Genomic DNA, 72,089 nt, shown 5'->3' on the forward strand with positions numbered 1-72,089 from the left:
TCTGGCAAAGGTGACGATCTTTATCACTTAAGTGATTAAGCATAAAAAAACGAAGAAACGATTTGATTTAGGGAACTTGGTAGCATGACAAAATATGATTGGGATATAAAAGAATGATCTGAAATCACTATGAAAGAGATTAATTGAAAATAAAAACGTGATGAATAGATTGTGATTTGATAATTAAACCACTAAGATATGGGACGAGCAAGAAAGAAAATAACCTTGTGGCCTGTAACCAAGATAAAATCAGTTGATTAAAGAAGCAAAACACAATTTTTGCTAAAATGATAAATTTTCGTAAACCAATGATTCATGATATGAGTCAACTATTGACAGAAAATAACTAGCTACTATTGAAGATTAGCATGAACAAAATTGCTGAAAATGATAAGAAAAAAAGAAGAAAAAAAAGAAAAGAAAGAAAATTGAAGCAATTTGAACGGATCTCCCTACTCTGATACCATGTTAGAGTTTGATATGTAGATCAAAACTAACATGGATATCATTGATTCAACAAACAATAGAATTAATTCAATGATAAAATAACAAAATAAATAAATCTACATACCAATATGGAATACGAGACAAACGATATTATATAGTTCGGTCATCTTGCCCTACGTCCACTGAGAAACCCATAAAGGTGAATTAGATTGATCATCAGAACTTTTTAAGATGACTTTACATTTATATTCATACTCTTGTTTATTTTCATACTCTTAGAGCTAGCACTATGGTGCCCTCTGAAAAAGCGGGGGTCTAACAATACCACCCAATATTTCGCTTAGCAATCTGTATGAAAAAAATCCAATATACTTTTTATGAGAATCAACTAGACAGTTAGACTCAATCAATAAAAAGATATATCAAAGAGTTTATATCTCAATCTCTCGATTTGATCTTTACTCAAGCAAATGGAAATCTGCGAGTCTTTATCAAAGACAAATAACTTGGACGGTACCAAAGACCAATGTCCAAGGATCAATCAATATCAATAAACAACCAAAGGTCGGATTTCCAATTGATGATCTTTAACGCACAACCTGTATTATTTCAATTATATAAAAATATAATGCGGGAAAGAAATAACACAGACACCAGAATTTTTGTTAACGAGGAAACCGCAAATGCAGAAAAACCCCGGGACCTAATCCAGATTAAATACACACTGTATTAAGCCGCTACAGACATTAGCCTAACTTCGGACTGGACTATAGTTGAACCCCAATCAGTCTCCCACTAATTCAAGGTACAATTGTACTCCCTACGCCTCTGATCCCGGAAGGATACTGCGCACTTGATTCCCTTAGTTGATCTCACCCACAACTAAAGATACAAGATAACCCCTATAAAATTCCACAGCCGCACACCCCGCAAGATATTACCATTAAGCACAAGTTCAAAAGAACTCTCCCCCATTTGATGTCATTCCCGAAAGAACAACAAGAGCGACCTTAATTTCGAAAGAAAAGAAGGATTTTTAACTGGACACCAAAAACCATAAGAATGATTTTCTATATCCAAAACTCAATCAAATTAATCACAAGTAAACCCATGATTAATTAAATTGGAATACGCAACTAAATCAAACCACAAAAGTGATCAATTTAATTGATTGTGCTCAACATAAGTAAACTTACGGAGCTACGACTAAGGTAATCATATGGAGATGACTAACTTAATCGTTCACATACTCAACATAAGGAAAACCTTACGGAATATACGACTACATTAACCAATAGAACATGATTAGTATAGCCGTTCATATGCTCAACACAAGGACTTGTGGAATATATGAATACTCAACTAGACTAATTAAAAGAGAACCTATAATTAATCTAATTGGAAAACACAACCAAACTAATCACAGAAGTAATCAATTTAATTGTCAATTGTTTTGCTCGACAAAAGAAGACTTTCAGAGCAAATAACCAAATAACCAACCAAGATGATTAATTTAGTTCAAAGATGCTCGACATAAAGTACCTTACGGAACAACCAACAAAGCTAATCACAAAGTAATCAACTTAGTTGTATCGTGCTCGACATAAGACACATTATGGAGCCTCACAGTAATACATAAGATATGGATCAGTGATGATCATCACTGTGGAATACATACAAGGATCTATTCTATTTTTCCACCACTATTTGCATAACGACATAATAGACTTTATCCTTGTCACACAAAAGATTTTACCCTATTTTCCATTAAATAAATGACTGCATAGGTATAAATTTTGTATTTGTAAAAAGTCCATTCGTCCTTTCATCAATACGAATACAAATTTATGAACGACTTTACTTTTGACAACATATGGGACCTTCAAGTTCACATATCCCATAAAAATATTGCAATACTTCAAAATCAAACAGATTAATACTGCAATAACATCATCCTCCAAATATTTTTAGAATTTAAAACCAATAAACCTAAAAAATAACACAAGAAGATGAAAAAAAATAGCTATGTGTAGTCACAATCTTTTCTATTCAAAACACTAGTTATTCTTCCAACTAATCCAAAAAGAAGAGATACTAGGTATTAATGAACTCAGTTTTCCTTGATTACTTCATACCTCTGAAATGGTCCATCGAAGTAGGAGTCATTGATATCCTTGATCCTGTTGACAGTAGATACACCATGTTCATAAGTTAGAACGTCAGTTTTTCGATCAACAATGCGAGCATAATGACGAGCCTTTGCGCAGTCAAGGATAACTTTCTTCTGATTCCTGATTAAGATATTCTGAGTACCAAGGATTTTTGTCTGTCCATCAATAAGCTGGTTTATCTGCAAAGGTTAGCAAGTTCGTACTTGACTTCATTTTGAACACGAATCAGATCCTTGACAGATTCTCCAATCCAAGAGTTATACTCTTTTATTTCAACCATCTTCTTCAGAATAAAATCTTGACCAGAATCACATCCTTTGAGATCATCCTCAACCATAGGGTTAACTTATTCTTTGGGAACAAGTTCCATAGAGTTCCTTTATGAAGAATAAAGAAACATGTATAAGACTTATAAATGTTCGTGAGTACCCTAGATGGAAACCCTAAAGTTCATTGAGGAGATACGGACGTTCGTGGGCCAGCCAAAGTACAAATGACCCAAATTAGGAAAACTGCATACCATGTTGCTTTCAAAGATTCTATCCCCAAAGGATCACAATGACAAAAGAAAGAAGTACTAAAAGCATTACATCATAAGATATACAAACTGGAGAAAAACATCACAGTACTTGAGCATCTCACAAATCCTCATTCTTGTATCTCTCAAGTTAGACACAAGAATAGATTTTCTGCTACTAGGTAGCAGAGGGAGACATAGTCTCACCATAGGTTCTGAGAGAATAACAATTATTTCCTCCAGGATATCTGAACTTAGCATTTCTTGTCCTTCCTTGGAAGTTTCCAGATATGGGAGAACGTCTCACAGTCCTTCTGGGAATCACAAGCGAGGAATTTTTCTGATAACAAAGTCTAGGACCTCTAGAAATAGGTTCTAGGGGATTTTCCGAAATTGGTCTCCATACACTAGACTTAAATTTACCAACATGACATGCTTTCATAGGTAGTATGATTTATACCACTAGAATTTACCAATGTCCTGTAATGATTTCTAGGAGAGAGATCACTTTTATAAGATGCCTGGTTCCGTTTGAAAGCGAGGTTCACTGCAGCAGTCGTATGACTATTTACTCCATTGATAGTAGAAAGAAGCAATTTGTGAAGTTAGAGACTTGTTTCTTTATGGAAAAACAATGGATAACATAGTGATTTCCTTTTCCACAGAAGGTACAGTTTCGTGGAGGAGAAGCAACATTATACACCTGTTTAGACTTCATAGCAGTCAGAGAAGATTGTAAGTTACTAAAACCTTTTTTGACACAATCTTCATCTGGAGAAGATTTCATTATGTACGGTAACTCGTGAGAATTAGTTTGTGCAGAAGAATTTCTTCTTAAGGCAGAGTTTTCTTTTTCCAAGGATTTACACCGTCCATGGGCTAGAGCAAGTGATGCTTCAAGTTTCTCTTTCTCAACACGAAGTCTGTTAAGATCAGATGAATGCGTCTTGATCAAACATTTTTCTCTAATTGAGCCTTCTTTAATCAGCTTTTCCAGATTACCAATCTTTTCACGCTGTAGATTGTTTTCTTGAAGAAGTTTCTCAATTTCATTAGAGAATGACCCTATAATGTTATAGAGTGCTTGTTCACGATCAATAGACTTTTCAAATTCATCAATGAGCTTATCATGATCCTGTAGATCAACAAACTCAGTAGAATTTTTTACAATTCTGGTGAGCTCCATTTCAGCCTTTTCCGTTATGTCCAACGTCTCATTGGATGAAGAGTGATCGACACAAGATGGGACAGTCTTCCTACCTCGGGATTCGGAAGAATCAGCTAAGGAGTGATCTTTTGAGGTATTTCCGAGACACTTGACAAAATTGACAGCTTTAGGAGGCATTTTGGTATGCGTATGAGATTTCGTCCACAGTCTCAGATTGCCAGAAACACAGACTTATAAGGTCTTTAACGTGTTTGTCTACTCTGATACCAATTGAAAAAGCGTGGGTCTAAAAACACCACCCAATATTTCGCTTAGCAATCTGTATGGACAAACTCCAATATACTTTTTATGAGAATCAACTAGACAGTTAGACTCAATCAATAAAAAGATATATCAAAGAGTTTATATCTCAATCTCTCGATTTGATCTTTACTCAAGAAAATGGAAATCTGCGAGTCTTTATCAAAGAGAGATAACTTGGACGGTACCAAAGACCAATGTCCAAGGATCAATCAACAACCAAAGGTCGGATTTCCAATTGATGATCTTTAATGCACAACCTGTATTATTTCAATTATATAGAAATATAATGCGGAAAAGAAATAACAAAGACAACATAAATTTTGTTAACGAGGAAACCGCAAATGCAGAAAAACCCCGGGACCTAGTCCAGATTGAATACACACTGTATTAATCCGCTACAGACACTAGCCTATTCCAAGCTAACTTCGGACTATAGTTGAACCCCAATCAGACTCCCACTAATTCAAGTTACAATTGTAATCCCTACGCCTCTGATCCCAACAGGACACTGCGCACTTGATTCCCTTAGCTGATCTCACCCACAACTAAGAGTTGCTGCAACCCAAAATCGCAGACTTGATAATAAACAAATCTGTCTCACACATAAAAGTATATCAAAGGATGAATCTGTCTCCCACAGAAGAACCCTAGGTTTTTGTTCCGTCTTATGATATGAAATCAAGGTGAACAAGAACCAATTGATAATCCGGTCTTATATTCCCGAAGAACAGCCTAGATTAATCAATCACCTCTCAACAATCTTACTTGTATAAACAAGAGGACGTCGAGGAATCACAAACAGTGAGACGAAGATGTTTGTTACTTATTTATCTTGCCTATCGGAGAACTCTCACGATCTCAATCCAATCAATAAGATTGTACTCGTACGATAGAAGATGCAAGATCAGATCGTACAACTGCGATAAAAGTAGTATCGGTATGGCTTCACAATCCCAATGAAGTCTTTAAGTCGTTAACCTGCTTTTAGAGAAGAAAACCAAAGGTTAGAGGAGAATCGACTCTAGCGAGCGCACTAGTATCACACATACGTGTGGGGATTAGTTTTTCCCAATGCTAGATGTCTCCTTTATATAGTCTTCAAATCAGGGTTTTGCCTTAGGTACAAAGCAATCAATATTCACCGTTAGATGAAAACCTGATTTAGATTCAAGTTAATATTTCTCAACCGTTAGATCGAAAACTTAGCTTGTCACATACACTTGAGATATACGTTTACTGGGTTTGTGAAAACCGTGCCCAAACGTGTACGTGTATGTTGGTTCAACATAGTAACCCAAAAGGTTAACCATATGAGCATTTCATATTAACCTTGTTCTTCTTCACCATAACTAGTTCAATTGACTCAAATGAACTAGTTAGAGAGTTGTTCAATTGCTATGAGATCTTATGTAACTACACAAGACACAATTGAAACAAAGATGATTCGATTCGATTGAACCGGCTCATGAACTTTATAGCCACAGTTTGCATACTGCATTCCTTAGTAATTTAAGTTTCATGTTCAGAGCACATCTTTAGATCATAACCCACCCAAGTTCGCAAACAAGTTCGCGGACTTAAGGCAACCGACAGAGTTTTCCAAACTCAGCAGAAAATCTCGGCAATGAGACTTCCGCCAGTTCACGGACTAGGTTCGCGGACTAAATAGGCAAACGAGTTTTTGGGAATCCCAGCAGAAATTCTCGGTAAGAGAACTTCCGTCAGTTCACGAACTGAGTTCGCAAACTGAGTTCACGGACTGAGTTCACAAACTGAGTTCGCGGACTTGGCAAAGCCAATTCCCCTGGTTTCTCTCAATCAACAAAGTTCGCAAACTTCGGATTAAGGAATAAGACTTATGCACATATGTGTTACCACACAATGCTTATATCCATCATTGGTTATATTGACCTAAACTCTCATTCCAACCATTGAAACATTCTTAGAGGACGTTATATAGTTGTTACACTATTTCTCGTCAACGCGATTTTCAAAGTGATTGAAACATTATAACTTTCGTCACTAGGTGAAGATAAACCCGATCAAAGCGAAACGCTTTACCAATACATGATTTCGAGATATAGATAGGCGAGATATACTCGGCTCGAAATATCAAATGTGTATGATCCAGTCTATATAGCCTACGAATTTTGTCTCATAAGAAGTAGGAGATAGAATATATAGACTTTTGAGTGATATATAAGTTCAAGTCTCCACATACCTTTTTGTTGATGAAGTTCCACGGTTCCTTGAGTAGATCTTCGTCGTTGTATGATGAATTTCCATGAAGTCCTTGAGATCAACTACACTTTTCTATCCTAGTCCGAGACTTAGCTATGTAGACTAGAAATCAAGACTCGTAGTTTTGATCACTAACATTGACAAACATGCTTGATATAGCAATGCATGCGAAGTGGACCTAGCTATGATCTAACACCCTCCATCCCTTCCCTATTCCTCAATATCCCTCAAAAACTCAAAAAACCAAGTACTATGGTCTCCCATATCCCTACATGTGTAGGGATATCCCACTAGGAGCAACACATCTGATCCCTCTTGTAGGGAAAGGAAATCACATGGCTACTCAGTAGCCGTATGAAATTACGCTTTACGGATACTGAGTAGCTGTATTACCGTTGATACGACTACTGAATAGCCGTTTGGAAAAAATATTTGTTTGACCTTTTTTCGTTTACACCTCTCTCACACCCGATCCTAACCATCCATCATTAATAACGGCTCTATCTTCTCCACCGTTGGATCCCAACGGTCTTTTTGTCAAAATCCTCTATAAATACCACTCTAATTCTCTACTCAAATCACACCAAATAAATTTTTTCTTCTTACATCAATTGATTTCTTCACGAAAATGTCTCCACTTTATTTCTTGTTTAAGTAAGAGTTTTAAATTTTGTTTTGCTCATCAATGTCGGAGACTCAAAAGCCAAAAAGGAAACATAGAGAGAGATTTAGCACTTTGGAAGATTTTCACATTGTTACTCAGTACTCTGGTCTTGATTATAACAGTTAAGAAGATAAGGAAGAGTTTTGGGAAATCCTTTTTCAAAAATTTGTGGAAGCTTGTGGTGGAAATAAACACTAGCGTACTACAAAAAGCGTTCGTAATCGGTTTAGTATAATCAAGAATGAAGTGGATAACTTTTCCGTTTGTGTTGCAAGAGCCGTTGCAACTAATCCGGGCTTGGACTCTATTAACTGGGTATGTTATCTAAATATGTTCATTATAGTTGTTGTATATGTTGTTTGTAAATAGTTTAATTTATGCGTATCTTATTTATGGTTTGTTTTACATTGATGTAGGTGTTAATTGCGAGAAGCATTCATGTTGAAATACACAAAAAACACTTTACTCGAGATGCTGAGTATGAACTGCTTAAAGATGTTCCAAATGTACCAAATGTACATGTAGTTTTAGCAAAAGATATGGACCAAGATTCTAATCCTACGTCATCCCAAATTCATGGAAATTTCTCTAATATGTTTAGTACTCGAACCCCATCTTCTCAAAATCCACCTACAAGCCAATTCGTCGAGACTCCATTTGAAAATCAAATTCCAAACGCTTATAATGTCCCTAGCGGTTTCCCTTTACGTTAGGATATACCCCTAGTACGAACCCAAGTACAATACCTGGAACGTCGCCAGGTGGATTTACAGAAGATAAACGCAAGTCCAGAGCAGCGAAAAAAGCCCAAATTAATAAAAAGGTCGCTAGGAAAAGCATACTCACCACACCATCCTCGCAAGATTCCCAGATGAGCCACGCGGGCAGTAAACTTGTTGCTTATCTAAAGGAATCCCGAACGACAGTCGCACCTCGTCAGCAACAAAAAAACCAAATTATGGAAAAGTTGCTAGAGACAACACAACAACAAATTGAAGCTGCTCGAGAGAGAGAAGAAAGGGAAATAATGCAAATCGATCTCGAAAAGCTGGCTCCAAATTCAAAAAAGTACTTTGAATTAAAACAAAATGCCATATTGGCTAGGAAGTTGGAGAGGCAACAACAAAATCAGTTCTATTTTTAATAGCTTAGTTTAAGTGTTTATTTTTTTAAGTAAAGCCGTGTTTCAGATCCGGTAATGTAGTTTCCTTTTTCTCAGTAACATTAATTTATATATTTCTAATTACCATAATTTGAATTATGATTTCATATACCAACGGATCTTTAGTAACGGCTAACTTCCAATGGCTAGTTTCCAACGACCACTTTCAATGCCTATTATAAATTGTCAAAAAGTTCCTCAACACAAACAAGCCAAAATAGTTGGCATTAATATCCTTTGTGTCTCACATTTTTTTGGTTTCAATATATAACATGGTAATGGTTGGGTATACCGTGGAAGAAGATGCTGCACTCACCACAACGTTTGTAAATGCTGCTACTCTGCCTATTAAAGATGTTCAAGAACTCCTCGCCTATGAAAAATGGATGCTGGTGTTTGACGCCTTTGTACAAGCGTTTGGAAATGTTAATAACTGAACCAGACGACAACTTCAACAACAGATTTGTCAAATTCAAATAGAAGTTCGCAAGTATGTTAGAATACAAAGAAATATTCATGGTTACACCCCACAACACATGACAACTGCGATTACCGTAGGTGATAATAAATAGTTCTGATATTTCGAGTGTTGTTTCCACATAGACACTAACCTATTGCTTTATGCTTGTTTTACGTATGAGGAAATGGAAAAATTTGTGTACCGACTAGATCATCATACAGAATTCACATGTTATGAGTGCTACTTAATCTTTAAGGATAACATGCCTAACTTGGAATACTATAATCCAGAAATGATTGTCGGCGGTCCTCCAGAAGACGGATCTGACGAATAGTATATGTGGTTGTTGTTTAAGATTTTGTGGGTAAATCTCTGTGTAAACCCTCACGAGACTATAAATCGTCCACTAGGGTCACCTAAGGGTTTAAAGGCTTGTCGCACGTGGTAAGTGAAATCGGAGTTACTAGGACAAATAAATTAGGTTTTTATTCAATAATTGTAACGTACTATTGTAGTGTACTTCTATAACGGCTAATTTCAAACGACTATATCCCAACAACTACTTTATAATGACTTTTTTTGACGGACATTACAAATTGTGTTATCTATATCCAAACAACAAACACCTATTTTCATACACTTTGCAAAACTTCTCACATATTTCGATACCTCTCATAACTCTTAATAAGAACACAACCATGGGATCATTTGATTCAATTGAAGATTTGGCAATCATCAAAGCATGGTACACAGAAACTCAAGTAGTAGATCACTCCCCTATAGTGATAGATCACGAAACCTTTTGGGAGAAGATATATAACCAATATAGACAAGATTATGGGAATCCAAAGAGAGAAAGTCTTCAACAAATTCATGATAGGTACCAGATTATCCAAAAATCCGTTTGCGATTTATAGCTATTCAACAACGGATCTTCAATGCCAGCCATATTAGCCTGTCCCCTGGACAATTTGTAAGTATTTTAGAATCGCTTTCGTACAAAACTAAATTGATTGATTTTAAATTACAACTGTAATGACCCGTCCCTCCACCGATACTGTCACTTAGCCACCGCGGTCATCCGGCAGTGCGGGGTTTTCAACGGGCATCGCTGCGGTAATCCAACAATGACTTCCCGAGAGGTCACCCATCCCAGGATTGCTCCCGCCCGAGCACGCTTAACTGAAGAGTTTTCTGCCAACTCTTAAGCCAATTGTGCTGGAAAGGCCTCGGTGATAGGAAAGGACAAACCATTACTTATATTCCATTCGGCCAACCAGTGCCGAATATCGGGGTATTACAATACTACCACCTTAAATTGGGGCCGTCCTCGGCTCCGGAATATGTATACAAGCCCAGATCTCCGACGTTCCCTGCCCCTCATGAGAAGCACCTGGACCAACCCCGTCCAGCGTACCTTCCCATCCTCGGCAGGTGAACCGTCGTCGACTCTGATACCATTTTGTAATAACCCGTCCCACGGACATCGCTGCGGTCATCCAGCAGCAACTTCCCGGGAGGTCACCCATCCCAGGATGGCTCCCGCCCGAGCACGCTTAACTGAAGAGTTTTCTGCCAACTCTTAAGCCAATTGTGATGAAAAGGCCTGGGTGATAGGAAAGGAAAAACCATTACTTATATTCCATTCGGCCAACCAGTGCCGAATATTGGGGTATTACAACAACAATAAGTATATTGCGTTGTGTTATTGTAGCACGAAGTCGTTAAAGCGCGTTATTTTGAGGAAAAGGGTGAAGCACCACATTTGATGAACGCTGTAATTTCATGGTATCCAAAATCCCAGAGTATCAATCGCCGGACAATTCATCTGTTTCATCCAGTGAAGATTGAAAGTACAAAAAATGTTTGAGTAGATTTTATGGGGTTATCTCTGTGTAAACCCTCACGAGACTATTACTCGTCCAATAGGGTCACCTAGGGGTTTAAAGGCTTGTTGCACGTGCTAAGTGAAATCGTGATTACTACGACAAGTGATTTGTTTTTTTATTCAATAGTTCTGAACTTGTTGTCTATTTTGTGGAATTTAAGTTTTATTTATGTTAAACTTTAATTAAATAAAAGATAGAACATCAGATCATATATAGATTGCAAGAAGACTTAAAGATAAAAGATTACATTAATTTAAGATAAAACATTCAAATATAATCATTCTTCAGGATAGTTTTTCCGAAGACTTGATTAACATCTGATGCAAAAAACACAAAGACGGAAAATTACATAAATATAAGATTGAACAAATCATTCTTCAGGATTGTAATTCCGAAGACTTGATCAACATATGATGCAGGAACATCTCGGCGATAAAGCTACATTTCGTCGGGATTGTAGGTATCATAACTTGCTTTCAATAGGTGATAACATTCATCATGCGGAAAATTTTCGTCTGTCTGGTTAAGATAGTCTAAATGAGCAGCACTTTTCTGAAATTTTTAAAAATAAACTTAGCTTAAAATAGTTATAATTTTAAGAAATAAAAGAAATTTGTTAGTTTCTTACCCTTTGTTCATATGACATTCCAGGATTACGTATGTTAACTTTAGGCTGAATTGTGACAAAAGTGATGATGTCCTTGTTCATCTTGCTCCACCTTGCTCTAAGACCTCCTTGGACTCTCGCATTTGGATTTCCGGATATGTTATCAAAATATTCAAATACAGTCTTCCAGAATTGTTTGCTAGTGTTATGAACTACGTTCAGAATATTGTTTTTTGCTTCAATCCATGCTTTCTAAGAGCAACATCTTATTCTTTGCTGAATCGCATTGTTATAAAACAGAAATATGATAGAATGTTTGGATGGATTCACTTTGGAAAGTGATTTGCCATATATAGAGATATGATGAGAGGATAGAATTCAAAAAATTAGAAATGTCGTTATACAGTAAATATTACCTGTACAAATAAAACCAAAAAAGTAGTTGTTATACAGTGAAAATGAGCAGTACATCGAGATATAAAGATATTCGTTAAAATTTTAAAAAACTAGTCGTTTACATATCAAACCATGGATTATTTTCAGGACCCTGATGTTGGTAGGTGGTTATACTTTGCTTGAGTGGTTCAGACAAATTATAAGGATGTTAAAATTCTTCTTGACTGTTTGGAACAAAAGAACCCGTCGATGGTCCCGAATCACGAGACTGGCCCGGTATAGAAGACTCACATGTATATAGTGGTATATACGCTCTCACAAATCTCTGATTGAAGTCTGAACCGTATTTTATTTTGTATTGCACTTCCTTTGTGTGCTCGAAATAGAGTTGTTGTTGAGGCATGAGTTGTTGTTGCAAATCCTGATATTCCTGAAACCACATCTCTTGTATACAGTAAACACCGACATGAGTTAATATTTTTTTCACAAGTAAAATATATAAGAAATAATGGACATATGATACTCACAGGTGTACCCAGATTGACATTATAATTGGGTTGAGGATACTGTCCCAAATACTCCATTCCAATAGGCATATCAATTGCTTTAAATTCAGGGCCGCATATTCGAGCTGTCAGATTTTTTGGTGGATATAGGAAGAGATGACGATTGACGGGCACCAACTCTTCTGTGTATGTGCTTTTTCGTGGCGGTGCTGGTTGGCGTACATAAGCATCGTTATCTTGCGTACCATACAAATCCCTGTTTCCTTCATGTACAATTACACCTGAGTACTTCCCAACTGACCTCTCCTTCCACCACAGCTTATACTCATGATTGGGTACTTCAACATAATACAAGGGATTAAGATGCTGGTCGGCATACAAATAGGCAGTGTTGATGTCTACTGTTGAATCAGGATGATTGCACGGTATTATTGTCATTCCAAGAACTTGTTTGAGACACCGTTCTCCCAGGTACAAGGCGTTGTGACTAAATGGATCGTAAAAGACCCCCCGTGTTACAGAGATTTGTTTTGCATCTACCACCTCGGGGTTAGTTTTCTATTCACTTTCCTCCCATGGAGACCATACTTCGAATGAGAAGTTATCAATCTGGTAACACACAAGAGTCACTGAAGTCTGTGCGCTTCTTTTCAAGTCTCTTTGGTCTCCATCATATAACCTACCCGCTGGACACAGATCCATATTTTCAATTCTCTGCCTTTGTATAGGGAAATAAACATCGAAAATATGCCCAAAACCAAGGCTGCAACATTATTAATCATTATTAACAACTAATTGCATTATACAGTCACAAAAAAAAACAAGTAAGGAAAGTATTACAAGAGGATATGAAATTTTACCATCAATGGATACGAAAAGAACTGCAAGTCATCTTGTTGGACGTTACTCCAGTATTCAAGCCCCATAACATACTACCGTACAACGCCGAACCCCAATCATAATACCTCAACACATTTAAATCCCTTACTATACTAAGCCATTTGATCTCAACAACATTGTTCTTGTTTGGGAAAAGGATATTCCCAAAACACCAAATCAAAAACCATCTTGCAATTTGCTCCTGAAATACAACATCGTTTTCTAGGCCGAGTCTATGGTCAAGAAACAATTTTATCAAACTCTTCTTTATCCCCTTGCATCTATCCACAATTTGAACTCTCAAGTCGACTAAGTTTTCTTGTCTAACTTCTTATATTCCCAATATTTCCATAGTTTCTCCTCCTTTCCTTGTTCTTGCTGTAGCGTGCACGTTAATATATGAGAGCAAACAATCTACGATTTCGGGAGCAATCAGATGCAGTTGGTCCATACTAATTTCTTCCAATGATATGCGATTACCTCGTCCAAAAGGAATTCCGGCAATTTGAGTGAAGTCTAATGGGGTAAACCCAATTTCAAAACCAGGGAAGTGACATGTATTGGTGGTATGCCACCACCTTTCAAATATACTAGTAGTTAGGCAGTTGTCTTGTAGTTTCAGATATTTTATTTTGAAAACTGAACCAAACCCACAGTTGTCTACAAGTTGTTTAGCATGTGGAAATTTACTAACTGCGATGTACATTTCATGTAGTTGGCTTACACTACTTCGATGTTTTAGAGATTTCTGCCTCTCATCTGTCGAGATTGGGATTTTCAGTTTATGATCACTACGTTCTTTTGAAGAAACCGGAATTCTATCATTCATAATTCGTTGAAAATCATCAGAGTACATCTACAACACACATGTACACAAAATCATCACAAAAAAATCCATTTTACGCAAAAATTATACAATGCATATATATTGTACAAAATAATCTATCAAACTACAACAAAATAATCAATCAATCCTAAATTATCCATCGAATATACAATCTCTCTGCCAACAATCTGCCCTACACATAATACATATTCATTGAATCATCCATCAATCCACAATTATCAATAACAATACCATATCTAAATCAATAATCATTCATAAACAAAAACCTCTTTGATTCAATCAACAAAATATCATAAATTCAATCAACAATGTCTCAAACTATCAAACAACATACAAGGACACATTATAATCAACCTAACATCTCCAATTTAATCATAATCAAACTCAAATTAAATTTAAACCCTAAAATTTGAAACACTCACCTTGGACGATTTTGTTGATGAAACACGAAATTGAACAAGGAAAATGCTTCACCGGATACTAAGGAACAAACCCATTGAATTTTAGCTCCTGAATCGCACCAGAGGTCTTCAAATCGAAAGGGGTTGCGGAGAGGAGAAAAATAGATAAGAAGAAGTAAGAAGAAGAAATGGGGGAGACCGAGCTCGCTTCTGAGGACTTAAACCTATAAAACGACTACTCAGTAACCGTATTGGTCAAGTCAACCAATTGACTGATACGGCTACTGAGTAGCCGTTTGGTACTATTCATACGGCTACTGAGTAGCCGTTTCATGTAGGGAAGGGATAAGAGGGCAACATAGTGAGGTTGCCTTTCTTGTGTTATCCCTTCCATACATTTGAAGGATAGGGAAGGGATTCCCCCTCTCATAGTTCTAACTCTTATTTATAGAGTGACATAACTAAAACCTAGGAAGATAACACCAAAACTTAAATATGTTGACTAAGTAAATATGTAGGGAAATATAAAGATTACATTGCCTATTCTGATCTTGTAATTATCTGATAATATCTTCTCTTCATGTACATTGCACGAACACCTCGATAATCTTCTGTCACTTGGACTTCATATATACGTGTAATGTTCTAATAATTACTGGACAAATGGAGTGAGTTTAGGGAAAATATGTTTTTGTTGGACCAAAATAGTCAAATTATTGTTGTAGTCAAGTTTTTACCATTTTTTTTCCCGTTGTAGACAGGCAAGTATGATGAATCCTGTGTTTGAGAACATGCTTTCACATTTGCAGAAGTTTAATGTCTTCATAAAATCCCTCCATTTGAATCGTTTTACTTCTGTGTTGTAGGTGTAAATAATCCACATATCCAGGTGGAGCAACCCTAGGCAATTTTGTACCAATAATAGAGAATGTGCGAGGCACCGAATCATCCTTTCCAAGACCAGCGCGAGGAAAGAGACACCAGAAGAACCCGTGAAGCTAGTACGTGTAAAGGTAAAGCTCGGATGTGATGGAAGAGACGCATGTCAAGTACTAGGGTAATAAATGCTCTGACAAGGACGTTGAGAAGATAAGAAGAAGCTGGTCAAAGTAATACTCGGGACTAATAGCATCGGGTTAGATGAAAGACGATATCGGCCACATCTCACTAAACAACCAACATCGGATAAAAGAATGTCGGGAGAAGATTTCACTAAGCTCGGTTCAACATCTCGGGAGGAACGTTGCTCATTGCACGAGAAGAGCATCAAGGAAGATATACCAAGACTCACACTGTAACTTGGATGTATCATGACGTATGACTATAAATAGAGAGCTTTGTAAAGAGTTAAGGGGAAAGTAATCCAGTGAGAGAGGAGAGAACACTAAGGGATTTGTAGAGTGAATAAATAGCTTGGTAGTGAGATACACCATCTATAACCTTGAGTCAAGTAATAAGATCATCCCTTTACCCCCGCGGACGTAGGTAATCATACCGAACCACGTATATCTTGTGTTTATGTATATCTCTTTCTTGTTTACTTCAATACGTATGTTTGTGATTCTTTGGATGTAGAGGTAGGGTTTTCTACATCTACATTCTGGCGCCGACTAAGGGGACCATGTAACATTTTCGGATACCTTGAAAACCAGTCACTAAAAGAGAGTAATCCAAGCTTCTAAGTCACCTTGTGTGTTAGTTGAAGCTAAGGAACAAACTCTTTTGGTTATACACGCTAGTAGGAAAAGCTTACAACTTGTTTTTTTTGTTTGAAAAACCGATCTTCTTCACCTTTGGAACTTCCTGATTTAGGCTTAGTAGAACCTTGCTCTGCTTTGGTGTTGAGCTATCCTTAATAGCATCGTTCTTTTTATCTTTCCGTCAAATCGAGTCGATAAGGTTAAGTTATTAAACTTGGCGGTTAAGTTGAGTTGTTAAAGAGAGTTGTTAGAAAGGTTCACAAGCTCCCAAAATAACATCTTTGATGTTGGGTAGTAGCTGAAGTGAAACTTCTTTTCGCTGATCACCTTTTTCGTCTTAAAAGTATAAAGTTTGTTAGATTGTCAAAAATAGAGACAATACCGATGAATCGGCTCAAAATAATTGAGTTAGGGTTACCAAAACTATGACTAGAACGAGTCAAATGAGCACCTCGGTGATAATCTCGTTTTGATCCAATATCAAGAGCCTTACAACGTAGTTAAAACAGAAGGTCTGAAAGAATCCTAAAACGATCCTTACGGAGTTCCAAGGCAGAGAACGCAAAAGAATAGGGAAGACCTCCCTCTGGAAACTCGAATCAGTGGTACATTGAAAGAGCGGAAAAGGGGGATACCATTGCTTCGAAAATTGGCTAGAAAGAAGCTTTCCGGTCAGTTGTACGGGCAGTTAATGATTTCTAGTACAAGGAATGTTAGGACAAATAGTGATTAATGCGTGGCAAGAGTACTGAAAGCGATGTGTCAAGCACTTTTACAAAAAACTCTACTACTAGTCAAAACCACTTAGTTTGCTGAGTTCAGCAGAGAAAAGTAGGAGAAATCGTACTTGGTTGGACTCTTTTTGTTCGTCAGACTTTGTCCTTTTGTACTTCGTTTGAAAACCTTTTCGAAAACAATTCAAAGTCAGGTGTTCCATGTTTTGCTGACCTAGGTAGGGACGAATCTCGGAGAAAAAGTGCACTCGAGCCGATGGCTAGCACTTCAGGGACAGGCAGGATTCTGAGGAATCAGACGGTAGCAGGGACAAGCGTGCAGGAAGGATTGTAGGATTCACGGTATCACAACAACCGACAACAACAACCGGAAGAGTCCCGAGTACCAGGTGGAGGAATGACAACTGTTGACGAGGAAGTTGATCTGGGCAGAGACGATGATATCCCCCCGAGAAGATTTCGCATCAACCCGAGTCAAATGAGACCCGAGAATATGAGGGATGAAATGACAATGTCCGACACAGAAGATGACGAAGAAGCACTAATGATGCGAGAGGCCCCTAGACGGGCCCAACAACGTGCAGAATACCAATATGCTTTGGACCAAGAAGAGTAGAGACTCAGGTGAGACAACATGACCCGAGACATTCCCCCTGTGGCACCCCCAACCTTTCACCCAACAACACCCCCAATCGCGCCTCCGACAACACCACCAGCTGCACCACCAACGACGGCAGGGAACCATGTGAACGGTCACTCCAGCCACGAGAGCACCGATTCGACATTGATGGCAATCCTTGCGAACCAAAGAAGGCAAGAAGAACTTATGAGAGAATTACAAAGGAGAAATATAGCTCTAGAGCACGAGAATTACCAACTCCGAAATCAGAGATCTAGATCGCGAGGATCCTCGAGTCATGGAGCCTCGAGCAATCATACCCGATCAGGGTATACCCGAACTCCACCACCCGGCCGAGAGCATGAACCTGACCCCAGCCGCACGAGAGGTGGATATGGTCCCCCCGAGAATTCTTCGACTGATGAAGAGGTGAACAATGGGAGATCCAACACCTCGACTAGAGCTATGCTCGAACAACTCAGACAAATGGTTAAGAAGCTGGCTGGAGATGGAGAAGACGACAAGTTAGCAGAGGTGATTAGTGAAGCAAAGAAGACCCCTTTTACACAAGAGCTAGAACAAACCCCCTTCCCCCCGAAATGTACGCTCCCCACATTCCCTTCCATATTCGACGACACTGGTGACGCAGGAGAGCACATTAAAATGTATGGCATGTCTCTGCTACAATGGAGGAACACGGAGGTGGTCATGTGTAAGTTTTTTCCAGCTAGCTTAGAAGGAGAGGCGAGGAACTGGTTCTATACCCTACCCGACGAGTCTATAGGAAGTTATGAAGTCTTGGTGGAGACATTCCTGGAAACCTATATGCACAGCAGCATTGCTAGGCCAAGGATAAATAAACTATTTACCTTGGCTCGGAGGTTCAGAGAGCCTTTAAGATCGTTGACGGACAGGTGGAGAAAGCTATGCACCGATATCGGGAAGGTGCCTTTCGACCAACAGATCTTTGGGTTCAAATATTCTTTAGGAAAGTCCGACCCTATTTGGATAGCCATGTATACCTAAAAGCCGCAAACGCTGAAGGAAATGAGAAAGATGCAAGAGCACTTTATTTCACTAGAAGAAATGAAAGAAGGGGCGCAGGTCCAAGAAGCCAGCGCAACCGCAGAAATGACCCCACAGGAGATCTTCAGGCGACCCGAAAAGAGGCCCGTACCACCATAACAAGACACAGGCAAGAAGGAGTGGGTCGAGAAAGGAAAGAGACCACGCCACGAGCCGAAAACATACACACCTCTGAACGCACCATTGTAAGAAATCTTTAAGGAGGTCGAAAAGAGAAATGATATCCGATACCCAAAGACTAGGGGGATACAATTTGACGAGACAAGAAACCATCCCGAGTTCTGTCATTACCATCAGTACCGAGGTCACTCGAGCAACAATTATCGGGAAATAAAAGATATAGTTCAACATCTGATCTGAGATGGATACCTGAGGCACTTTATAAATAAACAGCGCCCGCCGTATTCCACCCGAAGTCCCCGTGCATCAAGTAAGAATTGACCGGGGAACCCAGTTCGTATGTAATACTATTTTACATTCAGCAACTCAGGGATTCGGTTTGGGAATGGGCATCACATCAAGAATTCACAAAAGGGATCAGACAGGAAAGGAGATCTTCAGTGTGGCCAAAACTTTTCCCATAGAGGTCTGGATGATGCAGCCGATCACCTTCTTGGAAAAAGATGTCCCGATGGATGGCCAAGCACATGGGGATACTCTATTCATTACCTTACTCATCGAAGAATGAGGAGTTAAAAGGATACTAGTAGACAGTAGAGTTCTGTCGAGGTCCTCTTTTACGACACATTCAAAAGAATGGAGTTGTCCGACGACATCTTAATTCCGTCAACTTATCGAATCTACGACTTCAATGGGATGGTGACCATACCAAATGGGGAAGTCACACTTAGAATCTCGGACGGGGAAGGATATCTCGACACCCTCACCACATTCTGTGTTGTGGACGTTGTGTCACCATACGAGGAGATTGTTGGGAGACCTTGAATCGCAAGCATCAAAGGGGTAGCTTCTGCCTACCACCAAAGGTTAAGGTTTCCCACTTACAGAGGAGTCGTCGAAGTGATAGGCGATCCTCAAGCCGCGAGACAATGCATGCAACTGGATATTCAACAAAACGAGGATAGGTGAGCTAGGCAACGTCGAGAAAACAACAAAGCTAAGGAAGTTAAGGTCGGGGAAGAACTGGAAAAGGCGATTTCACAAGCAGTCATGACCTATGAAGCCAGTGAGAAGGAGACCTTATATCAATCAAAGGAGGCGACACCGATCAAGGTTCCAAAACCAAACTTCTCGGCCTTAAAATCTACTCGGGAGATCAATCTAGAGTCCGCGGAAGAGCCAAAAATTGTCAAAATTGGATCGTTGCTGTCGGACGAACAGACATGCCAACTGATAGCCCTATTACGAGAACACATGGATGTGTTCGCTTGGAAAATGCATGATATGGAGGGAATCGACCCAGAAGTATGTTCCCACTGCCTCAGGATACACCCTAAATTCAAGCCAATCCGATAAAAGATGCGCAGAATTGCTCCCGAGATGCAGGCGGCGGTAGAGGTTGAATTAAAAAAGCTTCAAGTAGCGGGAATTATTCGGAAAGCCCAATATCCACAATGGATATCAAACATGGTAATCGTACCTAAGAAAAATGGAGGGGTAAGAATCTGCATCGACTTCAGTGATTTGAATAAAGCATGTCCCATAGACAACTTTCTTCTCCCCAACATCGATCAACTGGTAGAATCCATAGTGGGGTACAAGGCGATAACATTGATAGATGGTTACTCGGGGTACAATCAAATCCCTTTAGCCCCGGAGGATCAAGAGCATACGTCTTTGTTTACAACTAGGGGGCTATATTATTACACAAAAATGCCGTTTGGACTGAGAAACGTGGGGGCCACCTATCAAAGGTTGGTGGAGGACATGTTTGAAGACAAGATACACAACACTATCGAAGTTTATGTGGAAGACATGCTAGTAAAGAGCAGATGGCATCCAGCCACATTGATGATCTTCGGGAGATCTTTCAAACTATGAGAAAATATAAGATGAGAGTGAATCCGGCCAAGTGCACCTTTTTGGTAACTTCGAGTAAATTCCTGGGATACATAATCACTGACAAAGGGATAGAAGCCGACCCAGACAAGATTAGATCAGTCTTGGAAATTCCATCCCCGGTGACAGTAAAAGACGTGCAACGGTTAAATGGAAACTTGGCGGCGCTAAGACGATTCATTTCACGATCATCGGATAAATGTAAATACTTCTTCGGGACGCTAAGGAAAGGGGAGAAATTCAAATGGAGTGAGGAATGCGAGGAGGCATTCCAAAAGATCAAAAAACATCTCGCGAGCCTACCTGTGTTGCGAAGACCCGATCCCGATGAAGTGCTTACCCTATATCTCGGGGCGACTAGTTATGCCATAAGCGCGGTCCTAGTTAAAAATGTTGGGGTCGACGAAAAACCCGTGTACTTCATAAGCAAGACCATGAACCCAGCATAGAGGAATTACACCAGAATTGAGCAACTGATACTCGCTTTGGTGTTTGCAACGCAGAAATTGCGGATGTATTTCCAAACTCACAAGATCCGAGTACTTACAGAATCTTCTATAGAATCAGTGCTCGACAGTACGGCAAGATCGGGACGGATTTTTAAATGGAGTGCTCAAATTAAGCAATTCGATATCTTCTACGAAATGAGGACAACAGTAAAAGCGTAGGCAGTGGCCAACTTCCTGGCATATTTTCCCCTAGACGACGAAGAAGAAATTGAAGATATCCCGGGCATCTGATCTCCTTGAAACATGTAACCCGACACGATGGGAAGTGTTCGTAAACGGGTCGTCCAATAAATACGGATCAGGATTAGGGTTAGTCTTCACTACACCAAAAGGGAAAAAGATGGTTCATTCGTTTAGGTTGGAGTTCAAGGCAACAAACAATGTCACTAAGTACGAGGCCGTAATACATTCCTTACGGTTGATCGTAGAAATGGGGATTCATGATGTGAGATTAACTAGTGACTCTCAGTTAGTGATTCATCAGATTAGTGGACAATACGCTATTCACGATCCAGTATTGCAGAAATATTTGGAGCTCTCCCAATTTTACATCAATCAGATTCCCAACATTAAGTTCCGTCACATATGTAGGAAATATAACCGGCACTCAGACGCATTGGCCTACATCGCCTCAATGTTAACAGACCCGACTATTGAAGGCGTCCGAGTCATGAGGATCCTGATGCCATCCATACCTGAAACAGTAGACACTAAAGCTTACGTAGCTGTAACCACAACCGATAAGTATGAAGCTGGCGATTGGCGCAAACCCATACATCAATATTTGGATACGGGAGAACTACCAAAAGGACGACCCGAGATCAACAAAATCAAAAGCAAAGCAGCACCATACGAATTACGAGACAGTGTCTTATATAGAAAATCCTACCTAGGACCGCTCCTGAGGTGTTTAAGCAAAGAGGAAGGGCACTCAATCTTGAATGAGCTACCTTATGGCGCCGCGGGCAATCATAGATCGGGCCGGAGTATAGCAACCCGAGCCAAGACCATGGGATACTTCTGGCCATACATGAACGAGGATGCGAAACATATGGCGTTAATTTGCGAAGAGTGGAAAAAGTTTGGCAAGAAGATACACGCACCTGCAGTGACCCTAAACTCAGTGATTAGCCCTTGGCCCTTCGCCAAGTGGGGGATCGATATCGTGGGACCACTGCATGTCGGGTCGGGACAAAGAAAGTATTTGATCGTGGCTACTGATTATTTCACCCAATGGGTGGAAGCCGCACCACTGAGGCACATTCGGGACAAGGACATATTTCGTTTCATTTGGGAACACATCATCTATCATTTTTGCGTACCAGCAGCAATCGTCTCGGATAACGGAAAATAGCTACAAGGCAAGAATATCGACATGCTATTTAACACCTACAGTATTCGAAAGAGTAAGGCGATGCCCCTTTATACACAAAGTAATAGGCAGGCCGAGATCACGAAAAAAACAATAACAGACAATCTGAAAAAGAAGTTGGATGGGGAATACATCGAATGGTGTGAGGAGCTCTATAATGTTCTATGGGCTTACAGAACTACCCGAAGGGACGCGACCGGCTTGTCACCCTTTATGTTAACATACGGAACTGAGGCCATCCTTCCAACTGAGGCAGTGATACCCACCACGAGGACTGAGGCATGGAGGCAGAACATCTCAGCAGATCTAATTCTGGCCAAGCTCGATGACTTGGAAGAAACTAGAGAAATGGCTCTACAAAAAATGGAAAACTACCAAAGGCGACTACAACGTGAATACAACAAACAAGCCCGACCAAGGGAGTTCCAACCAGGACAGTTGGTATTGAAGGAACTACCTAGTTATGAACGTGACAAGAAACGCGGAAAATTGGCGGCAAGATGGGGCGGACCATACACTATTGTGGAAAAAGTGGGAGAAGGAGCATATAAGATATTGAAATCGGATGGAACACCAGAACCGCGGACGTGGAATGCTCGACGCCTGAAGATATATCACCCATGAGAGGTGTATGAGCAGGTATGATATCCTGTCATTTATTTCCTTAAAAATCCACGTGGAGTAGGGGATGTGACAATTGCGTCTAATGGTCATTCGTACTCGGGGCGACGGAAGTGTGCAAGTGCCGAGGTGACTTACACTCGAATGGAAATTCGTACTCGGGGTGATGGCAGTGTGCAAGTGCCTAGGTTCTTACACTCGAATGGACATTCGTACTCGGGGCGATGGCAGTGTGCAAGTGCCGAGGTGTCTTACACTCGATGAGATATTCGAACTCGGGGCAGTGGCAGTGTGCAAGTGCCGAGGTAGCTTAAGGGTCCCGGACTCCAGTGACCGATTGTCAAGGCATGAGTACTTGAAAATCGAGCATACTACATTGCTCCCATCGCAAGTGGCCGAAATCACTTGCGCAGTCTAATTAATCGATAACTACCCTGGGATGTCGAGACATAGAATCTAGGAATGACTAAATACCTTACTACTAGATCAAAAAGACAGTGATGAGATACCTCAATCGGGACATGACATTGGGCCCGATGACCCTCCCTGTTGAGTGTGTTCGATAGAAATGGAATTTATGCTAACTAATTAAACATTTTAATGCAGGGAATAAGTCTACCATAAACAAACAACGAAGCGTAATCCAAATAACACAACCAAGAATGTCAAGAAACAATGAAACAACCGACTGGCGACACATCACCCCATGAAAGAAATATGTTCGAAAAAATGAAGGTGTTCAAGCGGATTACAACCTAGTGCAAGGGGCAAACTAGTGAAGTAGCACTACGAAAAGTCTAATTATTCGCTCGGCGGAATTGATCACGAGCCAGCCTTCTTAGCAGCAGCATCGGCTCGCTTCTTCTCGACGTACACCTTCACGCCCTCCTTGACCTTCGTAACAAGCTCGGTCTTGAACTTCTCTTTCTCAGCAGCAAGTTGAAGAGTCAATTGAGCCGACGCAGCTTCAGCAGTGGCAACCTTCCTGAGCAATTCAGCCTCATTCACCTTTAGTCGAGCAGCTTCCTTCTCAAGGGACTCCACCTTTCCTTGCTCAACTGCAAATACAAAGAAGTGGTCAGTAACAGAACAAAAATATCATAACATTAGAAGAGGCATATGAGCAATATAACACATGGGGAAACACCTTCAAGCAAGGGTAAAACTACTTTAACAGTTTCCTCGGATTTAAGCAAGCTACACTCAAGAGCAGAAATCTTCGAAGTTAACTCGTTATAACGTTGCTCGTTGAATTCATTGGTGGGGCAATATTTCTTATGATCACTCCAACTAGCCTTCTGTCTATCATGGGATATTTGAAGACCCGACAACTGAACTCGGGTCCACTCCAACTCTTGGGATACCTGATCGAATCGTCGAAGCCTCTCTCTTAACTCTTGGTTAGACCCCTCAGCGGTATCTTTTTCCTTCAAGATCCGCTTGCGATCAACGTGTAGATCTCTAATCTGAAGTCTCAACCTGTCACACTGACTCTCTAAGTTATCGACTAGTAATGTTTTATCGGCGGCAATTCCCTGAACCCGAGAGAGGCTCTCCCGAAGATTGTCTATCTCCTCGTGCGCATACTCAAATCTCTGATAACGAAGTAGCCTGGCTCGAAGATGCTCGATTTTGGCATCCTGACGATCTATCTTATCATCCTTATTGGCAATTATTTGGCGGAGATTATCAACATGATCTAGTTCAATGTCTAACTTTCTCTTTATCAGGCGATACTCCGAAGCAGCGTCTGCATCTATACTAGACATCTCGGCTAGGAAGACAATACTAAACTCAGGATATTGGAACTACATGATCAATCATAGGAATTAAAGTTTTGAACAAGTACCTTGGGCTTCGGCCAGCTGCTTCTCCAATCCTCGGGCTCGTTCTTGCTCCTGCTGCAATTGGGCGCGAAGATCCTCCACTTCCGCTAACTCCATATGCCGCCTAGAAGACGCCAACAACTTTCTATTGGTAGCCTGAGGACATGACCTTTCACAACATCAACAACCAATCTCCATCAAAATCTACAATTTAAGAAAGACAATCACCATAAGGTTGAGAGTATCCTTTAAACCGGCCTCATAAACGGGCCCATCTTTGATTATCTCCTCGGCGGTTAAGGTGCTAAAATCGGGAGAAGTAAGAGCCCCCAATGAATTACATACTGGGCCCGAGAAGGTGAAGAAGGTAGTCCCACCCGAACTCGGCGTATGGTAAACATGGGGAAGATTCTCCAATAGTTCATTTCCGGGAACATCATTCTTTCCACCAGACGATTCGTCCACATGTTTCGGCTCCTCTCCCCCGCCCGAGATCTCAACTTCATCCTCCGTGCCAAAAATTTCCTCATCATCGTCATCATCGGACATGACAAAAACAACGTCATCAGATACTGCAACACCTTTACCAGCGGAGGATCCAGTAGATTGCCGGGGCATGTTCTTCCTTGGGGAAGACTCGTTACCCCTTGAATCTTTACCCTTCCCATCAGTCTTACCACCTACAATGATAGACGAAATAGCATAAGGTTTCTGAGGCGACTTCATCAGGAAATGGGATAAGGGTAGCCGATCATCGGGATCCTCACCATCTTTCGCCGAAGCACCTCCAACCTCTCCTTTATCAGCTTTCGACTTCTGCACATTAGTCATCGTCAGAACCATTGAAGGCAACAAATAGGGGCAAGTTCATGTACTGTGGATAAAACAGTATATTTGACACCTTCCCCGTCTCCTCCTCAACTGCTGTGCTAGGACCTCTATCACTTTTCCGAAGGTTTGGAACCTTTGGATGGTTACCCTGGGACTTCGGCTGAAAAATATGAACAGATCAAGATATTACCCTACTGGTTACTCGGGTCGACCGGAAAAGCAAATAAAACAACTTACCCGATCAACATTAACTACCCAGAATGGATAAGGCTCGACCGGAGGTGGAAACTTGCCACTTAAAAGAGGACTATGAATAGCGAGAGGGACCCGATCCCAGGCGACATCGCTAGTATGACGGGCATGCTTGTTAGAAGTCGCTCCTCGTCCAACATCAGCTTCTTAAAACCCCCAGTTGGGACCTTGTTGCGATGAGGACTAGCACCAAAACCGGCAAGATCACTACTGGTAGCAGTTCCACTCCGATAGTTGCCAACGAAGCTGGCAGAGGTGTAATCGACCGCTTGAGAAGGATCATAAGTCGACCAAGGAGTAGGAGAGCACTTGCCCCGACTTCGCCTCTCCCACTCGGTTATGAGACGAAAAGTGTTACCATTGCATTGAGCTAGGGCACGAGATGGACAAATCTGGGATAAGACTTCATACATAAAAGGACGGCTAGGATCGTACGGTGGAAAGCGTAATCCAAGCTCTAGACGACCCTTGGTGATAACGGTCGCCTCGGCCGAGTGAGGAACTTTAAAACCTCCTCCTTCTTCAGAGTGCCTTTTTGGCCCGACAAGAGTCTAATGTCATAACCATGGAGGTCATAATCATCTTTCAGTTGTCTGATGAACTGTTCATCCGTCACATCTTTGGCAACTTTCTTGTCATTCCTACATGAAAATGGGGGAACACCATCAGAAAGATAGAGTTAAGAGCGCGATAATCATGATGCGAAGGGCTGTCAACAAAAAATAAGGAATCAATAGGAACACCATCATCATCAGAAAAAGTATAACTCACACACCTCTTCTCAGTCATGGAGGGAGTTGAAGAATCCATTGAAGAATTGAAGAAGAGGCTCGAACTGGAATATGTAGAAGAAGGTAACAGATGGCGAGAATCACAGCAGCGGCAAAGGAGAAGCAATGGTGGGATCGAAGAATGAATAGGGTTCTTAAAAAAGCGGAAGACAGAGGATCACTCAATTAGCAGTTGAAGAAAAAATAACTACGGAAGAGAGTGTTGTTTTTTTAAAGAAGTAAACGAAAGATTAAGGGTTTATCTGTCGAACTTATAGTCCCAACAATTGCAACCGGGGAAAGAGGTAACAGGTCATAAAGGCGGAGGCAATGGGGAACAACATGCCGGAAAACACGGCATGGTCAGAGACGTGGAAGGAGAAGCGGTTTCTTCCCCTCTTGTCGAATACACGAGTGAAAGAAGGGGCATAAATGTAGGTGTAAATAATCCACAGATCCAGGTAGAGCAATCCTAGGAAATATTGTACCAAAAATAGAGAAATTGCGAGGCGCCGAATCATCCTCTCCAAGACCGGCGTGAGGAAAGAGACACCAAAAGAACCCATGAAGCTAGTACGTGTAAAGGTAAAGCTCGGAGGTGATGGAAGAGACGCCTGTCAAGTACTAGGGTAATAAATGCTCTGACAAGGCCGTTGAGAAGATAAGAAGAATCTGGTCAAAGTAAGACTCAGGACTAATAGCATCGGGTTAGATGAAGGACGATATCGACCACATCTCACTAAACAACCAACATCGGATAGAAGAATGTCGGGAGAAGATTTCTCTAAGCTCGGCTCAACATCTCGGGAGGAACGTTGCTCATTGCCCGAGAAGAACATCAAGGAAGATATACCAAGACTCACACTGTAACTTTGATGTATCATCACGTATGACTATAAATAGCGAGCTTTGTAAAGAGTTAAGGGGCAAGTAATCCAGTGTGAGAGGAGAGAACACTAAGAGCTTTGTAGAGTGAATAGATAGCTTGGTAGTGAGATACACCATTTGTAACCTTGAGTCAAGTAATAAGATCATCCCTTTACCCCCGTGGACATAGGTAATCATACCGAACCACGTATATCTTGTTTTTATGTACATCTCTTGCTTGTTTACTTCAATACGTATGTTTGTGATTCTTTGGATGTAGAGGTAGGGTTTTCTACATCTACATATGTGAACCAAATTCCTTCTTTAAAAAGGGTTGTAAAAAGATTTCTGATGTTTTTCAGCACCCTAATCCCAAAACAGATAATGCTCCTACTGTCATGTATCTGGGATGCCTCATATCGTATTTATGTCCGTCTTTAGTAGTTATTAGTGATAATTAGTTGTCAGTCGTAATGGGTGTGTCAGATGTGACCACCTGGGCTCTTCGTGGCCATTAGATCTAGGTTAGGTCTGTGAAGCTATATAAGCCAAAGTCTGTAATTGAGAAACTTATGAAAAAGAAAATAGAGAAGAACACAGTCCAGTGTGGGTGCAGTTGGTTACTTGAGCGTTTAACAATCAATTCTTAGTGATTATCAGTTCTTGTTATGGAATTATAAGCAATGAAGGTGCATTTTCTATCGGGAAACTATTTGAAGTGGAAATTAGGATTAGGCTCAACAAGTTTATGGAGTACGGGAATTAGTAATTGTGTTGTATGGCTTGTCATCGAGCTACCTGGAACACATGTCTCTCTGAGTTGTGGTCATTGGTTGTTTGATAGAGGAGAATGGCTTGAATCCATATTATGGCCATTCCATTTTAAAAGCTGGAGCTGTCCAAGTAATTCAAAGGACTTCAATAAAATTACTCAGGCTCATGTTCGACAAAGAGGTACTAAGGTAATTAAATATCCTCCTTGGATTGTTTCTCCTACTTCCGTATATTTACAAGCGTGTTGCGGTCCGTTATGGTGGGTTTTTAGAGGGTCAGACAATTTTGGAAGGACTGTAGATGTCCGACAGGCCGAAGATGTTGTGTTGCTGATCATTCCTAAGGAGACTAGTTATATTTCTTCCTGGGTTGATCTTAACTCCTGCTACTTTGCTCAACTTCAGCTAGAGCTCTATAAGAGGAGGGTAAATAAACTAGTGCTCAATGTTATACATATTCCAAATGTTTCACAGTTGGCAGTCTCCCTGTGATGGCAGTGGACAACAAAGGCTGATGCTCAGTTTGATTGTACACTGCCGCCAATTCAAGCATGCCTTACTAAGGCTGTTGTGCATTTGCCTGATGCTTACCTTGTTTTTGAAAGTGCGGCTATGAGTGCATACCAAGCGGGTACTGGTGAGGGTCAGGGACTTGTTTGCTGGAGGGCATGCGACCTCAAGCAACTTCCTAAATGGCAAGTAAACTATCTACAGTGGAAGAATTGCATTATTGCGAGGTAGAAGATCAGTTTCAAACAGCCATACTCCTCTTTTGCGAAGAAGGTTCAGGTGATGGTGATGTCAGGGAGCCATGTTGCTGCTGAAATCAAGACCTTGCTTATACCTGCTTGTGAAGAGGAAGACAGAGAGCTACATTTTGCTACATGTTTCTACAGTGTTTATGCTTGCTGTCATCTACTTTGGGGAATTTATAGAGGATTAAGACACTGGAGGAGGATGCCAGAAATGTACTTGGTTTCTGTTGGTATTCACTTCACCTTGGTGTTGTGCTGGTCAGACTCGGTGAAATGGGAAATCGAACTGTTATCTATATTTTTACGGAGTGCAGGAAATACTAGCTGGATCAATATTATTAGTATCGCGCCTCATGTCGTACTTATGTCCGTCTGTGTCAGTGCAAGTCGGACTTCCATTAATGCCTACTCTAGAGGAAGTTATGAAGACGGGGGACAGGTTTATTTTTGGGAAGTGAATACTAAAGAGCTAACCCCAATGGTTCGTTTTAAGAGAATAATTACGACCGTGAGACTCACATGTAGTCTACCAGGAGGGCAATCAACAGATGGGCTTGGTATTGGGACTTTATGGGCCTCCTATGGGCTTTTGATGGCGTTGACGGTGTTAGGCTTCTCATGTGTATTGGAGCGTGCAACCACTATCTATATTCTCAGAACCCTGATTTTGGGCATACCTAAATCTTTCTAGGCATACAAAACAATAGTCCCATCTTGGGTGACCTTATAAGGGGTATCCTATGGGTAGTTCAATTACCTATATACCCTTAAGACAAAAATATAAAATCAGTTTTCTAAAAAATCAAAATCAGTTTCCCTTACCATCTCTTCTTCTTCCTCCTCCTCTAGCCGAACTCTTCCCCCTCCTGCGAAAAAAAATTCATCATCGTGATTAATTATCGATTCATAAAAATTTGATCGTCGATTAAACTCAACCACATAATGACTCGTACAAAGAAAAGCAGGGACTAGGCAAACCAAATCGTCTTCTAATCCATCAATTGAAGAAGAAGAACCAATTGAAGATGAAGGTGTAGAAACTGAAAATCAACCACCAATTGAACCAGAAATTGAACCAACTGCATCTCCAACTCCGTAAATGAGGATAAGAAAGCAAGTTTTACAAACCCAATCTCCTATTTGCTGTTTTTCATCGATTAAATGACGGTTACAGTGTTGGGTTCGGCTCAAAATTGAGTGGCGTTTTTAGCCGAACTGTTCTTCACAAAAGCTTCCTGTAAGTGTATATGAACAGTTCGACATGAAATTTCATGAAATTTCAAGCCGAACCTAGTCACAGATAGAGATGCATAGGGGTTCGGCGTATTCGATAATCATAATATGTGCCGAACCTAGCACATTTACGAGGTTCGGCTATTACGATATTCTCAATATGTGCCGAACCAATAACAATAATTTAACCCAAAAAATAACAAATTGATGTTCGGCTCATACGATTTTCGAAATATAAGCCGAACCAGTAATTATTTTTTTTCCGAGCTATTCAGGATGTTGTTCGGCTTATTATGACACTTTCATATAAGTCGAACTAGTGTCTAGCAAAAGGGTTGGAATTGAAAATTATAGGTTCGACGCATGCAGTAAACAGATTCAGTGAGTCGAACCGTTCATCAATTGGTAGATTCGGCTCATAGATGTGAGCCGAACCTCAACCTGTTTCGTCGAACCATGATCCAAAAAATCATCTAAACAACCTTTATAATTCTGAAAATTATCTTAATCACTAAACAAAATATTTAATCACTAATCAATATTACTAACACTAATACGTAAAGGGAAGATTTGCCATTAAAAAAAAAATTGGGTTAAGGGGTAATCTGATTTTGCTATTTCACAACCTTTTTTGTCTTTATGCAGTATGCCTAGTAAGATTTCAGTATGCCCAAAATCAGGGTTCTATCCTCAACCAGGTGCTGACTCTCCAATTGCTTGTGCTTCACTTAACTATCATCCTTGAGGACAAGGATGTTTTCAAGGGGGTGGAATGTCGTGTACCTGGGAGCTGGGATGCCCCATATCTATTTATGTCTGTCTTTAGTAGTTATTAGTGCTAATTAGTAATTAGTCGTAATGGGTGTGTCGGATGTGACCACCTGGGCTCTTCCTGGCCATTAGATCTAGGTTAGGTATGTGAAGCTATATAAGCCAAAGTCTGTAATTGAGAAACTTATGAAAAAGAAAATAGAGAAGAACTCAGTCCAGTATGACTGCCAGTTGGTTACTTGAACGTTTAACAATCAATTCTTAGTGATTATCAGTTCTTGTTATGGAATTATAGGGAAGTCCATGACACCTACCTACATCAGATGATAATCCAAAACACAAAAATCAGTGGAAACAACTAAAACAGACAAAATTTGAGCCAGTTACCTACAGATATCAGATGTTTGAGTTTGCATTAGCCTTATACACAATGCGATCGATCGGTTAAGAAACTTGATGTTCCAATTTACCAAGGGCAAGACACTCTCTTCTCTTATCCAGTTTAATGGAAAATGCTAAATATGAATTCATTCAAGTGTAATATAACATACCATACAAAAATCAAATACTATCGAAAAGCAGCCCCTCTGAAAAGAAAATAAATCTTATTTCATTAGTTCATCAAATTCCGCCTCCGTACAAAAAATAAGCAGCAAGCAGAACAAAGTATTCTGCAGAATATTTATGCTTCCTCCAAAAAACAAAATGCAGAATCCCAATTTAAGCATTACACAACACAACCCTTATAAGCCCCAAAATCAAACAAGAAACAACGACAAAGAAAAGTGTGACGAAATCTCTGGCGGACCATTTAGATACGGCTTTCGCTTCAACACGAAGACTCTTTGCTCTTCTTAACGCATCAACTTCTTTCAACAAATCAAATTCAATCCCTTTGAATTTCAATTCCTGGACACACTTCGATAAAAGCTTTGAATCTTCTTTCTCTCTATCTAGAAGCTTCCCAATATGAGTTTCAACATCGGTTTTATATCGAATAGCCCAGATTATCACTAATGAAGATAGGAGAGAACATACAGATGGTATCCAAGATCTATGACAGGATATGGAACCAGTACTGGTATTTGATGTGAAGAGAAGAAGAAGAGATGTTGAATGAAATAGGAAAAAGAAACAGTAGAGTTGTGTTATCTCTTTCCTGACTGTATCGATTTGAGTTTCTTTGAGAGAGATACGACCTAGGATTAGTTCTTCTTCTTTGAACCATTGTTTTAGGAGGAGTTTGTGAGTTGGACTCTCAGCGATTTGATTCAGTGGGTGGTTCACAGATTTGCTTTCTTGATCTGCCATCATTTTTTTTCTTGGGTAACTGGAATTTCTATTTCTTTTTTTTGTCTGCTCACAGTTGCAGAGATTGAGAGAGATTTCGGTGAGTGAGAGAGCGGAGACTATTAAAGAAGATAAAGCAGAGGAAATTTGATTTTTAGAGATGAAAATTCCAGATCTTAAACGCAACGGATCTATTTCAAATTTGCTAACGGTCGGATCAGCAAACTCCTAGAATTGCAAGATTAACTGTCAAATTTCCCGAAATTACCAAAGAACCAATACCGTTTAATCTCTGAAGAATGCTAATACCACACTACATCATTTTCAATAAAACCTACACAGTAAAACCTTGTTGGCTTACACGGTCAATAAAATCCCCTTGTTGGCTTGATTAAGATGCAGACTATGAACTTGTTTGTTTGCAGCTGACTCGGCGTCTGAATCTGAGTCAACCCCTGACTCGGACCGAGTCAGCAGTCAGACCGTTTATTTTCCATTTTGAGTCAGATCTGACTCGACCTCTGACTCAGACATAACCCCTGACTCGGACTCATCTGAGTCAGGTAACAAAATACCCCTGACTCATGGGACCAAACCACTGACTCACTTATTTCCGAGTCAGATGAGTCAGATCTGACTCAAAACAAACATATCGACTCAGATCCAGATGAGTCAGGCGATTTCACTCAGATCCAGATGATTCAGATCCAGATGACTCAGATGAGTCAGGAGTAAACAAACATGGTGTATGACTACAAGGTACAAAATTTCACTTTACAATGATCTAGGCCTTTCACTTCAGGGTAATGCTTTTCTACCACTATATTAAGTATTTTTCTATCCGTTTTACTAATTTCTATCAATGGATATAAAATAAAAATCAATTTAAAGGTTCCCCTAATCCTCAATGGATATTAAAAAAAAAAAAATCCATTTAAAGGTTCCCCTAATCCTAAGTGCGAAGTTCTTCTAAGGGGCTAAGGTTTAGTTTAATATTGTTGTGCATTTTACAAAAGTGTTTTTTTATTGCGATATATATGGTGTAAAAACCAGTTAAACGATTGGTAAAATAGTGGACTAAAAACAGTAACAAATGACAAAACAAACATATGTTATATGAGAAAATTATTTTTTTTCTAATTTACGAAGTTTAAACATAATTAAAAATTTATATATCTAATCTGTAATATTACATTAATTCTTTTTAAGCATATTAACTTTACTAAAAATCATTTTTATTACTATTGTTAAAAATTATTATCTTGAATAACCATTTGTATTATAGATATAATTTCAATATAAGAAATTTTGCTCGGATCTGATCCCAAAAGACTAAATCTGAGCAAGAGTTTGATGGAGGCTAGGTTTTTTTTATCTTTTGGATAGGCGGAACATTATTATTATTATTATTATTATTAGCAAGACGACGGATTGTATGTTACAAGTCGGTGGAAGGCAACCGAGCGACAAGCTGGGCGCCAACACCTTTTTGAATAATGATACCTAGCCTATGGAACAACGAATTGCCTATTTTGTGATTAACATCATGACTAACTAGGCAGTTGCTCAACCTCTTAAGAAATAAAACTAAATCATCTCCCAATTCTCCCATGGTAGAAAAGGCTAATGCCTGGAAACCGTAACCGAGTGTCGTACACTTATGTAGGTATTTCGCGCGCTTGCGACTCACTGCAGCAATGATGGCTTGGCCCGGAGGGGTGTTACGAGTACTGGAGGTAGTGAAAGGTGAAATTCCATTCACATCAAAGCACACATCTTTGCCGTCCTCCCAATTATAGACCATGATATCAGCAGGTTTAAGTTCCTTGACAGAGTTTGAAAGAAACCCCAAAGAGACTTCTTTACGAGCAATAACACCTGACCTGTAGCATATGTCAAGAAGAGCGTCACGAACCATATCATGCCTGAATTTTGAACCCACCTCACTTGCACAGTGGACTGCATGGTCGGCATAGATATCCATCGCCCTGTTACATATCGAACACCTGCTGTTTTCTTCAAAAAAGGGTATGGCAAGCCGGTATTTAAGGATTGATTGGAATTGTCTTGGTGCTACAGCTTGGTTCAGTCCACTGATATGAACAGCCTTGAGAAAATCCATTGCATGATCACGCCTGTTGCATTGCCAGACTAACGATTCTCGTTCATTTAAGTTGAAGCTGGCAGGTAACTTTTCCTTAACAGCGCCAAAGTATAGTGCAGCCAATAATTTCATGGGATGAGGGGCGGCATCAATGACGCTGGAAATAGAAGCAGGAGATCCACAAGCTTGAGTAAATGATTGAAGAGCTAGTTCATAACTTGGACTGAGGTTTGCAGGCATTGATAGTTGAAGAATGGTTTCCTGCAGATGTCTGGTCTGAATCTGAGAAGCCAAATAGCAGTATTTTGAAGTGTCTGCCATAGTGTAGATGCCAAACCCTCCATCCTTGATTGGAAAGGTGGCTAAGCGTTGTTGGAAGAGGCCAAATCCAGCACCATCACCTACAGTGAGTTGTCGTAAGTATTGAAGTAAGTGCTTGTCATAAACTGTAGAAGCAGGTTGCAGATGAGCCGGGCAGGTGGTGCGCATAGCGAAATATAGTCTGGAGACCCTAATACAATTTCGCAGAAGCAACATCTCACACTGTGGGTCGTGAAGTTGTTGTACTTTCTGCATCAACTGGATGGTTTTATCCACTCTGTGAAGAACAATGTCACTGCAGTACTGAGATTCTAGGATAACAGGGCCTCCCAACAATTTTACACCAAGCAATGGCCTGCCAATATCACTTGGGAAGACACCACTTTGACTGCATCTAGGATCTGGTGATGGCCAGTAGATTTCAGTCTTCTTGATGTTCAGTTGTAGTCCACGCTCAGGTCCTGCCAACTGGATGATGTTCAAAGCCATAGCTACTTCCATTGTATCTCCTGCAATGGTGCCATCATCCAGGTACCATGCATGAAGATCTAGCTTACATTGGTTAACAATTATTATTATTATTTTTTTTTAAACAGGGAAAAAGAAAAACTAACTAACTTCTGACCAGGGAGAAGTTATATCAGCAGGTAATTGTTGTTTAGTCCATCTCGAATGGACGTTGTGTTTGAGGGCATGATCAGCTAATGCGTGAGCTGCAGAGTTGGCCACTTCAGGGACAAAGCTGATGTCACAGTTGCTGAAAGTCTGCATACACTCTTTAATATCATATCTTGTCTTCCAGATTCTCCAAGGAGGTCTTGTTATTGCACTAGTTGTATGTACAACTTTCATCATCCGCCACGTGTACAGAAAAAGACACGTGGAAGGCATGCAAAACAAGATATCAAAACATGATAGAAAACATCTCATCATAAGATGCCACCGGTCAGCAGATCTGACGGTCAGGGACAGAGGATCACAGAGGTATGATGGCTCAGAGGAGCACCAGATAATACCTCTTGGGTGTTAATACACCCAATCCCAAGGAAGATCCCAGATCAACGGCTGAGAGGAAGTTTGACTGACACATACGTGACCAGACAAAGAGACACTTGCCTGACACGAGCAGACATCCATCTACCCGCATTAAATACCAAAGAGATATACACGTGTCAATCAGCTCGTGGAAGAGGCGAGGATAACCCTTCGTATTCAAGCTCAGGCCGCAGCCTATGCCGAAGACCTCTGCGTAATGGGCACAAAGTACAAGAAGATCCCAGATCAACGGCTGAGAGGAAGTTTGACTGACACAGATGTGACCAGACAAAGAGACACTTGTCTGACACGAGCAGGCATCCATCTACCCGCATTAAATACCAAAGAGATATACACGTGTCAATCAGCTCGTGGAAGAGGCGAGGATAATCCTTCGTATTCAAGCTCAGGCTGTAGCATATGCTGAAGACCTCTGCGTAATTGGCACAAATCACAAGAAGATAAGATTACAACGGCACCTCAGAAGTAGGACCCACGTTCCAACCCTATAAATACCCCTCTCCACTAAGAGAGAAGGGGTCGACCAATCCAGAGCAATTATAGGAGAATATAGGAGAGAGAAATAGGAAGAGTAAGTAATCCCCCTACTTCCGCAGACCTATGTATACTCTAAAGTCATTCGACTATCTTTGTAATCATTCAATACATAGTGAAACACCAGCCCCGTGGATGTAGGCCTTAGTGCCGAACCACGTAAATCTTCGTGTTATTTACATTTCAGCACCTTATATTCAGCGTTGAACTTCATGTGCTTTACATTTATACTTGATTCTCTGTCTATTCCTTTATACGAACATTATTTATGATAATATTCGACAAGACAATGACAAGCTCGAAGGCTTCGAGTCGATGAATCGATATAATCATTCCCCTTACACATACAACGTACAATTCTATAATTAGACTGTATGCGAATATTGTTTGTGAACACGTGGATGGCTTCGTGATTCTTGTGTTCACAATCTGGCGCTAGAAAGCAATGAGAAGTCTTCGGCAAGACCCATGGCAGCATTCACATCAAAGGATTCCCCTGCGGAATATATCCTACCGAAAGAAAATTCAGGGGAAATAACGGGCAGAGTACCCACGGTATTATCGCCAACAGGGGCAGATTCACCCCCGCCAGTACCACCAACGGTAATATAGCCCTCAGACTCACCATCACCACCCGCGGCAATTCTTTCTTCACCATCACCACCCGCGGCAATTCCTTCTTCACCATCACCACCCGCAGCAACTTCTTCTTCACCATTACCACCTTCGTCATCAGGGTGAGAAGTGTCGGTACGCTCTTCTCCATCGGACATTTCTTCATCCTCAGCATACCCTTCGTTTACATGACTCGTAACCTCTTCATAGACCTCAACCTCACCGGTAACCACAGTAGAAGATTGTTTGGGTCCAAGTTTCTTCTTCTTCGACACCTACAAACCAGTACACATCCCCACAAAGGCTCATTTTTTCCCTCACTTCAAAAATGAAAATTATTTCAAGCAAGGAAAAAGGGGCAAATAGAATACAGAATATAAGAAGAAACTATACCTTGGCAGCAGCAGCACTCTTCGGTGGATGGGTAGCACCAGAACCCTCCTCCTCATCTCCATCGACGACATCAAGAGCGTAAGGAAAATTCATGCCCGCGAAATTCGGACAACAAAGACAGAAATCTCCATAACGAGCAGGAGGAGTTTCACGAGGCTTGCTGTTTTCAAAAGGACGCCAGCCGCGCGGACCAGGAATCCAACCATAAGCCCAAGGACCAACTACCTCAATAACAGTAGCATGCCATTCATAATCATGGTCACGCTTAATCCTTTCACGAGCAGGAAAGAGTTTCCGTTTAGCATATCCCTCAGTACCAGGAACATACTTCATCTTGGCATCACTCACCTCACTCAAAAGACGAATTTCACCACGGGGAGCAACGATATTACGAAGACTAACACTCCACGGCTTACGGTTTCTACTGTTGACATAATCCCCAAAGGAACTGTTAAAATTCTGAGGAGTGTACCACTCTCTCTCAGCAGGATTTGGAACATAGCAGGTCATCATAGTCTCCCCCTTGCTTCGCAGGTAACATTCCTTCAGTGAACGAAGATAATTCCCAGATAGTTGTGACACGGAACGATTATGAGTGTTCGTGGTAGAGCCTTCGCGACTAGCCAACACGTCATAATAAAAGGAGTCCCCGACTTATATAGGGGCAACATGAGACCCGCATCGAAGGCTCCAACCATAGTCAACAGATGAAACTCGTCAAACTGATACTTAGCAAGGAGCTCGTAAGTGATATCATCGTCAGGGGCATAGAAGCGAACCTCAAAAGCTTGAAGCTCATATTTTTCCTTGAACATCTCAAGATCAATATGCTTGAAAGTGACCTTCTTCTTACCAACGGAAATGCTGCGTATCACGGGGACAATTTCTTCTTCGTCTGCGGAATCAGAAGTAGGACTCAATTCCGAAGCTTTCCTTTTAGAAGGAAGATTTTTAGACGGATCAGCTCTCGACATAGTACCCTTGGAGTACTTCCCTTTGAAAGAAACCGCGGGAGGAGGCGGCAAAGATTTCTGCGGAGGCACTAAAGGAGGAGCCATTGAACGAAGGGGCAGAACGTCCAGTGTTTCAGTACGAGAAGGAGGAGCCCGCGTACTCCTAGAGTCATCACGAGGAGGAGCCTGCGTACTCCTAGAATCTTCACGAGGACGAGAAGGGGCACGGTTAACATCATACCTAGATCCAGAAGGACCCTTCGGCACATCCCCTTTCTTAGTAGGCACAACCTTCGTACCAGAGGAAGAAGAAACCCTATGACCCCGAGGATCCGATTGCGAAGACTTGTAAGGACCTTCCCCAAGTGGAGATCTGTCAGAATCTCGACGCGGAGGGGATCTTGGCGGACTAGACGGCGGGGTTTGGTAAGGAGCCCGCGGACGATCAGACATATCTACAAGGAAACACAAAAACAGTTTAGAGAAGAATACGAGGAGATCACTAAAGATCAAAAAACCCATAATTGATGGTTCATCCGGATAAACATTAAAAACCCTAAGAACTAAAAATAACCAGAAATACTCCATCCAACTCCAGGGATAATACTTAGATACAGACTCACAGACTTTGTAACAAAGAACAGGGGCAAGCATATATGCTTCGACATGTGTGTTCTTCATCACAAAGCCAAGAATACAGTAGCAGGAAACAAACGGATAGATACATAGATAAATCAATGATGATCAGCTAATGAAAAACCCCATACCTGTATAGAAGAGGACGACAAGCACCAACCACAGTCGAAGAAAGGAGGATCAGAGATATCAAAATTGAATGCTGATACAGGGGAAACAACAATCGAGAGCGAAAGAGACGGAAAATTGAATGCTGTTATCTTCCTCACAAGAATGACGATAATAAATGACTAAAGAACAAGAATAGAAAACAAGAAGAGGATGAACACTGACAAGAAGAGGATAAAAGTTTTTTTCACATTCTCTTTCCTATTTATGAAGCTAGAGAATACAATAACCGTTCCTCGTACCAAGGAGCAGTTATGGGGAAAGTTAATGCAAAGTGGGAAACGTGTAGGACGACCTTTCTTCTTCTAAATTGCAAAATACGCCCAAGTCAGAAGAAGAGGGGAAAATTGTATGTACACCTTTCATCATCCACCACGTGTACAGAAAAAGACACGAGGAAGGCATGCAAAACAAGATATCAAAACATGATAGCAAGCATCTCATCAGAAGATGCCACCGGTCAGCAGATCTGACGGTCAGGGACAGAGGATCACAGAGGTATGATGGCTCAGAGGAGCACCAGATAATACCCCTTGGGTGTTAATACACCCAATCCCAAGGAAGATCCCAGATCAACGGCTGAGAGGAAGTTTGACTGACACATACGTGACCAGACAAAGAGACACTTTCCTGACACGAGCAGACATCCATCTACCCGCATTAAATACCAAAGAAATATACACGTGTCAATCGGATCGTGGAAGAGGCGAGGATAACCCTTCGTATTCAAGCTCAGGCCGCAACCTATGCCGAAGACCTCTGCGTAATGGGCACAAAGTACAAGAAGATCCCAGATCAACGGCTGAGAAGAAGTTTGACTGACACAGATGTGACCAGACAAAGAGACACTTGTCTGACACGAGCAGACATCCATCTGCCCGTATTAAATACCAAAGAGATATACACGTGTCAATCAGCTCGTGGAAGAGGCGAGGATAATCCTTCGTATTCAAGCTCAGGCTGCAGCATATGCCGAAGACCTCTGCGTAATGGGCACAAAGCACAAGAAGATAAGATTACAACGGCACCTCAGAAGTAGGACCCATGTTCCAACCCTGTAAATACCCCTCTCCACTAAGAGAGAAGGGGTCGACCAATCCAGAGCAATTATAGGAGAATATAGGAGAGAGAAATAGGAAGAGTAAGTAATCCCTACTTCCGAAGACCTATGTATACTCTAAAGTCATTCGATTATCTTTGTAATCATTCAATACATAGTGAAATACCAGCCTCGTGGATGTAGGCCTTAGTGCCGAACCACATAAATCTTCGTGTTATTTACATTTCAGCACCTTATATTCAGCGTTGAACTTCATGTGCTTTACATTTATACTTGATTCTATGTCTATTCCTTTATACGAACATTATTTATGATAATATTCGACAAGACAATGACAAGCTCGAAGGATTCGAGTCGATGAATCGATATAATCATTCCCCTTACACATACAACGTACAATTCTAGAATTAGACTGTATGCGAATATTGTTTGTGAACACGTGGATGGCTTCGTGATTCTTGTGTTCATACCGGTGATACATTTGACCATTACTTGGCAGTCTCCTTCAATTACTATGTCTTTGAAATTCAACCAGGTAGCAAGTTCGGTAGCCAGGAGGAACCCATCTGCTTCTGCACAAAGAGGTGTATATGCTCTGCCAATTCTAGTACCTGCACCCCAGCAAACTCCATTATGATCTCTTGCCACCACTGCACAAGCATAAGAGCCATTTTCCCACGCTGCATCTACGTTTAATTTGATGAAAGGATCATCAGGTGTCTTCCAAATTTGTGGCGCTTCTGGTTGTATTTGCAGATGATTTTCTTCAGCTTCAGATTCATTCTCAGCATGAGGGTTGTAGTATAGATTAAACCAGAATAAAGCAATTTTTAATGCTCCATGAACTGTGTTTTGTTTGTCTTCAAAGACTTTCTCATTCCTTATTTTCCAGATGGCCCAACAGATGGCCATTCCAAGAGAGACATAGTAGAAATTATCGTTCCTTTGGATCCAAGATTGAACTAGAGTTTGAAGGTTGATTTCAGTGTTACCTTGCAGACGTAGTCCAAACGAAGAGGCAAACCAAATTGCTTGAGCTAGATCACATTGGAAGAAAAGGTGCTCTACTGTTTCAACTTCCTTATTGCACATGCATCACTCCATCGAGACGCCTTCAATAAATCTTCCAATCTTTTGAGAGACAGCAATGCCACTGTGCAATGCTCTCCAGATAAAGTTTTTTATTTTTGGTGCTACTCTGTTGTTCTTCCAAAATTTGTTCTACTGAAAATCTGAATCTCCTCGACTTGAAGGCTCTCCATGATTCTGTTGCAGAAGTTTTTAAAAAGATTGAGACGTAAAATCTGCATGATCGGTGAAGATCCAAATTAGCTTATCAGGAGACTGATAAGTGGAAAAATGAGTTTGAGTTTGGGATTTTACTATGAAATGACTAAATTATTTGTATGGCTTGTACCCGGCTAGAGGGATTTAACCAAATATAACTGCTTGAGTTTGACTCTATGGATGACAATATATTAGATGCTAGATCCGCAACATTGTATCTGGGACAAGCTTTAGGTCAGCTCGTGCCATCTTGAGCCAAACATGTGCCATCGTTTGACTTCACATCCCATAAGTGTGCCCTCCACATTCTTAACAAGCAATACTACCCTACATGCTAGTTGACTTTGAGCAATCATAAAACATCAAGTTCATCATACTATCCTTATAATTCACTTTGCATACAAGTTGGACGGCTAAGAGCCATCGTGAACATCAAGTTCTCTACATCAATAAAGACACCGTAAAGTAACCCTTATTAGACAGTTGAAATTAAGAAAAATTGAATAAGACAGTTGAGAATGTTCGTTACAGCGCTATATATACTAGAGATAAGACATGGTCGTCATTATGCATGACATGCTTCACTACAACAGACTAAACACCAAAACAATATGTTGACTTCTACTTTCGTTTACAATTCCTTAGATTCTGCTACAGCTGCTGATGATGAATTTTATAACAGTAGTTTATGGCAGCCAGGATTACTGTTTGGCGGGAACGACACCGGATCTCTGTTTGCAGTGATGGATCAAAATGTAGATAGTAGTATCCATGGTTGTGCGGATGAGGGTCCAATAAACATGTTTATTAGTGATCAGTCTAGCTACCCAGTAGATAAACCACAAGAATCGATTAATATTAACGTTTCGAGGTCTGTTAGTACGACGGCACCGTCTTTAAATAGTAACGACTACGAGACAAAGGAAACAAAGAAATCTGATCATAACGTTAAGGAGAAGTTACGTAGGATGAGACTCAATGATGCTTACTCTTCCCTCAAATCTTTACTGCCTGATTCTTATATATCAAAGGTACGTACACACATATAGTTATCAATTTTTGTCTATCAATTCTTTTTTTTTTTTAAGCTTCATCTTCATTTTTGTTAGAAGAGAACATGTACTTATAAATTTAGATCGTACATACAAAATGATCAGATTTTTAAGAAGTTACACAAAGCAAAGTTGTTTGCATTTAATCTTAGTTTGGCACGGTATACTTCAAGATAGGCGTCACAACACCCTGCGTATTTAGGGAGTATAGTTTTTGATTGGGCAACATATACGTATTATGCGAAGGAGAGATTACAGCTAGTGGTATCAGTGTCACTATTAAAGCTAATGGTTTTTATTTTATTTTTTGTTTTTGACAGAAGAAATGGAGTTCTCCTTTAGTAGTTGCGAAGGTTCTTGAGTACATACCGGAGTTGCAGGAAGAGGCCGAGAAGCTGAAGCAAAAGAAGGGCAATATTTTACTAAGCTCTCAAGAGAAACAAATATTCACTACAGATCAAAATCAAATAGTTTCATCAGGTCCAACTGTTTCAATAATTGAAATTACTGAAGGAGAGATTACAGCCCAAATATGTGTCCACCGAGAACGACAAGTGGATGTTTTCCCCTTGTTGCTAGCGAATCTCGAACGAGAAGAAATTCATATAGCCAGTGCTTCGACTCTCTCAATCTCTACCGAGAGAGTTTGTTACCATCTACATCTCTTTGTAATATTTCTCATCATTAATACTCCCAATTACATTTACTATTACATTTGGATATTTCCTTTCGAAAAAATAGTCTGGTTTCCTAATATTTGAACAATTTACTATTACATTTCGATATTTCCTTTCGGAAAAATGATTCTATACTTCACTGTATATATCTTATCAGTAATTATCATCTACTTACTGATATTTTTCATGTGCTTGAACAGATGAAAGGAAACGCAGACCAGCCATATGTTGATAATTTGAGGAATAAGATTGTTTCATGGTTAGTGGCACGCTGTGACAGTTAATGCCTGATGCGATTGATGATTTCTGCTAGTTACAAATAGCCCATAAATTCACAGCTGTAATAACGTTCCATGGAAAGCAAGATCTTTAGGATATCGTACATCTAAATCTCTCATATAAGATATACAAATACAATAAAAAGAATTGGATTGATAAAAAAAAGGGGGTAAATACGAAGAGAAAGAAGATCACCCAAGGTGGAATCGGAGGGGGATACCTGCAGCATATATACAATGCATATAGCCTATCTATTATGTTTCCCAAGGAGATACTATGAGTATATTGTGTAAGTGTATTTTAATTTTATACCTCATAGCAAAGCACAATAAAGATATGAAAATGCAAATGAAACCAATCATACAAGCACGCATACAACAAAAGATATAACCCTTAAGTAGTTCAATCAAGATGATCGACATCCACTCCCAGAATGATAAAAGTGATTCCACTGCAAGTCAACAAGATATAGTATAAAGTACCACACAAATCCTTTCAAAACCCTTAACCATTTTCTCCTTCACCCACGTCAACATGAGTAAATCTCTATGTTACACTAGTAGCAACAACAATTTCTCTAGTCTTGGAAATGAATAATAATAGAAGCAACAACAACAATCACATATTCAACACTAAGATCGACAAACAAAATATCTGATTTAAAGAGAAGAACAACAAGGCTACTTCACTAATGGGTATTCCGGGCTTGGATTCTATTTAGTTACTTTGTTACTTGAAAATGGATCATTATATGATTCTGCCTAGGAGTGCCAACGGGTCTTATCGAGTCCGGATAGTGTATTACCCAGAACCGGACCCGGTTAATTAAGTCAGTTCCGAGTCCTAACGGTTTCGGAGTCGGTTCTCAATTATATGGACCAGAAACCGGACCCGATAAAAACGACGGGTAATTATCGGGTCCCGTAGTTATCGGTTATTTGATTGAAGTGTAAATCTTCAACCTCGATGTATTAATGTAAAATTGCCCAGTGACCAAATGTGGTTTCTGTGACTTAAAAGTTCTCATACTTGGGGGAAAGCCAAAATCCCAACTCTCACAAACACTTGTGTCAGTCATACCTGATAATGGATATTGCAGTATAAGCATTGGTACCGTGAATTGCATAGATATATGTATGTGTACTTCTTGCGTAACATTACTGGGTATAAACTCTATCATCTGGAACTCCTAAACTAATTAACATTTTCATGAACATTTTATGACCGAAAAAGAATGACGACAAAGAATTTTCTTTACAGGAATTGAATTGACTTTGTAAGTCAGTAAAGTCAGTGAAATCATTTCTTATTTCCTAATCACTTACTTTACTATCAAACTAATCACACATTCATAGTGGTATGATATATCAGCTTAATCATCATGATATTGGGAACAAAAAAATAAAAAATTCAACCACGGTATATCAATGATTCTTCGTTTAAGATTTCCTAAAAAAATCCATCTTATAAGATCTTGTAATTATAAGATTTAATTTTATAGATACTTAAATTAGGATCGTGAATTTCATGATAATCACACAATCAAGCACGCAAGAATAAGTTTATACGGAGTACCTAGGTTCGCAAATCCATCATACGCCGATCATGTTTGGAGTAGGAATAATATCTTGTGGAGGTCATGGTTTCTCTCTCTTGACCTTAGCTGTAATGAGTGGTCATTTCTTAGATACAATAGTAATGGTTATTGTTTCCCTTTCATAGGTAGAGAGAGGACCAGGTTCCTAGGATTTTAGTATTAAACATTAGATCTCGACCGTCCATCAAGGAAGAGCATAAATAGGATACTAACTCCTTATATAAACCATGGATTAGATATTTAGCAATATCCTAAATATAACCAGATTCTCACATGGGCGCAATAGAGATAATTATCACATAAGAAATTATCTTACATTCTCCCACTGGTCCATGTGATAATCTATAAATGGTTAATTTCAGGAAACATAAGGCGCGCGTAATTTCTAAATAATAACTTTAGTGGTTAACGTAATACCTTGATCAAATAAGCTATTCATGCGAGTCATAGCGGTTGCACATTGTCTTGTTATCAACATGTTCCCTTCCATGTACCACAACATAAACAACTTATTCAAGTAGGCCTTTAAGAGGAGTATCATAATGGTCCAGTGATGTCTTTGAGAAAGACGATTTCTGTAAACATTCATCCATTCACATAAATGTATACTAAACATGTATACTGAAATAATTCAGAATAATATTCATAAGAGCTCAATAACTGTTCAAAAATAAGCACACAAAGTAGCCGAAAATAATCAATTACTCCCACAGACATGCGATTTTAATCTTTTCTTAAGAGGTCTTAAAAGGTAATTATTCATTAAATGCATCTCCGAATGCAATTGTGCTTAAGCGATAAATGAACAACTATTGTTTCTGAATTTCCTAATTCACGCATATATACTCAAGGTTCATGTGTTTTGTTCCCTTCATATACATATCTTGCTTTGATGCTGCGAAGCTAAGACGATAAATTTCAGCAATGTAGAGACAAACCTTAAGTCTCTAAGTCTCGCAGTCATAAATATTCAAACTCAATTGTGGGACTAGCATTAATGGATTCTCCATTTATAGAATCCATACATCCACAAAAACGAAGTCTGAAAACCCAATCAACTTTAGTTGGGTTTACTGACTAATTATAAGACATAAAAGTTAAGATAGTATCTCAAAATTCTTGATATCTTTCCCGTAATTTGTTCTTCGATTCTTAAGGCATTTAGTTAACATATCAACAACTTGTTATAAGTTTCATATCAGAATTAAGACGTAATGAAGACTAAATTTATATCTTCTATCCAACATGAAATAAAATCTGTTAAATATATGTTATTATCTCAAAATTCTTCGAATATTAGATATATGCCTTATATGAGAGTTTTAGTAATACATATGATATTACTATCACATGGTAAGCTTCATTGATATCCTTTATTTCAAAAAATATAGAGATATGCATAAAGTCAAGATCACTACTCGTAGGTAGTATGTCGTAACAAACAAGACCAAGAGTATGAAATTCTCCCACTGATCTTGAGGTATATGCATAAATCTGTAATAATTTCATCCAAAACTTGAAACATTTATAGTTTTGTTGAATTTCATATACCATTATGGGAGGCTGCTTAAATTTCATACTTTGATTTCTAAAATTTGTAGACTAAAATTTATCATTAATAAAGGCTATTTTCACATTTAATTAATGCAACTCTTAGGTCATACTGAGCTACTAATAATACTATGATAATTTTGAATAAGTCTTTCTTTGACACGAGAGAAAAACTTATTTATAATTAATGCATCGTTTCAGAGTAAAATCTTTGGCAATAAGTCTTGCTTTATACCGTCTAAAATTACTATTACGTTCGTATTAGGTCATAAACCCACTTTCATACAACTGATTTGTGTCTTTCGAGCAATTAAACAATATCCGAGGCTTGACTTTCAACCAATGATTTTTGCTCACATAGCATCAATCCATTAATCAAAATTATTACACATAATATTTGTGAACCTAAAACCGAGTCTTTGCCATTCCATATCAAAATGTAATAAAGAAAATCAATGAAACAACATGAATAACTTTCTTTCAATCTCTGTTGAGACCTTCTTAATGTTGGTTCATGTTGTTATCAAAACATTTCTTTATTGATAGTAGTTATATTATGGAGTATTGGATCAGTAATTTGTGGTCTTTCATTATCCAACATTCTGATAATGAGAAGATTCACAATATGTGTAGAAATCTTAAATAAAGGGATCATTATCATGATTTCTTGAACATATATATCCACATACTCCCACTGATTATGCCATCATTAATAAATTTATATTTTCGATTTCAATAATTCTCATACTACGGTTAGAACATTAATGAATACCATTTGGATTATTTAGGAAACCCAATAATCCAGTAATAGTTTTCAAATCCAATTTTCATTCTTTGGAATGTAAGCCCTCACCTCCAACTGAAAAACCATAACTTAAATTTGATTTTAATTAGGTTTCCATCCTTTCTAGTCCAAAGTGTGTCTTTGAAACTGCTTTACTGGAAATCTATTTAAATTACACTGTTGCAGAAAGAACAAACATCCACAAATGTATAGCCATTATGCATGGCTTATCATGCTTCTAACCATTTTCATAAAAGTATGATTTAGCCTTTTGATATACACTATTATGCCAAGGATAAGTTGGCCTTGTGTATTGAGCAAAAATTCCAAACTTTTGAAGATATTATGCAAAAGATTTAGGATATTATCCTGTTTTTTCATACCTTTCACAATATTCACCACCTTTGTCAGACTTTATGATTTTCACTTTATCTATAATTTCCTCTCAATTTCAATAATGAATGTTCGAGAAAACATCCACAGATTGGGATTCATAATGCAATTGGTAGATGTACAAAGTAACGCGAAATTTTTTTCAGGTGATAAAAAATTTTATCTTCCAAAAAATGGACCATTAAAAGTCTACAAAATAATCATAATCAACAATTAATAAGAACAAAAACTGAAATTTATAATAGAGATAAATGACAATTAAGCTTACAATAGTTACATACCTTCTATAAGATTCTCCTGTGGGTAAAAACCTTATCAAGGAACAATGTGAGACATGAAAAACATTAGTACATATTTTACCTTCTCATACACACAACATTATGTTTGTTTAACACCATAACTAGAGTCACCTGTGGGAAACTCACGTCCTAAAATGTATTAACAAACCCCAATAATTCTAAATATGTTCAATCTAATATAATGTGAGTTGTAGTCACCTGTGGGTGGCTATTATTTCACATGTATATGAAACATTTAGATAACCTTAATGCTTGTTTAAATTTGTGAACCAAAACTACTTGTGAGCAGCATTGTTCTAATAGTTAAATCAAACTAAGAGGACTCAAGATATACAACACTTACAAGATAAGAATTTAGCATCACTGTGGCGATAACTAAACAATCCTGCAAATATGTAGAATTGCAAATATCACACTAGCTTTTCTTGTGATGTTGCATGGTCCTAATCAATGATATGGACATTCTTGATCTGATCATAAAATTAGTCGATTATAAACAATTATGAGTAATCCTAAAACATTAATCATAAACCTTTACTCAAAGGCATGTCATCATACATAAATTGTAATAATAATAATAACACCTTTAATTGAAATGTCCAAACATAATGAACTTTTCGTAAAACAAAATCGAGCATTTAGCAAGTCTATAAGTATAATTCAATAATAAAATTTCGTTGAAGAAATTTTTTTTGATGGATCGCTCATTTAAATATGATACAAACTTAAAGATCATGATAAATAACGGATATATGATGAATTAATATGAAAGGTGTAAATAGTCAACGAGTATCATTTTCAGAAATATGAAGAAATTTATCAAAAATAAAACCTCAATTTCATAGAGGATGCAATAAGTTTTGGACAACATAATAAAAATATTCATGAAAATATGAAAAAAATCGTAATAGGTTACTCAACTCGATAATGAGTTAATTTATGTTAATTTTCTTTTATGCACTTTTAAGAAATAACGTTTAATCATGTGTCAATTATTTAATTACCATAATGTATGATCAGATATTGTACACTTCAATGTTATCTTAAACATGTGAACTCAAATTACCCGTGGGTAATTGTTGTTCTAATACACTTAAGAAAAACAATATTATAAGCACTTGATATAATAACGATTATGACTGGAAAAATTATTTGACATCACTGTGGTGATTGCCAAACAACTCAAAAATAATGCCATAATAACTACTAAACCTTGCCTTTACGTCTTGGCGTATTCGTGCTTACAATAAAATTATTATTATTGTTAAGACAAAACACTCTAGTATCACCGTGGTGATAACTAAAGAATTATGGCCTAAGAATCTTAAGCACAATAATTTTATACGTACAACTGAAATTATCATTAACATTGGGAGAAAAGTGAAACATAATGACACTAGACACCCTCAAGATTCAAATCAGTTCATATCCATATGATCAACAATCATATCAATCAGTGTTTTCTTAAATATGTGAACTCCAATTTCATGTGGGTAAATTTTGTTCTGATATATTTAAGAAAAACAGGATTACAAGCATTTGACAAAAATTTTGATCATGACCAAAAGTGATTTGACGTCACTGTGGTGATAGCCAATCAACTAAAATAATGTCATTATCACATGATGTCGATAACTGCTAAACCTACATTTTACGGTTTGCAAATTCATGCTTGTAATAACATTATGATTATACTGAGATATAACACTCTAGTATCACTGTGGTGATAACTAAAGAGTCCCATAATAATTTTAAGTATAATCCCATAAAATTTAAAGAAAAACAATAATGCGAGAGAAACTATATCATAACGTACAAGCACACACACAAACCATATCATAATGCACACACAAATTTAATGGTGTCAAAAAATGGTTTTGATCATAAAATTTATAATGAAACTCGATAAAAAATCGTGTTAGTGTTTCGATAAAGCGGAAGCGTAAATTAATTTACAATAGAAATTGGTTTCATTAGTTTTAAAAATTAATACTGTCTCATTATCTTAATATTAACTAACACGTATACATGCCCACAATAAAATATTAATGTTTCCAATTTTTAATGTCTTAATAACCATTCACGTGATGAAAATATTATGTTTATCTTCATTTGCTTTGGAGCATTTACTGATTCATGCCATAAAGATATAGTGCCCAATAAATATTTTCTCATTTATATCATATCTCCAATTTACCTCTCTTTCACATACAAGACAAGTAGAATATATGGACTTTAGTGGAACAATTATGCATGTTTATGACTACATGATGTCGACATTCTTCCATTTGATTTATCATCATTATTACGTTCATTATTACCTCATATGCTCATTATATGCCATTATTTAAAAATAATATTTTTAAAATGATTTTCTTTTATTTACATGCCCAAAATAAAACCATTAGGCCAAAAATAAACTCAAAATAAGCAAGATATATTAACTTATTTACATGAAATAAAGGGTAGGACATTAATATTAAATTAAAATATATTTTTCTCCAAAATTAAGTAGGTTATTAATGTTGAAATATATTTTCTTCCAAAATTAAGAAGGTAATATAAAAGTATACAAGAAAATCATAAGTGATACTGGCCACGGGATCTTAGATTTTACAGTATACCATAATTTTCAACCGATTTGATTTTGATGAGATAATAAAAAATCAAACATGAAAATGAAGTGTGAGCATGATATGGGTCAAGATAATTATATGTGAAAAGTAATGCAATTCCATAAGAACGATTATGTTCACAGAAGGGGAAAACCAAATATATCAAACCCAATTTTATTTTATTATTGCATATGATTAACGGACGATCATGAGTTCTAAACACAAGCTCTAGATGCCAACTATAAGATTTAAATTTATAGATACTTAAATTAGGATCATGAACTTCATGATAATCACACAATCAAACACACAAGAATAAGTCTATACGGAGTACCTAGGATCGCAAATCCATCATACGCCGATCATGTTTGGAGTAGGAATAATACCTTGCGGAGGTCATGGTTTCTCTCTCTTGACCTTAGCTGTAATGAGTGGTAATTTCTTAGATACAATAGTAATGGTTATTGTTTCCCTTTCATAGGTAGAGAGAGGACCAGGTTCCTAGGATTTTAATATTAAACATTAGATCTCGACCGTCCATCAAGGAAGAGCATAAATAGGATACTAACTCCTTATATAAACCATGGATTAGATATTTAGCAATATCCTAAATATAACCAGATTCTCACTTGGGCGCAATAGAGATAATTATCACATAAGAAATTATCTTACAGTAATAAACTCAAAGAGAGATATTTACAAGAGAAATTAAAAGGATGTAGTGGATAATTCATTACCATGTTATAAATTTATAACACATACAGTCTCAATTTAGGGATTTTTGCAATATTAATCGGGTACCCGATACCCGTCGGGTAGAACCTATAAGGACCCGAATCTTATCGGTTCCAAACGGGTAGTACCCGTCGGGTCCTATATTCGTTAATGAGTCCAATATTAGGACCCGGAACAGAACCCGAATGACGCGGTTCCGGTTCGGTTCCGGGTAATCGGGTACCCGTTGGCAGCCCTAATTCTGCCTTTCTTGTGGTTTGCAGGTGTGTCAATTAGTAGGTTTGGGAGTAGTCAGTTCTTTCAAATCCGTTCCTTCTAACTCCCTGACCATGAAAGATTTGCTATGCATTGAAGGAATTATTCTTTGCCATAGGATAAAAACCCTGGCTAGAGATGTATGGATCAATTCTTTTTATCCTAATTCTCCTTCTTTTTGCAGTTTTGTTAATTAGTTTGGAAGAAATTAGATTTTCCCAAATAATAATATGTAACCACCACACAAAGCGGATTTAAAAGGTTGTATTATTTGGTATTTTTATTTGCTGCAACTCTAAAGTTGTTAGCGTTTTTAGTTTACTAGTTTGTTTTAATTTCTCTATTATCTCTGTGAAATTTCGTTGCTCACATGAACAAGCCATCCTTGATGAGAGTTATCTCTGTAATGATCTTTGTAATTGTGTTGTTAATTAAGGATATAATCTACCAATAAGTTGTTGTTGATGGTAAAATGATTTATTGATTAAAATGTAAAGTGGTGGAGTAGGAAGATGCTCGATCAAGAAAATCGTATAAAACCTTTAATGGATGCATTGCGCGGGAGTGCTTGAGTTCGAAAATCAATTTTTAGGAACCTGGGCTAAACCAAGAAATGATCATTCCAGATTCAATTCAGTCACAAGGAAGGAGAACGGTGGATCTATAGAGAGGGAAGCTGAGAATATGTGAAATCAGTGATAATTGATTGATTGTGGATGGTGTGTTGAAATGCTTTGAAGGTGATTCACTGTGTTAGACCGAGAGAAAACTTTTGTGTGTGATAATGATAGACTGTCATAAGTTGGATTACGTTAAGTTCTATTAAGTTATCAAATCATAGGTTTGGGAACCTATTTATAGCACAGGTAGTTAACACATTCATCTCCAGTAAGTAGTGACAGTTGAAGACGAGTGGAATAGTAGGGAAGTGGAAAATCGTGGTTGAACTAGTTCCGAACTTCGAGGGAGACTTGGTTATTGTTCATCCATTATTCTATATACTCCTTAAACTGCCAACACCACTTAATCACATTTATCATCGTGGATGTATTGCTACATCGCACGTGCTGAAGGCCGCCAGACCAAAATCCTAGTGAATATCCCCCATGTGACATGAATGATGTCTCATGTGAAGTCTGCTTTGCATACGAGTATTTATTTTGTCAATCGTTGACTTGGATAGACCGTGAATCTTAGCTTGAGGAGGCGAGCTTAATTAATGATAAATATGCCATGCTCTGTGATTCACCATTATGATGAATTAAGCATAAGGTGTCTGCTGGGACAACAATGATGCTTAGACGTTACTCTGATGGATTGTTGATAATTGTGACATATCATCGTGTCAGCTGAGGAAAAAATCATACTCGAATGATTTTGATTGATGATGATAATCATAGGTATGATGAGATTGCTGGATCGATCATAAACCAGTATGTATTTTGATGTGTCAACTAAAATATTGATAGATGGATCTATATAAAAATATTGATACTCAGACCTAATTAGAATTATGCTCTACAGAGCATCAAATATGAAACCCTAATTTGGCAAGTAATGGATCAAGAATATGGACGACCGACCAATGGGTAGAGAGACCGACCAATCAATGGGTATGAGGATCGATCATTTGTGGTGGGACCTACTAGGTAGTGTATGGATTATTGTCTAATTGGTGTAAAGAGGACGAACCAAATGGAGGATTAATTAAATAATTAATTAATAAATAAAGTGGGATCGACCATAGTGGAAAAGGGGACCAACCAAGACCGTCCATGGTGGTGAACGGACCACCGTGTCGACCGTCGACCATTCTGGAGAATTTTGGTATTTTTGGTGGTGCTTCGAGCAGTATTTTTTTATTTTCAGAAGAGTTTGATATTGACTAAAACTCTTGATTTTTGCTCTGATGAGAAAGTAGAATTTTACTCTAAAGACCAATATTTGAAAAAATATTAAAATATTAAAATTTATATATATTACATGGTGTGGGACCACTTTCTTTATAAACCATATGGTGAATGGAGCATTATTTGATAAGATATGGAAAAATAACCAAATAGATAAAAGGTAAAAAAGAGGGGACGAGCCACGACACAGGTGGCGGGCCTGGTCCTGCGTGCCTCTTTTTTTTTCCCTCTTCTCTTTTACTTTTCTTCATTGATGAATATTCCATATCCTCATTCCTCCATGTTTTTGGGTGCTCGTTTGAGCATTATTACTAAAAAAAGCTTAGGCCATTTTCTTGGGGCTTACTCGATGGTGTCATGTATGCCTGAAAGGCAAATATTCATTACTAATCCATGGAATTCAGCTGAGAAAAGCCGTGAATTGAAGTAATAAAATATTATGGTGAAAATATAATGTCTTCTAAGAATACAATTGATGAATATAGCACTAGAATTAATTAGTCGCTCTATATACTAGCCGGAAATCTGTTAATGAGCATTAATTTGATTCGAGAATCAAGGTATGAGATGGTAGAAGCATCATACTCGTTCTGAATATTTATTATATATAGTCAGGGAACACCGGGAAGGAATAATACGACCAACACTAGTGACATCCTGAAGACATTATTGTTATATTTTAGTGGTTAATCCATCTAGGAGTTGTCCAATCATTCTCGATTCTGTACAAAAGTAGATACTGAGTTGTACAGTATAAATGATGAAATATGCAGAATATTGAAAGCTTATCAAAGAGACCCTAATATTGGCGTTGCATATTTATGATCAACCAAAGATCATCACAACAAGAGTTTTTCTATCTATATTATAAAATGTGAATTTCATATGTATGTCTGAAGCCGAGCCATAGATATACAAAACTACGATTTTATAATTTTGTCCCTTGTCAAAAATTCACCATCAACAGTTGTTTTACCTTATTTTTTCCTATAAAAATGGAAAAATGCTATTCATTATTGGCATCAGTTCACCTAAGGTAAATTGCAACATAAAGAAAAAGAAGGCTGAATTACTTAATGCTGGAACAGAGATAAGGATCTAGTAGCCCCAAATAGATGTCTAAAGATAATATTGTATAAGACACCACATAATACAACAAATCTCTGCCTTTACTTCAATACGATTAAGTACATTCACAATTTTTCATTATCGGCTTTGCTCAGCGCTTGTAAGGACTTCCAATACTTGTTAATACAAACTAAGTTAGAGCAATGATGAAACATGATATTTAAAATTGGTTACAATCAACTTCTTTGCAAAGTTATTAGCTAGGAATGTTAAGCATTTTTATATCCCTTTTTTTCGACTATATCCTTGATAAAATTATGCCATACTTTGATCTGTTTTGTCCTCTCAAGATATGTCTGGTTATTAACTAGGTGTATGATACTTTGACTATGGCAATACAAAGTTGCACTTTCTTATTTTAAACATAAGTCATCTATTATACTTATCAATCAACCATATGCATATATCTTCCCGCACATCTCCGTTGGATTCCTTGAAAAACAAATAACAACAATAAATTATCAAGTAATATATAAATGACTGAATGAAAAATAACTCTACCATAAACAACTTGATGAGGGCAGAATCACATGTTCAATAAGTTTTCTTTAATTAACACATTAGATCGCGAGTATACTCAAGAATGAGCAATTGTAAACCCCTCACAACGAAGATGTGTTCAGGATAAGACTGCCCGATATAGGTTGTATCAGCACAACACAAGCTACTCACTCTATGAACTTAGCTGCAAAGATTGTAAGGGAATTAAACAAGCAAAGAACAAAACAAAGCAAGAAGACGGGATACTAGCTGCTTCTGGATGCCAGTTTTAACTGTGAAAACATTTCGTATTTATAATAGAGAAGAAACCTCTAGGATTTTGGATTTCTTGCGAAGCAATCTTTTTGTTTCTTGTAAAAAATTAAACGTGGAAAAGGAATTCTTCCAAAAATAAATACATCAAAAATATTTTGTAAAACAATTTTCAAAAATAAATACTTGCAATATTTCCGGCAAAAAATATATCTTAACTGAAAAACGCACGAGTTCAAGGCTAAGTCTAACTCATACGTGTAATCCCAAACCCACAAACTCACGAATTTGGGCATGTGGGGTTCACCCTAGTGTACCCACGTGGGAAAATAGTGATGTAGTGAACTTCATCTTTAGTTTTGCCCAGTATCGGACTAAAGATAACCATATTCAAGAAAATGAGTAAGTATCCTTAGGGACCCATAGGCACTAAGATCAATTCCCAAATAAGACAATCTCCGCGCGGGAACGATCCTTATTACTGTTATACTATTTTTTTCATATCTAAAGCAGTTTTTTGTGCAAATGAGACGCATCAAGGATGTGGTGGTTGATGCCGAAAATACTTTTTTAACCAATTGGTCTTCCTGAGCGTTGGGATTCATCGATATATATGAGCATTGGATATGTGGAAGAGATTGTTGAATTGTTTATTTGATTTAGCAGTCAATTAGTTGCCTGCAATTTACATAGATGTTGACCGATGAATCTTTATTTATGATAACTAAAAGAGGGTCATTGATAGTGCCTTATCTTCTACGTGAAAGCGTGATCACGCCTAACACGAGTCAACTGAAAGTCGACATACATACCGTATGTAACTGAAAATACTGGCACAACAAATCCCATCCGGTTGCCGTGTTCCATAAAGAATCATCTATGTTTAAAACCCAGTTTGTTATGGTGGAGAATATGATCATATAAGGATGAGGAAAGAGGAATAAGACCTTATGGAGCTACGGTATATCCATGTGGACACAAAATTTGTTGATATAAAAGTACGGTGATCCAAGAGGAGATAACAATGAAGCTAGTAAGAAATCTAAAATTTGAGAGAAGAAGTCTGTAAAGTAATTGGTAGGTGTTGACAACCAGATAGCGAAGGCAAACCAGTAAGAAAGGAAGATATGGTGATTTGCTTTTGATTCATTGGTATTACATACCTCACAAAGGAGGCTTTTCAGTTGGGCAAATGGAAATCTGAAAGCTTAGGCAGGTTCTAGCCAAAGAAGGGCCAAAGTCCTGAGGACGGAGGCGTTAAAATCTTGGTATTTGAGGTCCATGGGTCAGACCAGATACGAGTTGATGAACTCTTTTCGGCAAATGTGGTTATGACTCTGCACGTGATATATACAATACACATGGACGAGATATAGTTGAAGTGTTGAACAATGAATTCCAAAAAATCTGGGAAATCTTCAAGGCTCGAGTCCATTTTTATGCACACTCCTCTCAAAAGTGTATATTTGACATGTTAATTTGATTGGTTGATTAGATAACAGATGACCAATAATCATCCATACTAATATTTAGAATCTCGTTAGACTGGGTCTACTGGCTCTTCTCAGCCACTTCCCAAACCCCTTTACACATCAGCCTGGGAAGGACCTGGGTGTTACTGAAAAAGCGGGGGTCTAACAACACCACCCAATATTTCGCTTAACAATCTGTATGGACTAACTCCGAAATACTTTGCTAGAGAATCAACTAGACAGTCAGACTCAATCTAGATAAAAGTATCTCAAGGAGTTAATATCTCTCTCTTGATTTGATTTTTACTCAAGCTAAAATCAATAGCGAGTCTTTATCAAATACGAGGAATACTTGGACGGTACCAAAGACCAATGTCCAAGGATCAATCAATATCAACCAACAACCAAAGGTTGGATTTCCAATTGATGATCACGAATGCACAACATGTATTATTTCAATTATATAAAATATAATGCAGAAAAGAAATAACACAGACACCAGAAGTTTTGTTAACGAGTAAACCGCAAATGCAGAAAAACCCGGGACCTAGTCCAGATTGAATACACATTGTATTAATCCGCTACAGACACTAGCCTACTGCAAACTAACTTCGGACTAGACTATAGTTGAACCCCAATCAGTCTCCCACCGATCCAAGGTACAGTTGTACTCCTACGCCTCTGATCCCAGCAGAATACTGCGCACTTGATTCCCTTAGTTGATCTCACCCACAACCAAAAGTTGTTGTAACCCAAAATCACAGACTTGATAATAAACAAATCTGTTTCACACAGAAAAGTCTATCAAAGGATAAATCTGTCTCCCACAGATAAACCCTAGATTTTTTTCCGTCTTTTGATATAAAATCAAGGTGAACAGGAACCAATTAATAATCCGGTCTTATATTCCCGAAGAACAGCCTAGATTAATCAATCACCTCTCTACAATCCTTCCTGACTACACAAGCGGATTGTCGAGGAATCACAAACAGTGAGACGAATATGTTTGTGACTTCTTTATCTTGCCAATCGGAGAACTCTCACGATCTCAAGTCAATTAATCGATTGTACTCGTACGATAGAAGATGCAAGATCAGATCACACAACTACGATAAAGTAGTATCGGTCTGGCGTCACAATCCCAATGAAGTCTTTAAGTCGTTAACCTGATTTTAGAGAAGAAAATCAAAAGTTAATGGAGATCGACTCTAGTGGGCACACTAGTAGCATACTGACGTGTGGGGATTAGTTTTGCACAATGCTAGATGTCTCCTTTATATAGCCTTCAAATCAGAGTTTTGCCTTAGTTACAATGCAATCCTTATTCACCGTTAGATGCAAACCTGATTTAGATTAAAGCTAATATTTCTCAACCGTTAGATCGAAAACTTAGCTTGTCACACACACTTGGATAGACGTTTACTGGGTTCGTGAAAACCATGCCCAAACGTGTACGTGTATGTTGGTTCAACATAGTAACCCAAAAGGTTAACCATATGAGCATTTCATATTAACCTTGTTCTTCTTCACCATAACTAGTTCAATTGACTCAAATGAACTAGTTAAAGAGTTGTTCAATTTCTATGAAATCTTATGTAACTACACAAGACATAATTGAAACAAAGATGATTCGATTCGATTGAATCGACTCATGAAAATTATAGCCACTGTTTGCATAAAGCATTCCTTAGTAATTTAATATTTCATGTTCAGAGCACATCTTTAGATCATAACCTCTTAAGTTCACAAACAAGTTCGCGGACTTAAGTTAATCGGTTGAGTTTTCCAAACTCAGCAAAAAATCTCGGAAAGAGAACTTTCGCCAGTTCGCGGACTGGGTTCGCGGAATGAGCACACAAACGAGTTTTGGAAAATCCAGCAGAAATTCTCGGTCGAGAACTTCCGACAGTTGGCGGACTTGGCAAGCCAATTCCACAATCCTCCGGATTTCTCTTGATCAACAAAGTTCGAAAACTTCGGTTCAAGGAATACATGGTTATGTAATCTAAACTCTTATTTCAATCATTGAGACATTCTCAGAGGACGCTATGTAGCCGTTATTCACAGACCGATTCACGTCAGAGCAATTCTCAAAGTGATTGAAACTTTTCATGACCTTCGTCACTAGGTGAAGATAAACTTGATCAAAGCGAAACGCTTTAGCAACACAAGATTTCGAGATAAAAGATAAGCAATGAATGCTCAGCTCGAAACATCAAATGTGTATGATCTAGTCTATATAGCATACGACTTTTGTCTCATAAGAAGTAGGAGAAAGAGATAGAATTTTGAGTGATAGATAAGTTCAAGTGTCCACATATCTTTTTGTTGATGCAGTTCCACGGTTCCTTGTATAGATCTTCGTCGTTGTATGATGAATCGCCATGAAGTCCTTGAGATCAACTACACTTTTCTATCCTAGTCCGAGACTTAGCTATGTAGGCTAGAAATCAAGACTTATAGTTTTGATCACTAACATTGACAAACATGCTTGAGATAGCAACGCATGCGAGGTTGACCGAGCTATGCTCTAACAATCTCCCCCTTTGTAAATTTTAGTGACAAAACTATTAATACATATGGAATACAAAAAACATAAACTTTAGTGGCTCCTATTCCATAGTCTAATCTTCAACGTTCCTTGAAATCTTCGTCCTTCCAAGTACTCCAATGATCCCAAAGGTTGTAAGTTTAGCACCATCGTTGTTGAAGATCCGTAGCTATAACAATGAGAGAAATCGAGATTCTCGATCATTATTATACAATGTCATAGTATTATTATATAACATCAAAGTCCAATTGTATCACGACTTTAATAATAATACTACGGTGATATTATCACTCCCCCTTAGTCAATACTCCATCTCGATCATGGAAACCACTTCCCCTTACACAATGATCCGAAAACCATATGTATTTGTAGTGTGAACTACAATATTTCTCCCCCTTTTTGTCAATAAAATTAGCAAAGGTACAAGAATGAGATCATAATAAAATTTCCACAAGAGCCATTTCATGACCAAAAGAAAAATACATACCAACTTAATTTAGATGCAATCTAATAGCCGAATCTAACAGCATTCATCAAGGTGTTTTAAGATACAAGATAACCCCTATAAAATTCCACAGCCGCACTCCCCGCAAGATATTACCATTAAGCATAAGTTCAAAAGAACTCTCCCCCATTTGATGTCATTCCCGAGAGAACAACAAGAGCGACCTTAATTTCGAAAGAAAAGAAGGATTTTTTATTGGACTCCAAAATCCATAGGAATGATTTTCTATATCCAAATCTCAACCAAATTAACCACAAGTAAACCCATGATTAATTCAATTGGAATACACAACTAAATCAAACCACGAAAGTGATCAATTTAATTGAAAGTGCTCAACATAAGTAAACTCACGGAGCTACGACTAAGTCAATCACATGGAGATGACTAATTTAACCGTTCAAATACTCAACATGAGGAAAACCTTACGGAATATATGACTACATTAACCAAAGAACATGATAGTGTAGCCTTTCATATACTCAACACAAGAAATTGTGGAATATATGAAAACTCAACTAGATTAATTAGAAGAGAACCTAAAATTAATCTAATTGGAATACAAATAACCAAACTAATCACCGAAGTAATTAATTTAGTTAGTTTGGGCTCAACATAAGAGAACTTATGGAACCCCGACTAAGTTCATCATAGAATATGACAACCTTAACCGTACATGTACTCGACATAAGAAAGACAACTTATGGAGTACAAACTAAATAACCAAACTGGTTGATTAATTTAGTTCCTAATGCTCGACATATAGCATCTTATGGAACAACCAACAAGCCAATAAGAATAATCGACTTAGTTGTAAGGTGCTCAACATAAGACACACAATGGAGCCTTCACGGTAAAACATAATAAAATGGATCAATGAAGATCAATATTGTGGATAGCATACAAAGATCTATTCTATTTTTCCATCATAACGACATAATAGACTTTATCCTTGTTGAACAAAAGATTTCATCCTATTTTCCATTAAATACATGATTGCATAGGAATATCTTTCGTATATGTCAAAAGTCCATTCGTCCTTTCATCAATACGAATACCCATTCATGTACGACTTTACTTTTGACTGCAATATGGGACCTTCAAGTTCACGGACGTAAACAATACATATCCCATAAAAATATTGCAATATACATCATCCTCCAAATATTTTTAGAATTGAATACCAATAAACCTAAAAAATAACATAAGAAGATGAAAACAAAAATAGCTATGTGTAGTCACAATCATCGCTATTCAAAGCACTAGTTATTCTTCCAACTAATCCAAAAAGAAGACATCCTAGGCGACAATGCCTTTGAGAAATTCAGCATCATTCCCGAACTCCTTGTTGTCAACAACCATTGGAACATACGTTTCACAAAGATAAGAGTTTATATCAACGGACTGTCTTGGATGATTATGTCGTACCAAAGCTCTCTGAATTTCTAAGGACTTTGACACAAAAGCCTTTATTTCACGAATCTTCTTTCTTACTTCCTTCAACACATCAAGAACATCGGAAAACTTCTGAGAGTTAGAAGGCACAACCCTGGGATTTCTTGTATTCCTTCTTTTTCTTTTCAGGGACTTAGAAACATGAGATTTTTCTTTTTCCTTGATTGAAGATTTAACAATCATGTTGACATCCTTTCCATCTGACATGATGCTTTGAGAACAGTTATATACAACTGGATTTGTGTGATTGAATCACCTAACTCAATAAGCAATCTTATATAGGATGTCAAAAAGGAAAAAGGAATGTAGGGTTCGAAACCTATTGACAGGTTCGTATACGCCCAATTCTAAAACCCTACAAAGAGTAGAATTGTCGATAATAACCCTTTATTTTATTTGATAGACAGAAAATAACAAATCTAAGAAAAGAAGGAAAAACTTTACTGAAGCCTGAATCAACACTCAATCTTGTCTCTTTTCGATCAGGCACATGAGACAAGATTTTCCCAACAATACAATCAAGTTGTGTTGAGATGAACAACGATTTGTCCATCTTTTTCCTCAAGGGAGGAATCTTCAGACTTCTGTCTATCAAAACGATTCGACCATACTTTCTTTTCAAATGGTCTTACTCTATCCCTGGAAACCAACTTCTTAGACGAAGATAAGATCCTAAATACCTCGGCGGTCTTCTGAGCAAGTTTCAGCTTCCTTGCTAATCGATCTGCTCTTCGTTGAAGTTTGCTGGCGTTCCTTATTCGGTGCTTGTACTTGTAACACCTTGATAGTTCGTGTCCCTTCATCGAACAAAACGAGCACGTCAAACTTGGATAGTATTCAGGCATCTGAGATGTGCAAGCAGCTAGATATATAGTAGATCCTGAAACATTACTAACAGGGTTTCCAGTTAGAGAATCTTCCAGCTTGATTGGGTTTTCTTATTCTCCGAACCCATTGAGGTTGATATATGTATTGCTACAAGTATCAAAATCGATTTTTTCACCAAGGAGCCCTACACTTGATTTCCTATCTTCATCAGAATCATAGGTTTCAGACATTTCATCAAGTGTTACAGCTAGACCTTTGTTCCCAGTGTATTTTCTACGATTTGGGCCTTCGTTAGCAAAATGGCCAAAACCCTTACACTTAAAGCACTGAGGCATGTCCTCGTCATCAGCCTCGTCAGCATCCCTGTTTTTAGGAGGTATGCGACCGTGAGGTTTGTCTGATAACCTAGGTTTGTCTCTTGAAAACTGTTTACTTCTCTTCAACAGAAGATCCCTAAACTGTCTTGTGATCAAGGAGACCGACTTGTCAAGGTCTTCATCTGAAAAGTCATTCTCAGACTGATCATCCTCAGAGACATGAACACTTTTACCTTTGGCAAGTAATTTAATGCTCTTCTATGCTTTAAAAGCAACATCCTTACCGACTTTGGATGTATTATCATGGTCAAAGATCTTTATCTTCCCAACGAAGGTGTTTCTGGAAAGATTATTGAGGTTATTCCCCTCAATGATGGCATGCTTCTTAGACTCGTATCTAGATGGCAGCGATCTGAGAATTTTCATCACAATGTCCTTTTCAGGAATAGTCTTACCCAATGCAGAAGATGCATTAACAATTTCAGACACTTTGTGATTAAACTCATCAAATGTTTCTTCATCTACCATACGAAGGTTCTCCCAATCGGAATTAAGGTTTTGAATCCTAGCTTCCATTTCACTGGAGTTTCCTTCAAATACGGTTTCTAAGATATCCCAAGCATCTTTAGACCTAGTGCAATTAGACACATGGTGTTGAAAACTTGGGGCATTGGCATGTATGATAGCATTAAACCCATCAGAATTATTCTTTGCAACAAGAATCTCGGCAGCATTATATTCACCAATATTCTTGGGAACAGTTCCGTCTCCAGCTGCAACAACGGGCGCATCATAACCATTCACCACATATACCCATGATTGAAAATCACGTGATTGAAGAAAATCTCGCATAGCAATTTTCCACCATAAGTAATTGGATCCATCAAAGACTGGTGGTACGTTAATAGAGATAGCACCTCTGTCTATAGAATCAGATCGCTACAAACCCGGACTTGTTAGGTCTTAAACGTGTTTGCCTGCTCTGATACAAATTGAAAAAGCGGGGGTCTAACAATACCACCCAATATTTCGCTTAGCAATCTGTATGGACTAACTCCGAAATACTTTGCTAGAGAATCAACTAGACAGTCAGACTCAATCTAGATAAAAGTATCTTAAGGAGTTAATATCTCTCTCTTGATTTGATTTTTACTCAAGCTAAAATCAATAGCGAGTCTTTATCAAATACAAGGAGTACTTGGACGGTACCAAAGACCAATGTCCAAGGATCAATCAATATCAATCAACAACCAAAGGTTGGATTTTCAATTGATGATCACGAACGCACAACCTGTATTATTTCAATTATATAAAATATAATGCGGAAAAAAAATAACACAGACACCAGAAGTTTTGTTAACGAGGAAACCGCAAATGCAGAAAAACCCCGGGACCTAGTACAGATTGAATACACACTGTATTAAGCCGCTACAGACACTAGCCTACTGCAAACTAACTTCGGACTGGACTATAGTTGAACCCCAATCAGTCTCCCACCGATCCAAGGTACAGTTGAACTCCTAGCCTCTGATCCCAGCAGGATACTGCACACTTGATTCCCTTAGCTGATCTCACCCACAACAAAAAGAGTTGTTGTAAACCAAAATCAAGGTGAACATGAACCAATTGATAATCCGGTCTTATTTTCCCGAAGAACAACCTAGATTAATAAATCACCTCTCTACAATCCTTCCTGACTACACAAGCGGATTGTCGAGGAATCACAAACAGTGAGACGAAGATGTTTGTGACTTCTTTATCTTTCCTATCGGAGAACTCTCACGATCTCAAGTCTATCAATCGATTGTACTCGTACGATAGAAGATGCAAGATCATATCACACAACTACGATAAAGTAGTATCGGTCTGGCTTCACAATCCCAATGAAGTCTTTAAGTCATTAACCTGATTTTAGAGAATAAAATCAAAGGTTAATGAAGATTGACTCTAGCAGGCGCACTAGTAGCACACAGACGTGTGGGGATTAGTTTTGCACAATGCTAGATGTCTCCTTTATATAGCCTTAAAATCAGGGTTTTTCCTTAGTTACAAAGCAATCCTTATTCACCGTTAGATGAAAACCTGATTTAGATTAAAGCTAATATTTCTCAACCGTTAGATCGAAAACTTAGCTTGTCACACACACTTGGGTAGACGTTGAATGGGTTCGTGAAAACCATGCCCAAACGTGTACGTGTATGTTGGTTCAACATAGTAACCCAAAAGGTTAACCATATGAGCATTTTATATTAACCTTGTTCTTCTTCACCATAACTAGTTCAATTGACTCAAATGAACTGGTTAAAGAGTTGTTCAATTGCTATGAGATCTTATATAACTACACAATACACAATTGAAACAAAGATGATTCGATTCGATTGAATCGGCTCATGAACATTATAGCCACGGTTTGCATAAAGCATTCCTTAGTAATTTAATGTTTCATGTTCAGAGCACATCTTTAGATTACCTCTTAAGTTCACAAACAAGTTCGCGGACTTAAGTTAATCGGTTGAGTTTTCCAAGCTCATCAGAAATTCTCGGAAAGAGAACTTCCGCCAGTTCGCGGACTAGGTTCGCGGACTTAGCACACAAACGAGTTTTGGAAAATCCAGCAGAAAATCTCGGTCGAGAACTTCCGACAGTCCGCGGACTGAGTCTGCGAACTAGGTTCGCGGACTTGGCAAGAAAATTCCACAATCCTCCCGATTTCTCTTGATCAACAAAGTTCGAAAACTTCGGTTCAAGGAATACATGGTTATGTAATATAAACTCTTATTTCAATCCTTGAGACATTCTCAGAGGACGCTATGTAGTCGTTATTTACAGACCGATTCACGTCAGAGCAATTCTCAAAGTGATTGAAACTTTTCATGACTTTCGTCACTAGGTGAAGATAAACTTGATCAAAGTGAAACGCTTTACCAACACACAATTTCGAGATAAAAGATAAGCAATGAATTCTCAGCTCGAAACATCAAATGTGTATGATATAGTCTATATAGCATACGACTTTTTTCTCATAAGAAGTAGGTGACAGAAGAGATAGACTTTTGAGTGATAGATAAGTTCAAGTCTCCACATACCTTTTTGTTGATGAAGTTCCACGGTTCCTTGTATAGATCTTCGTCGTTGTATGATGAATCGCCGTGAAGTCCTTGAGCTCAACTACACTTTTCTATCCTAGTCCGAGACTTAACTATGTAGGCTAGAAATCAAAACTTATAGTTTTGATCACTAACATTGACAAACATGCTTGAGATAGCAACGCATGCGAGGTTGACCGAGCTATGCTCTAACAGTTACGGTTTTTCCCAGAGACTTCCTGGGACGGCTAACCGTTAGCCGTTCTAACCCTAAAAAACGGGCATTGATCATCCGTTCTCCATATAACGGTCAATAATCGCCCGTTTTGAATGAAACGGTTAATGGTTAACCATTCTCCTTATCTTGACCGGTCAAAATCGATTGAACCGGATAATCATTAACCGTTTCCTTTTTAGGAAAAAGTTCCAGGAAGAACGAACACAGTTCATTCCTCCTTCATCCTGTTCTTGTTCTTCCCCTCTTCTTTCTTCCTTCTCTTCTCAACCAAAACTAAATAACCAAATAAACATCACTTACACAATTTCAGGATTTGGGTTTGTTGAGGAAGCTCTTATTGAAAGTGGGGGTTATTTTTGAGGAGGTTAATCATCTAAATAATCAAAGGTAATCCAATAAACTTAAAACCCTAATTTTTTTTAATTTTTTTCAATTGAAAAAGATTTTCATTAATTATTTGATGAATAACATAAATTCAATTAGTTTTACAACCATGTGAGGACTTGAATTTGTTTAAGATTGTTAATTTTAGGGACTTTTTACTTAGTATGTCTAATTCTATAGGTTATTTATAAGTTATATGATTTGGTGTGATTGAAAATGAGATAATTCTAATTGTATATGTAATTTACACGTTATAGATATTATTATGGTCATAAAACGCTGCACTTTAGTTGGAATTCATTTGCAAATGTCAATTTTACTTGAATTGTTGTGTTAAATTTGTTAGATGTCAATTTTGACACCATTTTATTGTCACTCCGGTGTTGTTGATTTAAGAATGTCTTTAAGGAGATATATGTCAATCAAATTGGGGGTTCATCTGGCCGATGATTCAGATGACGAAGATACAAATCAAAATATTCTCATGTTATATCAATGTATGCTTCAACATACTCATAATTTGCATCAACCCGTTCCAACCCAAGTGACGAAGAGAGAATCAATCAATAGAAATCGTGCCGAAGCGGATGCAAGGTTGATGCAGGATTATTTCAATGATGGTTGCACTTGGGGACCGACAAAGTTCCATGTCCGTTTAGGTATGTATCGACCCCTTTTCTTAAAGATTATGCATAAAATATGTGAGGTTGACCCCGACTTTCGACAAAGAAAAGATGCTGCAAGAATTCCAGGTCATAGCCCACACATGAAAATGTATGCCGTTATGAAGTGTCTTTGTAAAGGTGTCCCACCCGATAGCATTGATGATTATACCCGTATGGCTGCTTCTACTATTTACTATTATATTAAGAAGTTACGTGATGCAATTATGTTTGGGTTTAATGCGGAATACATGAGACGTCCAACTGTGAATGATATCAAGTGGTTGATGAAGGAAAACGCAGCTAGAGGCTTTCCAGGAATGCTTGGTAGCCTGGACTGTATGCACTGGGGTTGGAGGGTGTGTCCGATGGACGAAGAGGGAACACACACAGGCCGCAAAAGTTATCCCACCTGTGTTATTGAGGCGGTTGCTTCATACGATAGGTGGTTTTGGCATGGGTATTTTGAAGTGGGTGGATCAAGCAATGGTCTTAATGTTTTGAATTCCTCTAATTTGTTTGATGACAATATCAATGGTATTGCGCCACCTTGTCATTATACTATCAATGGGAACCAGTACGTGCAGGGGTATTATTTAGTGGATGGAATTTATAAGAGTTACTCTGTGTTAGTCCAAGCTTACGGTGCACCCAGTGGTATTCCAATTCTCGAGTTATTTAAAAAATATCAAATGTCAAAGAGGAAAGATGTGGAACGGGCATTTGGAACACTGCAAAGTAAATTTAGGATCCTTTACCATAGATGTAACTACTGGGAAAAGCAAGATATGAAATCGATCATGAGAACCTGCTTGATATTGCATAAGATCGTTGTAGAGGATGAACATCGTGACCCGGAGTGGAAATATGTGCCAGACCCACCTTATGCACATATAGTCGGATACTTGAAGTAGACAAGCGAGTCATTACAAAACCCAGTTCTTCAGGAGAGACTTCGTACGGACCTTGCAGCTCATATATGGGAACGACATGGTCAAGGTCTACGGGATGGTGAAATGCATGGAGATGAGATAAACAACGAGATGGATTCGGGAGAAGGCACGGACGAGGTTGATGTTGATCAAGACCACTACGACCCATGACAAGTTTTTTTGGGCTCCGATTCAAAATGATTTTATTATATGTTTTTTTTATTTATGTGAGCAGTGAGACATGGTTACTACAAATTCAAATTTAAATTTAAGTTAACAAAAACATTACATTTGCAGGAAAATATTCAAAACATTACATTTGGAGGTACTCAGAAAAACATTACATTTGCAGGAAATAAGAAAATACATTACATTTGTTAAATAACACAACCTAGAAACACACAACAATAAGATAACCTATAAAATAAGCATATTATATTCTCTAAATAACTCGGTAGATTATAAGATATGTTCTGGATTGATATGAAAATGCACTCCAAATATACTGTTAACGCTTGAGTGACGAAATGTTCCCCTTCCTTCCTCAGTAAACTTAATTCTGGCTAAAATTACGTCACTACCTGCTTTGCGTAGACAGTTCCTAAAAACCCTGCAATTCATCTTAAGGAAAGCTAGGTGACACCGAAGAGCATTCGCGGATCTTTGGGTCACACCCCCTCCTGAATGAAACTCGACGACATTTCATTCCAAAAATTTTCAGCTGGCATATCCAAAAAATCTGGTCGATCTACTATTGGGCAAAAGCTTCTCGCAAGTTTAATATCTTCTTGTTCACTAAAATTAACCATTATTTTTTCTACAAACAAACAGAAATTAATAAAATGTAAACCAAAAAATTTGATAAATCGAACTTTCAAACTTGAGTAGTGAATTTTTTGATTTACGTTTGATGGTAGTGAAGTAAACCTCAGCTTTTGATATATATAATGGTTTCAAATTTGAACTATTGAGAAAAACGGTTAATTGTTAGCCGTTATTAAAGGTAACCATTAGACTTAAAAGACCGTTGATGATCTAACGGCAGCCAAAGTAGAACGGCTAACTATAAACCGTTTAAACGGTCGATTATTAGCCGTTAAAATTCTAGTCCATTAGATCTTCAACGACTTAGAATGATCATGCGGACAAAAATAAAAAATGGCTAATCATAAACCTTTTTTATCCAACGGTTATTTTTTCAAAACGCCTTATATATATGTGATTTTTAGTAACAAAAAAATCACACCAATCCAAATCTAGCCATCATATTACTACACTCACCTCAAAATCACTTCAAAATCTTATATCTCTTTGCAATTATTTTATATTTTGGTTTTATTTATTATACTTGTTCGAAAATATAATGGTTAATTTTACACGAGCAGAAGATTTGGCAATTGTAAAGGCTTATGTTATGTTTGCAACGAATTCAGTAGTCGGTAGGTATCAAGATTCAAAAACTTTCTGGGATAAAATAGAATCGGAATACCACAGTACTTTTGGTACTCGTACAAACCGGACTCGGAAAGCGCTTCAAAATAGAATGAGTGCCATCAAATCAGATTGTAAAAGATTTGCTGCAATAGTGGCGACTTTTCTCAGGAACCCGCTTAGTGGATGGACTGATGAACAAATATTAAGTTTCCTCATACAAACAAGGTTATTAATTTTAATTTCATTTCATATGATAATATAAATACAATGATTTACTTCATTGACACTTTCTCAATATATGGTTGCAGTACATAGAATCAAGAATGAAGTTTGTTGAAGGAAGGGGTGGAAAACCTTGGAAACATGACGCGGTTTTTGCTGTTTTGAGGCAGCATGTTGAAGGTTGCGACCCGGAGAATTTAAGGTCCCATCATGGTGAACCTAGTCAATCCACCCCGATTCCTATGGTTGTTTCAGAAAGTGAAGATGGTGATGACACAGATACATCAACGGAAACCCAAACACAAACACGTTTTTTTGCAAAAGATATAAAGCCAGGGGACTTAGCAGACACAAGGCTAAGATGGAAAATTCCATGGCTAAAGTTGCAGAACAAGGCTGGAACAACATGATTTAATATTTTAAGAAGAAGGATGCAACCAAACATGAAGAAAAATTAGCTGAAAATGAGTTAATGCGCCAGCTAGTTGAAAATGGGACAAGGGATACCTTGGCGAGAGAGAAAAAAGCCCACAATGAAGAAATGTCCATTAGGCATAAAGATATGGAAATATTATTAACGGATGTGGAAAAGCTGCCTGAATGGAAGAAATATGCAGTAACAAAGATGCAGGAGGAAATATGTACCCGGTTGGGATACGATCCTCATAATTAGTTATTTAATTGACTTGCTTAATATGGTTAGTTGGTTTTCTTGGTTATTAGTTGCCTTGTTTAATGGTTAACTAGTAGTCCAGGTTATTAGTTAATTAGTGATGATGTTAATTAGTTGTGATTTTAATTTCGAGATGCTTTTATTTAATTAGAGTGTTTGTTAACTTTAATCTTATTGTATCCATTTGATTTTTGAATTTAAGACTATTCAGTTTATTAAAAAAAATGTTCGCACTAATATATTCATTCAAGATTATAACAAGGTACAACATCTTTCAATTGCTCATACAATGCATCAAGTTTAAAAGGTTTCTTCTTGTCTTCATGGTGCTCGATTCGAGCTTTCATTTTCTGAAAAAGAAAAAGAAAACATTAACATGGTAACTTAACATAAAACATTTGAAATCAGAGTACATAGTTAATCAACTTGTTAATTAGTTTTTATTATATCCTTACTCGAAATTCGCATGACAATGATGCATGCTTCAAGTTGATATCAAACAGAATAGTAACAAAGGTTTGGATTTCAGTATTAATTAGGTTGAATCTGTTTGTTACTGGCTTCTTTGTTCTTTTATTGTCGTTTCCTGTAATATCTTCAAAATTTTGGAAAACGCAGTTCCAAAATTCAGTTGATTCATTGACTTCTCCAGGGATTGTGCCTCGATTAGTTTCTAAAATCCATGCTTCCACAACATCGACATCTTCTTCATTACTAAACCTCATCACGAATATTTTCTTACAAAACTTACTAGAATTTTTACTTTCAAAACTTGCATATGGAATGAGGGTATGGTATTTGTGATCCAATTTAGGGAATTTTATAGAAAAGTAAAAAATGTTACCATACTATTTGTGATCTGATGAGTCTTAAAACAAGTACATGTATTTATTTGGAAAATTAGTCGACCAAATAGGTCACGACAAAACATACTGAAGATTCAGAAAATCCAAATACATTATGACAAATCTCAAGTTGCACTTGACTAGAATACTAGATGGACACGTATAAAATTGAATAAAAATAAAATCAAGAACAGATAAGTCGAAATAATTGATGTGAGTTGATATGTCGAGAGATGAAAAAGACATTTGATCCGTCGACTCAAATTCCGAATCTTTAATAAATTAATGAGTGAATCAATGAAACCGACAACTGGTGATAAGAAAACTCACTTACAGATTCGCAAATAGTTTTATAAATTTATGATATGACTAAACCAACAACTGGTGATAAGAAAACTCGCTTACAGATTCGCAAATATTTTTATAAATTTATGAGTGATATGACTAAACCGACAACTGGTGATAAGAAAACTCGACCCGACATACATGCATCGGTAAACAAAGTGACCACACTAGACCCCAATAACAGTAGTAAGATTTGAAAATTGAGATACCAAAAAGACAGACAACGTACTATAACTAATGTTTCTCTATACCATAACAACACAACCAAATTATCAACATCTTAAAAAAACTAGATATATCTT

At 38.1% G+C, this 72,089-nt stretch overlaps 3 protein-coding genes across 3 annotated transcripts; 1 reads left to right on the forward strand and 2 right to left on the reverse strand.

The window, feature by feature from the left end:
• Positions 1 to 31,984: 31,984 nt before the first annotated feature.
• Positions 31,985 to 32,827, reverse strand: LOC113361334. The gene has a single exon (XM_026604604.1). The coding sequence runs from the start codon at positions 32,708 to 32,710 to the stop codon at positions 32,117 to 32,119; it is 594 nt and encodes a 197-aa protein (XP_026460389.1). The 5' UTR covers positions 32,711 to 32,827; the 3' UTR covers positions 31,985 to 32,116.
• Positions 32,828 to 36,552: 3,725 nt separating this feature from the next.
• On the reverse strand, positions 36,553 to 41,618 carry LOC113359541. Its single transcript, XM_026603156.1, has 2 exons — positions 41,019 to 41,618; positions 36,553 to 36,579 (listed from the first exon to the last, which is right to left on the reverse strand). The coding sequence occupies exons 1-2, from the start codon at positions 41,616 to 41,618 to the stop codon at positions 36,553 to 36,555; spliced, it is 627 nt and encodes a 208-aa protein (XP_026458941.1).
• Positions 41,619 to 67,071: 25,453 nt separating this feature from the next.
• LOC113359542 lies at positions 67,072 to 68,250 on the forward strand. Its single transcript, XM_026603157.1, has one exon. The coding sequence runs from the start codon at positions 67,072 to 67,074 to the stop codon at positions 68,248 to 68,250; it is 1,179 nt and encodes a 392-aa protein (XP_026458942.1).
• Positions 68,251 to 72,089: the final 3,839 nt, after the last annotated feature.

The sequence above is a fragment of the Papaver somniferum genome, chromosome 3, assembly GCF_003573695.1.
Source record: "Papaver somniferum cultivar HN1 chromosome 3, ASM357369v1, whole genome shotgun sequence".
Lineage (NCBI taxonomy): Eukaryota > Viridiplantae > Streptophyta > Magnoliopsida > Ranunculales > Papaveraceae > Papaver > Papaver somniferum.

Bases quoted from the DNA above. Each gene is read 5' to 3' on its own strand.
- LOC113359541 (XM_026603156.1), bottom strand. From the start codon at position 41,618: ATGTGCAATAAGGAAGTTGAAACAGTAGAGCACCTTTTCTTCCAATGT. The intron at 36,580-41,018 runs GTAATGGTCAAA...CCAATTACGCAG, and splicing joins TAATTGAAGGAGACTGCCAA to AGGTCTTCAGCATATGCTAC.
- LOC113361334 (XM_026604604.1), bottom strand. From the start codon at position 32,710: ATGATGGCAGATCAAGAAAGCAAATCTGTGAACCACCCACTGAATCAA.
- LOC113359542 (XM_026603157.1), top strand. From the start codon at position 67,072: ATGTCTTTAAGGAGATATATGTCAATCAAATTGGGGGTTCATCTGGCC.